Source organism: Crotalus tigris, unplaced genomic scaffold (genome assembly GCF_016545835.1).
Source record: "Crotalus tigris isolate CLP2741 ecotype Arizona unplaced genomic scaffold, ASM1654583v1 scf7180000018578.197295, whole genome shotgun sequence".
Taxonomy (NCBI): domain Eukaryota; kingdom Metazoa; phylum Chordata; class Lepidosauria; order Squamata; family Viperidae; genus Crotalus; species Crotalus tigris.
The window spans coordinates 25,837-97,925 of NW_024097083.1; the positions used below are offsets into that span (position 1 = coordinate 25,837).

A 72,089-nucleotide genomic window follows, 5' to 3' on the forward strand; every position below is an offset into this window, starting at 1 on the left:
TACCGTACATCCAGCAGTATTTGCTTGCTTGGTATGCTCTGGAAGATACGCCTTTCTCTGAGTATTTCAGCAAGAATGACGCGAACAGAGTTCTTAGTCACGGACCCTCTCTTTAGAATACCTCTTTAGCCCCAGTTCTATCCAATTTGCCCAAATGTATTAAGATTTGGCTTTTCCAGAAGACCTTGGAAAATATTGTAAGTTGTCATATCCTGGGGGGGGGGGGGAATTTTCGCATTAACTTCTTTCCATTGTTCCTTAACATTTGTGCTGATAATTATATTGTTATTCTTCATTATTTTATTATTTGTTTTAGCCAAATGCAAGCCATTCATAAATGTTCTGATTTGTTGTTGTTGTTGTTGTTATTGCATTCTTCCAATCCTGAATGTGGAAAAAGAATGAGAAAACAGGTGGGCAGAGAAAACAGGGGACTGGGCACTATGGAGTGAGGGCATTTGTAGAGGCTTAAGTGGAAGATAATAATATCAAAGGCATTCAATAAATAAATTCTAAGAACTTAGAATGATGGTCAGAACAAGGTATGCCAACTGGAACTTTGAACTGAAAATTTGAGCAAAAGAGAGAGATAGTAGTAGTACAAAGGTATTTTATGGAGCATATGGTATAGACATTATAGCAACACCAAAAGAGAGGAAGAGTTAAATTACATATAGTAGATATTAGAAAAATAATGAAATTGAAAGGTAACCATATAGTTACAGGCAAACCACTTAACGCTAAATAAAATGCTTATTACATATTTTTTGTGGTCATTTTGTAATATTTAAAAAAATGTGAGTTGCTTGCAGCACATATGGAAAAAATCTGTTTATGCTAATTGATAAGTAAACCTTTTAAATTTAAGAAGGCTCTGTGTAGATGTGTAGAAGGTCATGATGTTCCACACTAGATGTGATTCATATGTTATTGAAGAAGAATGGGTGCTATTTCTCCATTTCACTCCCACATCATTCCAGGAAGCTTCCATAGCAAAGAACTACATATGTAAGATATGTTGCCTGGTTCCTCTCCCTATACAACAATTTCTTGAAATGGAATTATTCATTCTTGCCTATAGAGCTTTCTGACAAAGATTTTGCTGGACCAATATGGGAACTGATAGGAAAGCAACCCCGTCAATTGCTCTGATAATGCATGAATCATTATTGAATCAACAGTGTGTCTGTTAAACAAAATACAGCGAGAAAGCCTGATTTGTGCATGCAACATGGTACAAAACAGTCTACTCAGTTCCTTAGAACAGAGAACATTTTGATACATTCCTTTCACTGTTGTTTGGTCAATGAGTTCAATGTGTATTGTTTCCTACAAACTTTTAAGGATAACATTTAACCTATTTCTGTAATATCTAGAGTGTCTAAGATCAATAAGCCATAATGGGTTTAGTTTGGTTCTGGCTTTGTTTTTTAAACCCCATAATGTTTTCTGCAGCTTCAGCTAGAAGGATTGATTTCTTTTGAGCCACATAGTTTATTTCATGGCTGTATATAAATGGATTATTAGGTTTCCCACAGCTTAAAGTTGCTCTTACTGCACTGCAGGATCTGATGGAAAGCAATTATATTATTGACATGTAAAAATCTTCTTTCTAAAGCTGATAACTCTAAATACATTGCAGCTCTAGTTCCTGAAATCCAGAACTAGAATCTAAATGCTGGGTTTGAATTTCTGGAACCTGTAGTTTTAATGCATCTGGAAGGCATCAGGTTGTAAGTGCACGGACTGGTTGCTAGGAAAGCTGGAGTTATACAGCAATAAATATTTTCATTGAATTACATGTTCCAGAATATTTATTGTGTATGCCAAGCAGTTCTTAAGATTGTTTCATACATGCACATATTTCATGGGTTTTCAAGATACTTGTGAAGTGACTCCATGGAAAACTATGATATTTGATTTCAACAGAGATGAAATAACAGTTTGATCAATGCTGTGATTGTCCATTCATCAGTATTTACTTTCAGCATAATTCTACTTTTTTACTCAGAAGTATGTAATGACGTGGGATTTATTCTCAGACGAACAGCAGAATTTGGGAAACAAATCAGCCATTATGTCAGAGGTGAAGGACATTGGGACTCATAATTGAGGAACATTTAAGAACTTTTTTCCAGCAGGTTCTTTATTCTTAAGATATTCTTATGATATATATGTGAATCTATGGCTCAGTCAGGAGACTGTACATTTAAATTTAAACAATTGCTCTTATGTCATAAATCTGAAGCCTACACAGATGTCTACACAAGTCCTCCCAGCTGACCTGTGTGCCACAAAGGTAAGAGACCTAGGTTTCTTAGCCAGACATTCACTATACACTGTATGATGAACAGTTAAGGCAGTGGTTCTCAACCTTTTTAATGCCGCAACCCCCAACTAGTCGTAAGTCGAGGACTACTCAACTGGTCGTAAGTCGAGGACTACTCAACTGGTGCAGCACCATTTGCAGAATGGGCTCAGCAGGGCAGAGACAGCCTGGACAATTCCTATTGGCTTTTGAAAGCCAATAGAATTAGATTCTATTCAAGAGAGTCTATTCTATTGGCTTTCAAAAGCCAATAGAATAAAAGGGAGTAGCACAGCTAAGGAAAAGGGGAAAAAAATGGCGGACTGCATTGTTTGGCAACCCCCGTGAAATGGTCATTTGACCCCAAACGGGGTCCCGACCCACGGGTTGAGAACCACTGCGTTAAGGGAACTAGGTATGTCTAGCCTAACAAAGAGAAGGATTCTAGTACTTGAGAAGGTGTTACAGAGAAGAAGGGATCGACTTATTCTCCAAAGCACCTGAGCGCAGGACAAGAAGCAATCGGGAGAAGCTCCTTATAGAGAGATACAGCCTGAAACTAAGGGGAAATTTCCTGACAGTGAGAAAAATTAATTAATGGACCAACTTGCCTCCCAGAATTGTAGCTGCATCATCACTGGAAGTTTTCAGAAAAGATTAGACAGCAATTTGTCCTGAATAAGATCTTTTGCCTTGAACAAGGGTTGGACCAGAAAACCTCCAAGCTCCGTGGACTACTATGTACATTTTCTGACCCCTTGAAGAAAAGTTGAGATATAAATCTAATAAACATTTAAGGAAAATGCACATAAAACCCTCCACTTCTGAAATACTGTATTGATTTCCGTTCCTCTTAGGATACCCTAGGGTAGGGGTAGGCAACCTTGGCTCTTTTATGATTCATGGACTTCAACTCAGGAATTCTGGGAGTTGAAGTCCACGAGTCATAAAAGAGCCAAGGTTGCTTACCCCTGCCCTAGGGTGAAGCCTCATTCCCAAAGTACAAATGTTTTGTAAATACAATTAAACTACCAGTATTTTCAGACAGGAAAATACAGATGCATATTTTAATAATTTACAGAAACGTTAGCAGGAGGGAAGTGTGTGTGTTTATAACCACAGCTGAATGAAACAGGCTGAAGTTTTGAAGGAAGAAAAGAGTTGTTACAGAATGAGAAACAAAATGATGGATCCTGAAAATGCAGGAAAAAATTGCTCTACAAGATTTCTTGCTCTACAAGAACACTTGAAGAAAAAAAGAAGATACAGTTATAGGCAGTCCTCAACTTACAGCCATTCATTTAGTGACCATTCAAAGTTACAATGGCACTGAAAAAAGGGACTTTTGACCATTTTCACACTTACAACCATTGCAGCATCTCCATGGTCATGTGATTGAAATTCAGATGTTTGGCAACTGGTTCACATTTATGATGGTTGCAGAGTCCTAGGGTCATGTGATCACCTTTTCTGACCTTCTGACAAGCAAAGTCAATGGGGAAGCCAGATTCACTTAACAACCATGTTACTAACTGAACAATTGCAATGATTCTCTTAACAACTGTGGCAAGAAAGGTCACAAAATGGGGGAAAACTCACTTAACAACTGTCTCATTTAGCAACAGAAATTTTGGGCTCAACTGTAGTTGTAATTCAAGGTCTACCTGTAGCTAGTAAGCCACTATTTTGAAGAACTAAAACAAATGGATGCCAATTGAACTCACTAGTGTGTGAGTTATATCTGCCAGTAACAAATTTCAAGGGCATGACAGAACCACTTTCAAGACTGAACAATCATCTCCTCTTGCTGATAGATTTGGGGACATACAGCACTACAAAGAATAGCTATGATTATATCACCATAGACTTCAAAAATCTCAAAAGGAAGCTCACGATGCTATGTGATCCGGTAGTATTATTGTTGATCTATCTAGGCAATGAAAGAAGGAAAAAGGAAAGAATATTACAACTCATTGAAGTCTATCATACACAGGGGAAAGAGTTTTCTTTTGGAACCATGGTGTGATGGACAGCTGACTTGAGATGAATTATACTTCACAAGGACTGGAAAATAAGTTTGGCTAAAGGACTGTGGAGTGGGTTTAAAACCAAAATCTGTGGGAGTTGGAAACCAAAACTCTGAAGTAAAGTTCTCAAATCAGAAATGTATACTATAAAAAATGGGAATTTTGGTGAAATTGGCTTTTTGAGATATACAGTCAGAAAGAATACTGGCCCTTAAAGTATCTGCCCTTCATTTTCTGTCCTCTATTGTTCAGAATATTAAATGCATGCTTGGCTTTGTGCTGAGTTCATTTACTCCTCCATAGCAGCTTTTTTTTTCTCCTGTAGCTTAGAAATCATACTGTGAATGTTTGGCGGCCTGTGTGAATCAAAGTTCACTTTAAATAATCTATTTGATTTGCATGGCATCAGTCATATTTAATGATGTTTGAACAACTAAAGCCTTGATACAAGGAATTATAAACAAAAGAATATCCAGATTATTCCTGAGGAATGCATCAGGCTGGAGGGGAGCCAGGTATGTCTTCTTGCACTCTTTGGAAGAAAGCTAAGATATCAGTGTACAGTATACAAAATGATGGCGGCAGGGGAGGGATATTCTATTAGCATAAATAAGAAAATTGGGATAGGTTGTGAGTGCCATGATGATGATTATGATGATGAAGATGACAGTGATGATGATGATAGTGATGGCTTTCAGATTACATCAAATTGTTCTTGTTTAAGATCTGGAAGTTTTTAAAAATATTCAAGGACTAGACATGACTTATTTTTTTTGTTATCATATAGTTTTAGGGACAGACAACAGTTATTGCCAATAATTTTAATATGTAGTTGATACTAAATAAGTAGAAATAGATTGCTCTAGATCCAACTCTGTATTAACTACTAAATTAATCCATAGAAAACTGATGAAACAATGATGGAAGGGCAGAAGTGCATTATACTTTCATCTTTGCTGGAGCTCATTCTGTTCCTCTAATGAAGTGATTACTTATTAACAATAAAATTGTTAGTCTTTACAAGACTAACAGAAGCCCTTAGGATTCTTTGGCTTTTTTTGCTATAGCAAAAAACCATGATGCCTACCCTTTAGATTTTTAAAAATCTATTTAGCATAATTGCTGTTCATCCTTTCACCATTCTCTCTATTCAGAGAATTCTAGAACTGAACAGCAGCAGTTCTACTCCTTTGAATAAAGTCAAACAGCAGTTTTTTTAGATGTAACAATGCTTTAGTTTTTTGATATTATTAAGGCGCTGATTATTAAAGCAGGATTCCACTCTTTGCCTTTCCTGCAGATGTTCTCTATAGATTTCATCTATTTGATGCCCATATACAGTATGTGGTACGAATAAAGTAGAATATTTGTAGCTCAGGGTTGAAATGAGGCATCCTATGATGTTACCTAGCTTGGGCAATGCAACAGCTGCAAGAATACTTCTTAATTCTAGATGGTTCCAGAGCATTTGGACGCAAAGAAAAATGAGACCCACCTGAATTCCAAGTTTTTCATTCAAATTATGTTTATCAAGCATTATATTTTTCTCAGAATGAAAAAGAAAAACTCTCAGAAATGTTCTACATGCAGATTCAATAATACATATTTATGTATTTATTTAAAATTATGCTTTATTTTCCCTAGGGCTAAACCACTTCATTGTTTAAACAACACTGAGGTTTTGGACTGAAAACACAGCAGGTACGCTGAATTAACTCAAGGAAGACTAGAATACATAGAAGACAAACTACACAATATATTAGAATACATGTTGTGATTCTATAACAGGTTTCTTGAAAAGATCATTTTGGGTGACGGCAAATTTGAAACATAGGAGCAGGAGAAACAATGCTGCTGCAGGATTTGAAGTAAATGATTCTGAAAATAAATTCTACTTTTTTTACCCAGACCCCTACAGCTTCCAAACAGTGGGGCAGAACTGAGGGGCAGAACTGAGACCAGGTATCTTAGTTCATCAGGGGCAAATATGTATAACTGAGTATCATGAACATACAGATGGTATTAAACCCAATGCTAATGGATGTTCTCACAGAATGGATTCATATAGATGTTGAAAAAAAAGGGAAAGGGGAATGAACCTGTGAAGCACCTCACAAAATAGAAGGCTAGGGATAGGTAAGAAAAAGGAAGAGAGACACTGCAACATTGCTTCCTATTACCAGTCCACTGATACAGTGGTTGATGGTACTGAAGATCTGCTAACAGATCTAGGAGGGAAGGCCAGGAATAATGCATTGGCCCCTGGTCACACCTCGCTTGCCAGTAGGCCCTCTTAAACATTCCCTCCTGAGTGCCATAGCAGAGGGACCCTTCTGTCTCATTTGTAGCACCCCAGCCTGTACCAGCCCTCATCCAAATATACTGAACTCCGCCCCAATTAACTTCACTAAAAGTCACAATCTTCAGTAGATAACTTAAGGGATGCCCTCACCCTGCTTCTGTTTCTCACCAAAGTGGGGAGAGCAATCAACCAAAGTTCCAGCTTCCTCACAAACTTCCAGCCACCACTTTCTCACTTGAAACCAGTTTGGAGGTTCATTTCCTTCCTTTCCTTCTTTGGAATGTGCAAGTGAAAAAGTCGAACTGGGTAGGAAAAAAAACAGACCAGCCTCCAACAATTATTGTCCACCATATGTTCTGAATTGCAGAAGGGCTAAAATGGCATCACTCCACAAGACAAATCCTGCACAGCTACAGGAAAAGGGCTGTTTTTCTTGTAAGATCACCAGCCAATTCCCACTCCTATTGCTGTCTAGCACGGGTGCTGAGTCATCAGGTCCTACACAATGCTGAGGGCAGGCAAGCCCAGACCACTATTCTGCCTTTGTGCATTAAAAAAAAAAATGAAGTGAAGCCCGATAACCCCACTCAATGCAAGATCTGCTCCGAGTGCTTTTCCAGTGCAAACCAGCCATCCTGTGAAGACATGGTTAATTCAAAGCATTCCAGAATCCTCACACACAGGGCTACTGAGGCTGCCACTATGGGGGCTCTGCTAAGTTCATGGTTGTGGAAATTGTTGATCTACCATACAAAGAATCAATAAAATTCTATGTAATCTCCACAATCCAACAACACTTCCATGAACCAACAATGCATAAAACTCACACTCTCATAGCTTATCCTCATACAATCCACTAGTCTTGGCACCATGATAACATTTTTCCTCATATAATATAATTTCTGAATCCTTTAGGAAACTAAGTTTAAAAACCATTTGAAGTCACTTTCCTTTTGAACAATGACTGACAAGTTTGACTTTAAATGCATACGTTTATTGCTTCAAAAAACTCAAAACTAGGCTAATAACCCTTGTGCGGCATTTTCATTTGCTTTGTTCTTTGAACCACTGGAACACCAACACCTCAACATTCTTTTCCTGTATCTGACTGTGAAAGCAGAAAAGTTTATATGAAAAACGGGCTGGAGAACATTGCTGTAACTCTGCATTAGTTGCAGTAGAGCAAAAATATCTACTTTATTGAAGGAACTGAAACAATGGAGTGGAATGTGATTTATGCTTTAATTTATTTGCTGGATTTTGATTTATGCATAAAATAGCTTGCTCTCTTGCTTGGAAGGCTAATTCCATGGTTACCCAGTCACATATCTTGATACCTACAGCATATACAGTATCAGGTTTCAGCTGAATGAGAAAACATGGTTTCAAATATATGCTATTAAAAAGAAATAATTTCTGAGTTATTTGGTTATCATTAAATAAATCACAGGGAAAGCATAATTATTTATGTATTCTACTCTACTCTGGCTACAAAGATAGCGGGTCAAACTATTTTCCAAAGCATCAAAAGGCAAGACAAGAAACAATGGATAGAAAATAACCAAGAAGAGAAGCAATCTAGAACTAAGGAGAAAATTCCTAATGGTGAGGGCAATCAACCAATGGAATAGCTTGCTTTCAGAAGTTGTGGGTGCTTCCTTACTCTCACTGGAGAGTTTCAAAAAGAGACCGGGTAACCATTTGTCTGAAATGGTATACGGTTTCCTGCTTGAGCAGGGGCATTTGGACTAGAAGACTTCCAAGGTCCCTTCCAACTATATCATTCTATGTTCTAAATGAGGCAAGGCTCAGGTAAAACTGCAAAAGTATAGGATACATCTGTACAACTATTGACATTATAGTAGCTACTTACGGAAATCTGACTGCAGCCAATGCAAACCATGGAAAATTAACAATGGTTTTATATCATGATTCGATTGCCCTTTTAATTTATACCTGGAATGAAAGTTACAGGAACTAGATCAACAGTAAGCAGTATATTTACTTTTTACCCACTTTATTATTTTCATTATACAATTTCTAATTTTTCGATGTATCAAATTTGCTGGAGTTTAGATGTATCATTTATACATAAGATCATATTCTGGATGTATCACAATAATAAAATCAAGACTATACACCATTTGTCAGATTTTCTCGTCTACCTTTCCTATTTATTTTCTGGACCCCGCAGGTACTGAGTATGTTCTTTCCTCATTAAGCTATTTGGATAGTAGGTTTCATCACAATAAATTATGAAATAGTGTAGTTTGCTATATAGTACATGAATGGCATTTAATTTTTATCCAATGTCAACTCTGCAACAAACCTGAATGAAACCATTTGGCTCGTTTTCAGTTGCCATGAGAATGGGAGGGTTGGTGGTGGAATTTTTCTGCTAGACTAAACAATTTTCTGTCCTGTGGGAACCAAGGTCATTCCTGTTTGTTAGACTGGGGAGGGGGGGGCTGAGCCTTCTGTTCTGTTTTTATTCAAAGGAAATGAAAATATATCTGCAATATTGCAGTTGAGATCAATTTTATTGCAATCAAATGGGTGAGGGAGGAGCATCCTTTCTGTTCACTTTTCAACTTTCCCATGTGACAACAAGAGGAAGAAATAAAAAATTTAAAGGAGATAAAAATGCCCAGAAAAATCCTATTTCTATGGTAGCTCTCTATGGCTTTCAGCAGCAGGAAAGAAATACAGGTAGTCCTCAACTTACGACAATTGACCCCAAAATTTATGTTGCTAAGTGAAACATTTGTTAAGTGAATGTTGACTCGTTTTATGACTTTTCTTGCTACAGTTGTTAAGTGAATCACTGCAGTTAGGTTAGTAACATGGTTGTTAAATGAACTTGGCTTCCCCTTTGAATTTGCTTATCAGAAGGTCACAAAAGCTGATCACATGAGCCCAGGACACTGCAACCATCATAAATATGAACCAGCTACCAAGCATCCGAATTTTGATCACATGACCATGGGGATGCTGCAACAGTCGTGTGAAAAACAATCATACTGTGTAGATTACTTTTTTCACTGCTGTTGTGACTTTGAATGGTCACTGAATGAACTGTTGTAAAGTCGAGAACTACCTGTATTTAACCAACAAGTTGACTGAAATTTTTGCTTAAAAAAATCCCTTTGACCCCCAAAAGTTGATTGGGTTAGTTAGGTGTTTATACAACACCCATTTCTCCCCATGATCCAGTTAAATGTGCCCTCCTATTATATTCTCACATGTATTTTCTTCAAAAGCAGGTCTTCCTGAGTTGGAACATCTTCACAAATAACTGGCTTTAGAATTGCAGGTCTCCATCAATGACACGGTAAAAACCGACTGAAAAAAATCATCCAGAAGCAAAGATGTTGCTAAGATAAAATCCGCACTCTCATAAATTATCTTTCTACTTGTTGCTCTAAGGAAGGCCTGCCATCTAGTGGAACTAATAAGTAGATACATTTTATTGAACAAAATGCTTTTGAACTAAGTCTAGTCTTTCTCCTGAATTATTATAATATTTTCTGTTAGTATTCAAGTGTTGAAAAGTAACTGATGTAATGTAGTTATATAGCTCATCTAAAGAAAATAGGCACATATTGAATGAGAGTTTAATATATGCATTTTAGCTAGCATTATAAGAAAACTCTGAAGAAATAAGTACTATTCGTTTAGAGAAGATACCATGACATTATAAACTTTTGAAATACTAATATATGATAGCACCCAGTGATGAAAATGTATGTTTTCAGAGTGCTATATCATTGGATATTTTCAATAGTACTATATATAAATAAAATATGCTTGGTAAATTGTATATATCTGAAGGAATTGATTCAGATGCAGTCACTAATCCATTTGGGCTTAGCGATTGCAGGCAACATATGGAAACAACTGCATCAACATACAGTTGGGACTGTGCCTTTGCTATATTAAGCAGGAAAGTTTTAGCCTGGAAAAAAATTAAATCACAGAACATGGTTTCAAAATACTTCTATCATTCAAAGGATGTATGTAATTGTGCAGCTATAATTATTAGCAGATTATATTAGAATAAGATAATAAAAAGTGATTTAACATTCTGTAAAATAATCTCCAGTAAAGATTATTTTAATTCCAAAACTTTTCTCAAATAATTCCTTTATTTATTTAGCTTTATAAGTATTTACAGATACTTGTGCATATTTGACAAATAAAAGTTAAGGTAAAGTTGTCTTTGAAATAAAATTATGGCAATTATTTTCAAGATTTGACATAGTGTTCTAGAAATAAATGAAGAATTATATATTAGAATGTGTTTGTATGAATCTTTTCCCATGATTTCTACTTTAGTTCAAGTTGGAATCTTGCATATTGTAGTTCATGTTGACCAGTTCTCTTCCTCCATATTTGTTATTGTTATTTTGTAAAAAAGGTAGCATTATATGTTCCTGCCATGTGTACTTCTCCACATAGCCAGCCATGACTTTTAATAGGCTTGGTATTCCCCCATTGCCAATTCTAGTTGTTAGAGGTATTAAGTGGCAAGGAATTTTCACTGGATTTCAGCTGTGAATACAATTCATTTTACATAGGCAGATCACTCTTCACCCAAACCTCAACAGAGTTTACAGAATTCCCATTTGTTTTCTTTAGCCTGATAATTTCAAGGCTAGATTCTGATGTACAGCTCACAATGACAACCCAAACTATGAGATTTATGTCCCTTCACCTGATACTAGGACACAATCACAAAGAACTGGGATTTGCAATGTGATGTTGTAATACAGTATGTTTCATCATTTTTTTTGCTGATGATGTCAATCATTTTAAGTTGAGGGTCACAAAGTATTCTAAGCCACTGTTTTATTGAGCGGACCACACATATTTTCACAATATACCAAACCATGAATTATTCACAAGTCTCAGTATCTGGGTTTACACAAACTAAACCAAATCAAACCAATTTATGTAGAAAAACAGTTTATAGTTGTGATTGCACAGCACATGAGGTTACAATCAAGGATTAATGAGTATTCACTGTCACTTTGGTTCCAGCCCAGTTGTGTGTATGGCTTAATAATGAAGGCTGGAAGCTTACTTGTGAGATGGACAAACTGGAGCATTTACCACTTGTTGAAAAATTAGAAATCAAGGTTTGGTGTAATGGGCATATGTATTAGAAATTAAGTAACAGTTTTTAATTCCACTTTTCATTATCAGCTTCTCCTTTACACAGAGGCTAACCACTGAAAGGGAAAACAGAGGCCCACTGAGACAGAAGGCAAATGCAGTTCTTGCACTGTGCTAAGGTATAATATGATTTATTTAGTTTTGGCTTAGCATGTGATAAGGATTCACTTAAGCTTCCTTTTTTTCCTATGCAGTTGACAGTGTTGTATCAGTTATCAAATTCAAAGAGAAAAAGATACACTTTTTAATTTATGTTTATACAGTAGTAACTATAGGTGGTGAGATACATTTAGCAGTAGTTAGATATGAATGCCTGGGAGTGATACACACAGTTGATCTGGAGGTCCCAAAAACTGTTTTCCCATGGAGCTGTTCCTAGACAGAAGAACATAAAATTGTTCAAAAAGGAAGATTGCCTTCTTTGGATCACCTTCCTCAAATGAACTTTCCAAATGCCATGGCTACATTATTTGCAGCACCAAAACCTGTGAAGAACAGTGAATTGTTGTGTCAGGATCTTGCTACTGAAGTTTTGAGCCGAAATCTGTGTCCTGCATCACCACAGCTGAGAGTGGCCTGAATCAAATCAAAGTTGCTAAGAGGCATTCTCCATCAGCAAGGACTTTCTTTCGTCATATGATAAGAGATAGAGAGTACTTTGGGGAGAGGGAAGCACAAGTTTCCTTATGTTTGATTAATTTCCTTGATGAAAACCAATCAAGAAGAGAAGCAACCTAAAATTAAGAAGACATTTCCTAACAGTGAAAAAAAAAAAAACTCGTGGAAGGCTTGCCTTCAGAAGTGGGTGCTTCATCTCTGGAGGCTTTTAAGAAGACACTGGGCAGCCATCTCCAAGATTCCTTCCAACTCCATTCTTCTGCATGTTTATAGTTTTAGTTTAAGCTGCATGGGAGCACCACTCATAAGATTAACCTCTGGCACGTTTAGGCGTATAGGGGCATTTTAAAGAAACCTTCCACTAGAAAAACGTCAGCGGCAGGCAATGGTCGCAAACTCAATGGGGAGAAAACCCATTCCAAGTTCCGATATTTATTCCCAGTACGCCTAACTCCGGCCTGAGGTAGGACTGGGGAACAAGGACTAGGAAACCAGCCTCCTCTCCGCCTTACCGCGGCAAACTAGGCCCCAAAACACACTTGCCCAAGACAACCGGCCATTCAAAGAAGGGGCACTTTCCGCGGCAGCTGGATTCCCGGTTTTGCCACGTGTGAATCTTGCAGGTGCGAAGGAAAAAAAAGAAGGGGGGGGGGGAAGCAAGGACAGTGCAATAGCCTGTGCAGCTGATTAAAGACGATTCGGTCGAACAAGCCGCCGCCTTCTTGCCCTGCCTCTGCGGCTGACGGGATCCGAGCGCGACGGGGAGGAGCCACCGGCTGCTTCTCCTCTGACAAGGCAGCCGGTGAGGGAAGAGAAAGAGGTCGGAGGGACCGGAGAGTCGTTTCGCATGGGCGCGAAGGATGGCGGGCCGGTACCGGGGAAGATGGGCTCCCAGGACGTGCTCAGGGATACCGCCAAGCTGGCTTCCTCCAACGCCCTCTTGCAGGTACCCGCCCCAGAAGATGGGAAGGTGGTGATGGAGATCAGAGGGCGCGCCGCCACCGCCGCCGCCGCCTTTCTCTCTCTTTCCGCCTCTTTTCCCGAATGCCGGCCTCTCCTTTCTCGGACTGGCTCTTTCCAGGAGAAGTGGTGAATCTCAAGCTCCCGTTGAAGTGGAGAGAAGCCGTTTAATGTGTCCAGACACGTCAATAAGCTGCTGGCGAAGCCGGGAGGCAAAGTGACTTCAATAGGCAAAAAATCAGTGGAGTTTCAAAAATCAGTCATAGCATATGTGACCGAAATCTTTCCCTCAACTTCTGTGGCTCGTGAATCATAAGAATCCCAAATGTTGGAAATGATTTTTCTTATTGCAACCTGCTGTCCACTGCAGGAATCCAACGCTCCAGCATCCCAGCCTGTTTAAACACTGCCAGGAGAGTCCACCACCTATAGGGCAGTCTGTTCCATTGTTGAACAGCTCTTTAAGACATTTTCTTGATGTTGACATTTACTTTGTAATCTAAACCTAGTGTTTCCTGTGTCCTGGAACAACTCTGAACAGTTCTGTCCTGTCTTCTATGGGACAGCCCCTGAGAGAGTGAAAAACATATATTATGCCTTCCCAGATCTTCTTTTCTCCAGGATAAACATATTCAGCACTCCCCACTGTTCCAGGACATAATGCCCTTCACATAATAGGATATATGTCTATGGAGATTCTCAATCACAGGTCATGGTTATTCCAGAGGTGCTTTTTCCAAAAGAGAATTGGACTCTCTCGGTTATTTATTTTATTTTATTATTTATACATCCATCCATCCATCCATTCATCCATCTCATACCTATACAACTCTGGGTGGCTTACAACAATATTTCCCACTATTCAGTTAGAACTGAAGAAGCTTCTTGGATGAAAAGCAATTATTTATTTGCTGCCCATTAAGTCAGAACTGAAGAAGCTTCTTGGATGAGAAGTGAAACATTTTCAAAGGAAAAAAACCCAAGAAATTCCAGTTGTCTTTGGAAATAGTACCTTTAGGTCTCTGGATAATTCTAGTTTTCAATATTCCTAAAATGATTCCTGGCTCATATTCTTGAGATTCATCAAGACACCAACTCCTTTTTGTCAATACTGCTGACCTATGTAGTCTCTGCATTTACTATACTTGTGCCTTTGAGTTTTTTTCTTCCTGTTCAGCATTGTTTTTGTATTGAAATTCATCTTGTTGATTTCTGCCTGTTGCTCATCATCCTCCTGAATCTTGATACTGTCTTCTAAGATGCTTTGTTTTCCCTCATCTCTTTGCCATCTACATATTTGCCATTTCTCAGAAATTACCTGCATTTAATCTGAGAAAGTACTTCATAAAAATTATTTGTAGATTCAGTTATTTCAAGACATTTTTGGCAAATGGCAGAATATGTAAGGTTAAGCTTAACAAAGAATATACGCCTAAGAGAGATTTGCTTATCAGCATCACGTTCTTTTAATAAATACTGTTGGATTTAGAGCTCTTCCTGGTTCTCCTCTTATACTCTTGTTTTCTCTATTTCTCACATTGAATAAATTATTTAATCAATTCAATGCAAAGAGTCAGATGGTTCTCATTTCAGAGAACTGGATAAAGTTCTTATGTTCTCATGTTACCATTTTATTCACAGTTGACAATGAGATAGGTACCATAAGTGGATCTGGTGATGCATGCATTCAAAGGCTAAACCTTTTCCCTGATAATCTTTCTAGTGGTTCATTTAATGTCAAGAAATGTAGAGTGTATGTGTGTGTAGGTATGTGTGTGTGAGTGAATGGGTGTATGTGTGTGTATGTACTGTATGGATGGATGTGTGCATACACACACACACACATGCACACACACATATACATAAGGGGCTTCCAGTCACAGATAAATGTAGTTATTGATTTTACTTTAAGCAAGCATTTTAACAAGATAAAAGTGCAAATATTAGAAAAGAAACAAGGAAGAATAGTGGGAAAGAAAGAAAAGAATATAAAGATTATCTCGTGATCTTTTTACAGTGGTATAAATGCCTTTATATTTTATCCTCTCTAAGATTACATCATAATTTCCTTTTTTCCCATAAGCTATCCTTTCTCATCCTCAGTCCCATAAATCACAAGTTCATTTTTTTCTTTTTATAGCAGAAAGGCCAGAAGGGGTTTCCAGCCAGTGATAAACATATTATTGATTTTCCTTTAATTAAGCAAGTTATTTTTCCCTCTCTGCAAGTTTTATCATCTTCATCAGGCATTCCTCCATTGAGGTTATTTCAAAGTGTTTTCTTTTTTGTGCATTTAGTAGACTTGCAGCTATAATAGTCCTACAGCTACATTGTTGAGCTTCCAACTCTGGAATAATTAAATTGAGCAAAGACACTTGCATTTCCCTAAAACAACTGCCGCCTATAATTTGTAGTGCTAACCCAAAGTAATCTTGTTGTGTAGAAGAATTCTTTGATACAAGTAATAGAAACAGACTCAGGATTGAAAATGTTACTTGCTCTTTAAACAACTGATGGAAGTTCATTCTGAAAAGGCTACAAGCATTGCCCTACAGATTATGTTAGGCTGTAATCAAAACAAACAGCATAGTTCAATAACTATATGGCAATTAAGACTCATTACAGCCAAGTTGTAATTGCAATATGGTGTGTAATTATTTTCTATTGCCATATATAGAATCTTATATAAAAACTATCAATAATGCTGATACCTTTTTGGAAAAGCTTTTCACTATGCTCAGATTTTTACCATTCTGTTCTACAACCTACAATACAGTAGGATTCCTCTTTTCCATGCTGAAAGATTTATTTGGTAATGCAAGCTAATGTTTTTATTTTGAAATGAATGTTAGTAATATTACAAATTAAACTAATAAAAGTTCTATGCATTCCAAGTGTTTCATATTCTGTGAGTGTGATTGAGTCTGAAGGTGAGAAAATGTAATTTAGACTTAATCACTTCAAAGGGCTTGGTCTTGCATGTATAATAAATACATTAAATTTAAGTATCTGTAGAGTTACTGAGTTTGTAGCAAAAGTTTATAGGCAGCATTTTTGAAGTATCCAACTACTGGTATTAGAACAAGTGAATAATCCTATATGTGTATTGAGTAATTGAATTGAAGAGTTTACTATTATTCAGTGGAGATAAGATCATAGTGTTAAGATGAAGTCCTGAAACAAACAAATGTTGAAGTCTGAGTTCATTTACAGCAGGGATCTTCAAACTTGGCCCTTTTATGACTTGTGGACTTCAAATCTCAGAATTCCTCAGCCAGTCCACAAGTCATAAAAGGGCCAAGTTTGAAGACCCCTGATTTACAGATTGAAAGTTAATGTTTGATTAATTTCACTTTTCTTTTTGCAGGTGCTATTCCGGCTAATTACGTTTGGTTTAAATGCTTTTACTTTACGTTATGTATCAAAAGAAGTAATTGGTCTTGTGAATGTAAGGTAATAAATCATAGTTATTTCATAAAAACATGAAATATTAATGGTTCCAAGTTATAATAGCTTTGTCTCTACTTTCTGTCTGGAATAAATATGGATAAATTACTTAACTTTCTGCTGTTTGGTGTGACTCTGCAAGGAGATATATTGAACTGTATAGATGAATCAATGCCTGCACTGATTTTAAGCGCAAATTTGAGTTTGTGATTTAGTTTCTTGAATTAAATGCCTTTTCCTCTAAATTATGTAAATATTTAGTGGCTTTTGAAAATGCTATATTTCCAAAGTCATTCCTGATTTTAATAGATATGCAGTACTTCTGAGTCATTCTTGAAATGACAGTTTTGCTGGTTCTTTATTATTTCAAAATGTGAAATATACTGAGTTTAATTGTATACCAGGTATTGCCAAATGTACTAGTTTTTCTACCTCCCCTTAATTAACAAAAAATTTGGCTGAAAAATAATAGCCACATGTCCAAAACTACACTTCTACCTTTAAAAGAGAGCTGTTGAGTAGCTTTGATGCCTTAATTGATACCTTAATATAATATTCTTTTATCTATGGTTATTCTAGAGCAAAATTATTTCTGACAGAATTTGACATTTAAAATTGATCCATTAAAAGCAATAGAACTCTATGAGAGACCTAAGAAAACCTTGAATAATATTTTCAGTGCGCTCTTGTTTTATGATTTTCATTTTGTGTATTTTTTGATTTTAATTTTTATTATGAAACCTTCAGGAAACTTGTTTTCAGACAGATGAAAAATAAACAATGGGAATACATAGATAAATCTGTGGTATAAATTAATAAAAATCATTTCCACTTTTCTTGATATCATATAATATATACTCAGTGAGTTACAATTGCATAGAAAATGGTAAAATATTATAAGATTATTATTTTTTCTGTAATTAATAGTGTTACTAAGAAACTTAGTATAACATTTAAATATAACTTAGATAGGATCTAGAGAAAAGAAACTTAAAGCTAAAACATGGGGATCATTACCAAGCATGAATATATCTTCTGTTATATTCTGCAGAAATGAGAGTTCTGTCCATTTAAATTGCATTATCTCCCCAATTTTCAAAATATATGTAATCAGGGTAAAGTAGAAAAAACTTCAATGAAATTTTTGATATCACCTCAGATTTTCAACAACTAAATTTAAGATTTTTTTAAAAAAGCTATGTATTTATAAAAGGTTAATTAAAAAAAAACTAAAACTTAAGTACTTTGAAACTTATATAATTTGAAAATACATATTGGGGCAGTTCATATATCCTCAGTTACAAAAGGGAAGCATGTAGTAAATGATTTATAAGCTTATTAATATCCAAATGCCTAGTTTGTGTCTGGCACAACTTCTGTAAGATGATATGACTTCCCCCGGTTGCATGTGTCCCTGGGTGAGTGCAATTCACAATTGAGAACCCTAAGGTAATCAAATATTTTTTGATAGCTATTATTGATAGTTATAATGGTTATATAGTTAATATAACTAAATTAATAACAATATAATAAAATTATTTATAGTAGAAATTATCTTTTTAAAATGAAATTCCCTTTTTCTTTCTTTTTCTTCCCTTTTCCTCCCAAAATATTAGACTGATGCTGCTTTATTCAACAATAGTTTTCTTAGCCAGAGAAGCATTCCGTAAAGCTTGTTTGAGTGGTAGTTCAAGAAGAAACTGGACACAAACATTTAATCTGTTATGGCTAACGTAAGTTTAAATTACTCATTTGAACATTTTAGTTATTGAGTTCTGCAATTTTGCTTGCACTTTTGAAAAGGTAGAGGAGCTTGTTTTTGAAGTCATGATTGCATTGAGAAACAGGCAGTTGAGTTCCTCTAGATAGGATATGAAATTGTCAAGTCACTTGATACTTACCTAAATTGCATCTTAGTTTATCTGTAATAGTTTCATTCTAATTGCATATATTAATTAACTAACGTTTAATTAGGTAATTTAATTTGCCTAATTCTAATTTAATTCTAATTGCATATATTAATTACCACATCTCCATAGACCACATTTGAGAAATTGAGAAAAGCTGCTATTCAGCTTTTGGATGAGAATAATTTTCTTTGGAATAATTCTTGTCCCATTGCCTGGAAAAAGAAAGCAATCTCCAATTTTCAGTGCTAATGTTCCGAAGTTAAATAAACTTTGGAAAGTCAATGCTGATGGGAAAGACTGTGGATCTTTTATATAATACTGTACTCTGCTTTAGTTGAAGAAATGCAAGTGCCTTGTTTTTTTTTAGTGAGTGAAGGAGCAAATAAAAGCGCTCTCTCTCTCTCTCTCTCTCTCTCTGTGTGTGTGTGTGTGTTTGTGTCTGTCTGTCTCTGTCTCTGTCTCTCTCTGTGTCTTTATTCGCACCCATGCATATTTGCATATAACACCTGCAAAATTTGCTCTTTGTGCTGTTCCTTTTTTGCTTTTTGCATTAGGTTATTAGCATTGGATGAAAAATATAGATTTCTCAAATAAATATGTATGCAAAAACCTTATAAGTTGTAATGCATTCCAAGAAAAAGTGTAATTAAACTACAGAAATAATTTACTCCTGCGGATGTAGGAAAAACAGATACACGCACTTTTGAAGCGTATTGTACTGACTCATGGTTTGCAGACATTTCTAAGAATTCAAATTGAAGAAGGGAGAGAAAAGAGCAAGTTATTAATTTTGGCTTAATGGTTTATCTTAACTTTTGTAGAGTTCCGTTGGGTGTATGTTGGTGTGCGTTCTTCGGCTGGATCTGGCTAGATATACTTGAAGTTCCTAATGAAAATGCAATTCCTTACTATAATTTTGGAGTACTTGCTTTTTGTCTTTCTGCTGTGATTGAACTCCTGGGTGAACCTTTTTGGGTTTTAGCTCAAGTACATTTACTTGTACGGTTAAAGGTTAGTGAAATTATATGAAATTGTATTTCTTGGTTCTTTTAAAATTATAATAATGAACAGATGTCTGAAGTTAAAAATTTTATTCTGACATATATTCTGACATTTTCTTATAGGTAAAGTATTGATTTACTGATTAATCTAAATACATTCACTTAAATGCATTAGTTTTATTGAATAACAACAACAATAACAAAAAGAACAACAAGCACCTGCCACATAACACCCCAGACTTAACAATTGTCAATAAGAAAGACAACAAAGTCTGGATAGTGGTCATCGCAGTGCCTGGAGACAGCAGAATAGAAGAGAAAGAACTGGAGACGATAACAAAATACAAAGACTTACAAAGAGAAATAGAATGACTGTGGCAAAGGCAAGCAAGGATAGTAGCAATAGTAATAGGCACCTTGGGTGCAATCCCAAAACAACTGGCGCACCACTTGAACACCATTGGCATTGACAAATTCGCCATCAGTCAATTGCAAAAGGCAGCCTTACTAGGAACAGCTTCCATCCTGCGACGATATCTGTAATACCATCAATTCAAACATGCACATCTGCTTATCCCAAGTTCTTGGTAAGGACTCTATAGGTAGACAAAAATGCCAAATCCAGTCTGAACATCTGGCTGACTGTGAATGAACCATAATACAAAGGTACAAAATGATTACAAAGTACCAAGAGCTGAAAATTGAAGTTAAAGGATTATGGTATAAACTGGCAATGATGATCCCAGTGGTTATTGCACATTGGGTACCATACCAAAAAGTCTTAGACTACACTCAGAAAATCTGCATAGTGATAAAATTTCCAAATGCCAGATACAAAAGCCACACTACTTGGATCTGTACATATAGATTATGATAGCCTAGGTTCTTGGGAAGAACATGATGCGAATGAAGGCCAACGTCAGCTAAAGAACTGGCAGCTGTGATTTCACATGTATATGATAATACCACCTTTTATTTTTGCACAGTTCAAAGCAATGTACATAACTCTTCTGTTTCTTATTTTCCCCACAACAATAACACCGTGAAATGTGTTGGGCTGAGAAAGTCACACCTCTGGTCTCATGCTAAAACTTTTAGTCTCTGGTTTCATGCTAAAACTCCTAGTCAGCACATTAACCAGTGGTGGGATTCAGCCAGTTTGCACCAGTTCGGCGAACCGGTAGCTAATTTTTTGTTGCCCAGGCCCAGAATGGACTTCCGGAAGCAGCATCCACACAGAGAACTGATTGTTCATATATTTGAATCCCACCACTGACATTAACCACTACACTAGAATGGCTAAGCAGAAATGGTGGAAGTGCTATTGCATTGGCAAAATGAGGTTTACATAGAGGTATAAAGATTCTTCTTTTTCATCTCTAGCAATTATTTTTATTATTTTCCTTTCCCTTTCAAAGCTGATGATGGTGTTGTTTATAATACAGAGCCATCATGGCAGGCCTGGAAACATTTGGGACAAGATTTCTTCCATAGTATTGCTTTACTAAGTTTACTTGTTCATCACACTTGACTTCACTGAAATCAATAGGCTTTTTAATCCTGATAACTACCTTATTTTCCTGAAACAAAGCAAGAATAATTTAACTGGGGTCCAGTTCATTATTTCTGGCACAGAGGATATGGATGCCCAAACAGCTAAAAACAACTGAAAATATTGTCCTAAAGAAAAATGGTTGTACTTTGAGAAGTTTCTGCTGTTGTAGAAAGTATTCAAGGCTTTTCAGAGCTGCATATTTGTAGAAATGTTTCAAAATAAGATTTCTGGATTACATGCTTTTTGAATCTTACACATAAGTATTAGGAAGTTGTGTATCTAATAAGATCTTTTTATGTTCTTTACAGGTGATAGCTGAGAGTTTGTCAATCCTTTGCAAATGTTTTTTAACAGTCCTTCTAGTAGTTTTGTATCCACACTGGGGGCTCTATATCTTTTCTTTGGCTCAGGTACAGTTTTCTACCTGCTTTATTACCATTTATTGGATTTATCATATGAATTGATTGTGGAAATTGGAACATTTTCTTTAAGCCATGTCACATTAATGGTGTTCCCAAGCAAATGTATTTATATCCCAGTGCATGCTAGACACATATAACTTTTAATTTAGCATGATGGATAACTGGTATGGATGGAAAACTAGTATATGCTTGTGTCTTGTGCAGAAGTGTCATTGCTACTCTGCCAAGGAGGTGAGATGAACGTAAGGGATGGGTTTGTCTTGAAAATAATTCAGCATTAAATTCCTTACTTCTAGCATTTCCCTCATCATTTTAAATTTCTTGGTCCACGTTAACCTGAGTGCTCACAAATAGAACAGTACAAATTGAAAACTGAGGCTGACAGGTTCCCCCTAGAGAAAAGTCATATTGCTTGCATCCTGTGCCCCTTGGCATCTGCCTCACCATGTTAATCCTTAAACAGGATTGGAGTGGGTGTAATTCCATCACCGTTGAATGTTGCTGAGATTCCCATTTGTTGCTGTTCAAATAAGAATGTTGCTGCCCTGTCCTGTTGACTATAAAACCAATATGAATTATTTTTCCTTTGCAGCTTTTATACACTACCATTCTAGTATCATGTTATATAATATATTTCATGAAATTTTTGGGTTCTCCTGAAGCAACCAAAAAATCATTTCCTATTACTAGAATGGTATCTTTTTTGCCTGCTTTTGGACAAAATGAGGTAAGTCCAACAACTTAAAGAAAAATCCAGGTTACTTCTTGGCACAAGATGCTTGTTGTTGTTGTTGTTCATGAATAGCCAAGTTGTCCTAAGAAATTCGTAGATTAAGTATCATAGTTTAACCACTGAGCTTTTAATCAGTTTTAGTTTCACACTGTCATTTTTCAGGTTTCAGTTGATTACATTCTTAATATTTACATGTTATTGTTTGAAAAAATAGGCATATAATACTTGGTATTCTGTGTACATATTTTTGTCATACAGTAAGATCATTTATAACGTGGATATTCAATATTAGTACCGTATATGCCGGCGTATTAGGCGACCCGGCGTATAAGATGACCCCCGTCTTTATAGCCGGGCCGCATTCCTAGAACGTCGTCTTATACGCCAGAAACTACCAGTATTTCCGGCGTATAAGCCGACTCGGCGTATAAGACGACTCCCGTCTTTGGCGCCGATTTCAGCGCTCGCGGAAGTCGTCTTATACGCCGGCATTTACGGTAAATAAAAAAATCAATATCTGAAATGGGCTGAGACATTTTTGATCTTAGGCTTTTTGTGAGACCTAATTCTAATACTTAAGCAAAGTATATATTTCTGTTTCCAACATAACAATCTTGCTACAAAAATAATATTTTTTTGTTAAGAAAACCTGACAGAATCTTGCAAGTCTGATCTGGCTGTACTTCCTCCTCCTTCAGTAATTTAGAGAAGCATTTGCCTGATTCATTTCCAAATGTTATCTGGCCATTCTAGACTTAAAAATGTTTTGGCTAGGTAACATTTCCTGCAAATTTCTGTCAAGGTCATCTTCCTTATTCTCTTCATGTGGCATATTTCTGTTGCATTAAGGTTTTTCTATATCTTAAGAAGTCACTCCCTCACAAGTAACCATCTGTTCAGCCTATACGTATAAGATGGTAAAGAGAAAATATGAGGAAAATATTTTATTAGCTAGAATCAGAGGCCATTTGTTTATCAACATTGAACTATTCTTGATTAGTTTTTGTAGCAGTGGAGAAGTTATCTCATATCTCTGAGCTCTGTTTCTTTTAAAACTTTATAATATAGGTAGTCCTTGACATTTGATTGTTTAATGACTTTTCGAAGTTACAATGGTCTTGGAAAGGGTAGTTTATGGCCCATAAAGCTCTTCAGAAAGTATTGCACACACACACATTCCTGCGTGTGTGTGTGCAATATGTGATCAGTATCTGGATGCTTGGCAACTTGTACAATTTAGGATTAGTTGCCAAATGCTTTGCAGTCATGTGATGCCATTAGCAATCTTCTCTGCTGCCTTCTCCAGAAAGTCAAGGCATTTCCTCAGAAAGTCAGCAGACCCTCCAGGCCTCCCTCAATGCCCCAGGCACCGTGTGCTCCTTCCCTGGGTTTCTGTCTGCTTAATAACCCAGGAGACTGCTTAATAACTGCAATATCTAACTCTATAAGCAAAAATCTTCCAATGATTTCTCTGAACTTCTAGTGGCCTGATACTTTAAATCCATAGTGTATTCTTAATTATAAAAGAATGTAACAAATTTATATGCTTAAATTAATATTTATTTATTTATTTATGAGACTTATATACCGCTTTAAGTGCAAGCACTCTCTAAGCGGTGTACACCAGTAAGCAATGTATATATATATTTACATTGCCCCCAACAATCTGGGTCCTCATTTTTACCTACCCCGGAAGGATGGAAGGCTGAGTCAACCTTGAACTGGTGAGATTTGAACCGCTGACCTGCTGAACACAGTCAGCTAAAGTGGCCTGCAGTACTGCACTCTAACTGCTGCGCCACCTCGGCTCTGATTATAAAACAGTTATTTTGAATAATCCCATATTATGCTTTGTATTTAAAGTTATACAAATATCATATATAATGCTTTGTATTTAAAGTTATACAAATATCATATATATGAGATGACTTATGTGAATTCAAAATGTTGACTTACCTAGTGCATAATGTGTTCAACAAACTGCAAAGTAGATATTAAATTTAAACAGAATTAAATGATGAAAATAAATGAAGGTCCATTGCTTTAGTATTAGTGTCATTGAATTCATTCGCATGCAAACTGTTCTTTTGATTTTAATGAAACTTGACACTGAATGAAACTACTACTTTTCAGAACTATCACTTCTGAAATGTTTCAGAGAAGAAAAGATTGGGGTTGCTGTAACCTTATTGAGCAAATATTTTTTACCACTTTGATATTAGATTTAAACTTCATCTAGTGGATTTTTATTTATGTAAGCAAACCTTTAGATCCATAGATGATTGTAGCTTTTAGAAATAATAAATGTTACATTGTTCAGAAAATGGCTTTTGCTAATACTGTAGCTGTGCTAGCTGAATGATCTTATATGCACATCATTTTTCAGAAAAGTGTTACTACACCTTATATTTTATCTAGCCTAGTTTATTTTACTATGAAAACATATAGTTAATTCTAATACAAAAAAACCTGAGTAAGGTAAAATGACCGCATTTTAATCTTCTGGTAAACAATTCAGATGTTATAATAGAAGAAATTTCTATGAGCTGCATTTTAAAATGTAGCTGTAAAAATAAAGAGTCTTCCACATTAATACTTGCAGAAACTAAATCAGGAATAGGCAAATATATGTGTGTGTATATATTTAATTAACACCTTAATTAAGACCTTCATTATATATAGTTTTTAATTAGTTTTTTTAGTGATTGTATCATGTATCATGTTGACTGGTATATCGGTGTAAAGTAAATTGAATCAAGCTTGACCCCAAGTGACTTCCTGGATATGTCCATGGAATTTTTTCTGGATGGTGTATGAAGGTGCTTGCCACTGTTTTCTTCCAGGATTTCTTTTTAGCCTTCCTAGCCCTGGTGTTTTTAAACTCAGACAAAGTGGGACAGGATATTTAATTATATATAATTGTTTGTATATATTTCAGGACATTGTTAACTGGAAGGAAGCAAGGCTGACTTGGAGTTTCTTTAAGCAGTCGTTCCTCAAACAGGTTTTAACAGAGGGTGAGTATGAAACTTTCTTCAACTTGAATTTTTTATTCTCAGTCCCCTTCTTCCAACAATAGCAAAAAGAATGTCATTGACTGGCATTTCCACATTTTTTTGGAATTGTTGGAATGGGTCTAGGCTAAAGGGCAATGAGAAGAAACATGCTGATTCCAGGAGATTATTTTAATGGATCTGTTTAGTTTCTGTTCATTGCAAAAGGGAAGATACAGAATTCTTTAAAGACTCTTTGATGAATCTTTGAGAAGTATTTGCTTACTACTTCAGCTTGCAGTCCCATATTTATATCTATCTGTGGATCAATCAAACAGCTGACTGATCTACCTGGTTTAGATAGGTCTCTCAACAGTGATGCTATGTGGTTATATAGGATTAAAATCAAACCAAACACACACAAAAAAAGAAAAATAACAAAAGTAATGGAGGCTGAGGACAAACCAACTTCAATCATAAGAAAGACAAACTTAGTGAGGGGCACATCTTACCTACAGACCACCTGAAGAAGGAACCAAATCTTCAAGGACTTCTGAAATGCTAGCAGGGTCAGGATTCCACAAATCTTGGGTTATAGTGTTTTAGAGGATTCGTGCTGGAACAGAAAAGACATGCTGGATTCTGCCACATGGACATGCTCATCTGAATAGACTTAGGGACAGAAGGAACTAAAGAGAGGTAGCCTTACAAATTACCTGGTCCCATGCTGAGATATGGGGAATCAGGTTATTTATGGACATCTTGAATTGCACTCAGAGCTAATGCAGCTCATGGAGCAGTGGTGTAACAGGGACATACTAAGGTCCAGTGATAACTTCCCAACTTGCTGCATTTTGGACTAATTTTAATTTCCAAGTGACTTTCAGGGATAGCCGCATGTAAAGTGTGTTTCAATGGTCTACTCAAGAGGTACTGAGGCATGAGTGACTATGGCAGTGCTCCCGATTCAGGAAAATATGCAGTTGGTACACAGGTTGGATTAGTTGTTACCTGCTGTTTGAACAGGAGCTGCAAGTCCAGGAGGACCCCAAATTTGCACAGTTTTGATTAAGCAGTGATACCCCATCAAGGACTAAAAATGGAAACCATCAGAGCTAATACCCAAAGCCCCTAGAATTGAACTGAACCTGTTCTTCCCTATTCAGATTCTCTTAGTTTCTAGACACAAAAAATTAACCCCATCACTTGCTTGGCCTGGGATAGAGATATATGACTGAGAATTACTAACATATTGATGATAACTCTCATTGGAGTGTTTGCAAACTATTTTGCTCAGCAGCTTCAGGTAGATGTTGAATATAAATGGGGAGAGCATAGAACCCTGAGAGGCCCCATGAAGAAAGGAGCTTGGAAAAAGCTTCTTTCCATCAACACTAACCACAACTGGTCCTGAAATAAGGAGCAGAACCACTACAATGCTGTGTTCTTCTACTCTTCTACTCCAACCTCAGAATGGTTTCAAGGTCCAGAAGTATAACATGGTATTAAAGGCCACTGACAGATCAAGGAAAGGAAGGGTGGACATATCTGCCTCCCTCCTGCTCCAGAGGTCTTTCAGAAGGACAATCAATGTTGTCTTAGGCCCATGCTCTGGTCTGAAACGTGATTTAAAAGGATCCAGATAGTCTGCTTCCTCCAGAGTTCTCTCAACAACCTTCTCTAAAAGGGGGAAATAGGAAAGAGGATGAAAATGAAAAAGAGGAGGAAAATTTCTTAAGTAGAGTAGACCACAGTTCCCTAACCTTTTCGGCTTTGTGGACTGGTGGGAGGGGGAGAGGGGATGATTCTGCGTGAGCAGTGGGCAAACTCTATTTGTATGAGTGCTGGGAATGTGCCTGCCACTCATACAATTGGAGCATGCACACATGCACTCCCCTGCTGCTTGCCTACCCCTTCTGTGGCCCGGTTCTGAAAGGCTCAAGACCTTGTAGTCGCTGAAGCTCTGGGGTTGGGGACCCCTGGAGTAGACCACTGGCTCCTTAAGCCTGGGCAGGATCACACTTTAGGAAAGAAATACTAATTGAAATATTAATTTTATAGGTGAAAGATATGTGATGACTTTCCTGAATGTATTAAATTTTGGAGACCAAGGTAGGAAAGACTTTTTAACAAAATTTACATGCATGGAAGAAATATATTAATATCTAAACATAGTCTAAAAGCATTTTCATCTGATTTTGACTTTTGATGATAAGTATAATAAAGGCTTGAGAGATTTTGTTGGAGTGTGTTTTCTAATATCAGCGAATCTGATTATGAGGCTAAGATTATAAAATATCACAATGATCAGAAGTGTGTAGTACTTCAGTTTTAAAATCAAATGTTTTGGACTGTCTAGATGCAAGTGGAGCACCTCTGTGCATCTCTTCAATGTAACTGTATCTTTTCCCTCTGTAATGATATTCTGATATCAATATTTATTTATTTATAAAATTATTTGCCACCCCGTTTCATATCCAATGACTCTGGGTGACTTAAAAACATGAAAAACATGAAAAACATCCATTATAAAACAACAGATAAAACATTGTTTTCAAAGCAAAACAAAACACAATACAAAATGAGTTATTGATTAACATAGGTGCCTAAAACTAACTAAAATTAACGTAGGTGCCTGATATTAAGACTATTGCTTTTACCTTTTTGGACCTTGGAACTGAGTTCCCCATTAGAATCACTCTGGCACTGCCATTTAGAAATGCCATGCTCATTTGGACAGTCAAAACCTTCAACATTGTTATATCATACCTGGGAATAAAAAAAATCCCTTTTTTTTGGGCGGTGGGGGTGGGGGAGAGAAACCATTTAAAATGAACTAAAGGGAAGTGTCAAACTCCAATGCATGCATCATTCAAGTTGCCTGCAATTGGTACTGGAATATCTGGGTGTAAATATAGCAAATTAATAATATAGTTGTCAAGAAGGACTGTTAATGTCATATGGCATTAGGGAAGTATCTGTTATTAATCATAATAGTACAAGGCTTAAATTGAAGAAAAAAGGCTAACGCCATGCTAGGATATGGCTCTAATGTAATCACAGGGATATCAAATTTAGTGGGAGCAATTGTTGTATACTCAGCCTCATGAGGGGCTCCTATTGTTTAAACCCAGTGATGCTCTAAGACACGGGTGTCAAACTCGCCACGTCACGTGATGTGTTGCGACGTATCGTGACTCTTGCATTGCTGGCAATGGGGTGAGCGCGGCTTCAGTAGGATGAAACTGGCCTCATGCCGGCAGTTTGACAACCCTGCTCTGAGTAGAGAGGTATAAATAGATCATACATAGCTCAGGTTTCTTGGGAAAAGAAAATATGAAAAATAATAATGAAATTCAAGAGGGTTCCTCACTTATCATCTAGCTATGTTCCAGAAGAGGATGGACATTAAATTGTGATAATCAAGGAATCAATATTAGGGATCTCAACTGATGGTCTGAGCAAACCATCTGGACCAGATAGGACTAATTGAATGGTGTGAGGATTAGGTGAACCAGCTGCTAAATAGTGGGAGGCAAACATTGTCCCTAAGTATTGATTTGTTTTGCTGTGGAATCTTCTGTGGATGCAGGTGAAAATGAGGCAGGAGTTTGTTTCCGAAAGAAAGAAAAAGAAAAAGAAAGAAAGAAAAAAAGAAAGAAAGAGAAAGAAGAAAGAAAGAAAGAAAGAAAGAAAGAAAGAAAGAAAGAAAGAAAGAAAGAAAGAAAGAAAGAAAGAAAACCTAGGCATAGGCCCAACTGGGGGACAACATCAATGCCTGTCAGTAAAGTAGCTATTGATATTTCTGTGGAGACATCAGAATTATGAGGAGTGATATTCAGTATGAATTTACGAATAGGCGAGTGTGGCAATTTTTAATTGTCTCCTAGTGATGCCGTATGTAAACATCAGTCATGCAGGGAACTGATTCTAAGTGTATACTTTCTCTTGATAATGTCATATAGACATCTGATTCCATGTTAATGAAAGAATGAAATAATATATGCTGTATTGGATAAATTGAGACAGCTGACTTTCTAACATGGCACCCTTTAAATATACTGGTCTTTATTGGTCAATGAGTTCACAGAACATTGAATTATAAGGATTGAATTCTAACACATCTGGAAAACATCACATTGGAGATTTCTGCTGTAGTTCAATGGATGTGAAACAAATGCAGAGTTTAGGGGTTTTTAAAATTTTGCCCTTTTATTTTTCTTGGAATTCAAAATGATTTTACATTTGTATGAAATAAGTTTGCCACAGTAATAATGATTTGCTCATTAGTGTGAAATGCAGTGGGTTTTTCTGGTTGATTATTGTTAAGAAAATAAATTATATTATTTTATTTTTAAATTGATATATTGGCTTTAGTCTGGGTTGCAAGTATTATTCATAATAATGTATGTGGATCATTGTAGAACGTTATTTATAATACTTATAATACTTTTACTATCAGTGCAAAATGTAGAAATGTTTTTAGGTAGAGACTAATTTATATTGTGAGCAGATAACAAGTTAATAATAAATATATTAACTGTATTTTTCTCCTCCTTTACAAAGGTGTATATGATATTATAAACAACCTTGGTTCTTTGACAGCTAGATTTATATTTTTACCAATAGAAGAGAGTTTTTATGTGTACTTTGCTAAAGTTCTAGAACGTGGGAAAGATACTAAGTTGCAAAAACAGGTAAGTTTAGTCTTCTCATTCATTAATTTAACATGCTATAGAAGTAAAAGGGATGAAAGTATTGATCAGTGTTTTCTAAAGCATTAATACACATTTTCACTAGAAAGAGAGGAAAACTGATAATTAAGCATAGAATGGAGAATGGGTGTAGGATTTTTTTCTTCTCACGATGTAGAACCTCTATATCAGGGGTGTCAAACTCGCAACATCACGTGACGTATCACAACTTTTTTTCCATTGCTGGCAATGGGGTGGGTGCAGTTTTAGCATGACACATCCAGCCTGCGGGCCGGCAGTTTGACACCCCTGCTCTATATTATGATAGAAAGTTATTTGGTGAAAATGAATGGTAAGAAAATGAGTACGGGTAAAAAGAAGGAATATATTTGTTTCATTTTAGAAATGACTCTCTGAAGTTAATGGAAGGTCTAAAAGGCTGAGGGATAAGTGCATGGATGATATGGCCTCAGAGGCAGCTTCCTCCACCATTAGTCCCAGGGGAACAGCACCTGGAGGAAAATAAATTGTTCAGTTTCTACTTCGGGAGTTCTCAGAAAGATTTGTTTGGCTGATTTCAGAACACGGTGCTGGTTTTCCATCCTTCCAAGAGACTCTTTGTACGTTAATTAGTTTTAGAGTATTTTACAGAACTAAGAAAGAAAAATCTTGATGTATCATGGTTTTCAAAACAAAGTTAAAGGAAACACATTGTTCTATAAGGAATGTATGTGCACATAAAGGTATATATACAGAATATATGTAAATATGCTAAAATTATGCTGGAATTTGTGATTTAAAAACAGGATGTTATTTTCAATTAATTTCACTGTAGTAATTAATTTTCAGTGAAAGTATTCAGGATTGGATTGCTAGCTCTTGAATAAGTAGGAATATACATTTCATATAAGAGTTTGTGAGTAAAATGCAAAATGTTATGCACTGGAGACAAATCTCTTGTGCGTCCAGTCACACTTCGCCAATAAATAACTGTTCTGTTCTGTTCTTGTTCTTGTTCTTGTTCCTGTTCCTGTTCCTATTTCTATTTCTATTTCTATTTCTATTTCCATTCCATTCCATTCCATTCCATTCCTATTTCCATTCCATTCCATTCCATTCCATGTAGAAGTAATATTAAATAATTTACCTACTACACAGGCCTCTTACTGTGGGGAAAAAAATGACGGGGAGTGCTACATGTGCTAGAGTGCTACATGTGCTTGAACTGAGAAAAGACTAAATTTAAAACAAACCAACAGTGCAGGATAATTAAGGCTTGGAAATCTAGGCTGCAGAAATCTGGAAGATCATTAAATGGCAACAAAGAGAATTTTCATCTGCAGTCATCTGAATTTTTGCAGCCTGGATAAAATAGGCCTAAATATTATGTTTATTTTAAGATCTGACTGTTTTGCTGTAAAAGTAAAAAAAAAAAGTCTGATATAGTTTCCTAGGAATGTTGAATGTTCTTGCTTTCCCTATACTGCATTTGAAGATAGCTGTCAAATGTATTTATTTTCCATAGAAGATTTCCCAGTGAAATTAGGATATTTTTAATGAAGCAATTTGTATAGATCAATTTACGTCTGTAACATTCAGCATATCATGTACATTTAAATGTGTCTACTGTCAAATATATTCTATAAAATGTTTTTTGCTTAATAGTCATAACTTCACTGTGACTAGAAAACTAAACATAGCATATTATAAAGATGCCAAGAGTTCCCTATTGCCCTATAAATTTAATACAAATAAATAAATGAATTAAAAAATGATTATTCTGATTATACATTTAGCATAATAATCTTGAACATACAGTTTCCATTAAATAAATATAATTCCTTTTTAGGATGAAATTTCTATGGCAGCTACTGTATTAGAATCACTGTTGAAACTAGTGCTTTTGATTGGCTTAACCATTACAGTATTTGGTTTTGCCTATTCGCAGTTGGCACTGGATCTTTATGGAGGATCAATGCTCAGTTCAGGATCAGGTAATACCTGTTTACTTTCTGAAAAGTATTTCATCAATATCAAATTATGTTTGGAAAGCTTCTTTGATATACTTTTATGTCCAAAAAAGATAGGGAAGATTTGTAAGAATTGATACATAGCAATTATATTACAATTAAATGTTATCAAGAAATGTGATAATTACAATAGGTCTATTGCAGGAGCTATCAGTTTTGGAATGGAAACACACAGATGTCGTAATCAGATGTCAGCAAAAGAGTTTTCTGTAATTATTTGCTTCCATCTCATAGTTGTCTAGATTTTTACTGCCCAGATCTGGCAGCCTTAGATTTATTACATGTTGTTAAGACTGGGCAATGATCTGAATTCAAAGCAGAGAAATGAATCAGAGTGTGTGTAGACATACATTTTACACTTATCTGCATTTCAAGCATCTATTTTCTACAAGATCAGGAAAAGGTGCACACTCTTTCCCTTCAAATCTGGTTTTCTGAATAGACATGCATTGCTCACCAGGATTTTGTTGTGAAAAATTACAGTTATAATGAAGTTTCAGTGCTAGGAATTCTGGGATGGTTTTCTGGGAGCCGCGTCCAGAAATATAATATCTTCCTTTGATGGAAAGATTGACAATCATTTTGAAAGCGAACTCTACATAGAGCAGAGTTCCCCAACCTTTCAGGGTTGGCAGCCCGAGGGGGGAGGAGGGAAAGATGAGATGGTTTTGTGAGAGGGGCAGGCAAGTGCATGAACACATGCATGTGCACGAGCACCCATTGCTCGCGCAAGTGGGGCCGAGAGCACCTGTGATACTCGCTCGAGTGAGACCCAAGCAACCAGCCAACCACTCACATGGTCCGGTTGCAAATAGGCCATGGACCGGTAGTGGGCCACGCCCACAGATTGGGGACCCCTGCCATTGAAGAAGTAGGAAGGGAAATTATGCCATGAGAACCAGTTTTTTTTTAAAAAAATCCTCTATTATATTGTTAGTGGTTTACTTATACGTTCCATTCATCTTGTATAATAGGAGAAGGAAACCTCTGCTCTCTTAGACTTTGATGAAGTAAACTTCTAGCTTCCTTCACTATTGGGCACACTGATTAATGTTGCACAGGGAACAGTAGCCTAGTAGCATCTGTTGGGCTGCAGGTTCCACTCTCGTAATTTAAAATTCAGCAGCAACCTTTCCCTGAGGCATGAGAGAGTTGCTAGAGTTGAAATCACTATCAACTTATTTATTTATTTGGTTTGACTTTTTAGGTAGCAGCTTGATACACTCTATATACATTTATCTGGCTTTCAATGGATGGCTCAATTTTTAATCTAAAATTAATTTTGAAATAAGCAGGATGGATTAGTCAACTGTCTTTTGGCATCTGCTGCTTTTGTGAAAAAGATGTATAATTCTGTTAATGGAATGCACATTAGAAGCAGCCATCTGGCTTGCAATAGGCTTTTTGAGGCCTTTAGTTTGCCTAGTAAAGCTTTCTCTGACATTGATGGAAACCAAGAAAGGAGCAGCCCAGAGCTGTCTTATCAGTGAAATGGACAGCATATAAATTTAATAACTAAAAAAGTAAAATGAATTGCATCCAGAGTTTATCCCATATTCAAATCTATTTATTGATACTATTTGTTATACTATGTTTCCTTTGAAATTGAATACCTGAATCTTTTTATATTATACAGAAAACTATTTTTTTTAAATTGCTAGATTATACTGTAACTTGCTTTTATAATTTATTAATATTTTTATTTGCATTTGTGTACAAAATTAAGGTTATGTGTGATTAATTTACTTGTTTAATCAGGTCCAACTCTCCTTCGTTGGTATAGTTTGTATGTCTTGCTGCTTGCTGTTAATGGGATAACAGAGTGTTTTACATTTGCTTCAATGTGTAAAGAAGAAGTGGACAGGTAATGTAAATTTTAAATTCTATATTCTCTGTAATTTTGAATGAGGAAGAGAATCCAGTTTGTAGAACCTCAGAATAAGTGATAACTTATTAAATTTGATAGATATTCTCCCGTGGATAGAAAAAAGCATTCATTTACATGAGGAACTATTCATGAAATGAAAGATCTAATCTAACTGGGAAGTTTACTGATTGCTAGATAAGTAGTTCACGTATAGAACTCACCTAATCCCTGACAGTTCACCTAGATCAGGGGTGTCAAACTCGCAACATCACATGACGTGTGACGACATATCGCGACTTTTTTTCCATTGCTGGCAATGGGATGGGCGTGGTTTCGGCATGACGCATCTGGCCCGCGGGCCGGCAGTTTGACACCGCTGATCTAGATGTATAATCAATTGGAACTGAAGGGATGATTTTCACTAAGCATCTCAAAATCAAGTTAGGGGTGTCCCCAGTAAATGAAATTGCATACCTGGATATTGTGAGGTTGAGGGTGAACATGATCCTGTGTATAAATCTTCTGTTCTTCCATTCATTCTATTAGATCTACCACTTAGGCATAGGAGATATTCATGAGTACAATTCTCAAAAAGGATAATGATTTGTGAATTATTTATAATAGATTGTTGTCTAATAAAAGTAGTCCTCAATTTACAACCACAGTTGAGCCCAAAATTTCCATTGCTAAGCAAGACAAGTTAAGTGAGTTTTACCCCATTTTATCACCTTTCTTGCCACAATTGCTAAATGAATCACTGTGGTTGTTAAGTCAGTAACATAGTTGTTGTTAAGTGAATCTGGCTTTCCCATTGACTTTGCTTGTCAGAAGGTTGCAAAAGGTGATCCCATGATACCAGGACACTACAACTATCATAAATACATGCTAGTTGCCAAGTGTCTGAATTTTGCTGTTGTAACTTTGAAGAGTCACTAAATGAATGGTTGTAAGTCGAGGGCAACCTCCATATCAAAGGACTGAATTTCAGGTCTGTAGGATGGAGTCCCAAGCTGTATTTGGGGAGAGGTGTTTGTTGAATTGGTTAGAATCTCACCTATTTGAGGTCTTAATAAATAAAACCTGTTTCTTGGTGCAGTTCCTATTGCATATTTATTTGCCAACAGCATAAAGCAACAGAATATATTAACTGATCCTCATTATGTATAACAATATTTAGAACAGAATAGAATAATAGAGTTGGAAGGGACCTTGGAGGTCTTCTAGTCCAACCCCCTGCTCAGGCAAGGAACCCTATATCATTTAAACAAATGGTTGTCCAATCTCTTCTTAAAAACCTCCAATGTTGGAGCATTCACAGCTTCTGGAGGTAATTTGTTCCACTGATTAATTGTTCTAATTGTTAGGAAAATTCTCCTTAGTTCTAGGTTGCTTCTCTCCTTGATTAGTTTCCATTCAGTGCTTCTTGTTCTTCCTTCAGGCGCTTTGGAGAATAGCCTGACTCCCTCTTTTTTGTGGCAACCCCTGAGACATTGGAATCCTGCTATCATGTAACTTTTACTCCTTCTTTTCATTAAACTAGACATACCAGTTCCAGCAACCATTCTTTAAATGTTTTAGCCTCCAGTCCCCTAATCATCTTTGTTGCTCTTCTCTGCACTCTTTCTAGAGTCTCAACATCTTTTTTACATCGTGGCGACTAAAACTGGATGCAGTATTCCAAGTGTGGTCTTACCAAGGCATTATAAAGTGGTATTAACACTTTACATGATCTTGATTCTATCCCTCTGTTAATGCAGCCTAGAACTGTGTTGGCATTTTTGACAGCTGCAGCACATTACTAGCTCATATTTAAGTGATTGTCTACTGGGACTCCAAGATCCCTCTCACAGTTATTACTATTGAGCAAGGTACCACCTATACTGTACGTGTGCATTTGGTTTTTCTTGCCTAAATGTTATTTACTTTTTTTCACCACTGAATTTCATTTTGTTAGATAGCGCACAATGTTCAAATCTGTCAAGATCCCTCTGTATCTTAAGTCTATCTTCTGGAGTGTTGGCTATTCCTGCCAGTTTGGTGTTGTCTGAAAATTTGATGAGTTCCCCATCTATTTCCATATCCAAATCATTGATGAAGATGTTGAAGAGTACTGGGCCTAAAACAGAGCCTTGGGATTCCCCACAGCATACTTTCCTCCATGTAGATTGAGGACTATATGTTGAGTCCAGTTGGTCAACCAGCTATGAATCCATCTGTTGGTGATGCTGTCTAACCACATTTTTCTATCTTATCAAGTAGTCGGTTGTGGTCTACTTTATTAAATGCCTTACTGAAGTCCAAGTAAATTATATTCACAGCATTCATCTGGTCAACTAATTTTGTCACTTTGTCAAAGAATGTAATAAGATTTGTCTGGCATGATCTGTTGTTTACAAGCCCATGTTGGCTTTTGTTTGGTTCTAGGTGTTCACTGATTCATTGCTTGATTATCTTTTCCAGAATCTTCCCAAGTATTGAGGTCAGGTTGATAGATCTATAGCAGTGTTTCTCAACCTTGACAATTTTAAGGCGTGTGGACTTCAACTCCCAGAATTCCACAGCCAGCAATGCTGGCTGTGGAATTCTGGGAGTTGAAGTCCACACGCCTTAAAATTGTCAAGGTTGAGAAACACTGATCTATAGTTTCCTGGATCTATTTTTTTCCTTTTTTGAAGATGGGAACTATATTAGCTCTTTTCCAGTCCTCTGGTAGTTCCCCAGTGCTCCAGAATCTTTGAAAGATATAGTTCAGTGGTTCTGAGATCACATCTGTCAATTCCTTCATAACCTTGGGATGTTATCCGTCTGATCTTGGTGATTTGAACTCATCTAGGTGCTCGCTTATCATTTTCTTGCCCATTTTAACTTGTATTTCTAATCTATTTTTATGGTATTGTTTTTGATAGGTTGGACTGTTTTTTCCTTTTGTGTAAAGACAGATACAAAAAAATGAATTAAGCAGTTCTGCTTTCTTCCTTTTGCTTGTCACCTTTTTGCCACTTTCTCCCATTAATGAACCGATCATTGCCTTGACTTTTTTTTTATTTTTTGAATGTTGAAAGAAGTTCTTTTTGGTTATTTTTTACTTGTGTTGCAAGCCTTAGTTTATTTTGAATCTTAGCTTTCTTCACTTCATCTTTGCAGGCTTGCGTTAATTGCTGATATTCTGCCTTAGTTATGTGCCCCTCTCTCCACTTTTTATATTTGTTCTTTTTGTCTTTCAATTCATTAGAGAGTTATTTAATGCAGCCATGCTGCTTTCTTTTGAGAACTATTCTTTTTTTTCTTCACTGGTATTATGCTAGACCGGGTTTTTATAATCTCACTTTTCAAAGTTTCCCAAGCTTCTTATTTTCTCCTTGAGGATTCTCATCCATGGAATCCTTCCCTAGTTCTTTCTAAGTTTATTGAAATTAGCTCTTTTAATGTCCAAGACTGTAGTTTGACTTTATTCTATTGCTTGTCCTTGCATAATGTTGAATTCCAATATTGCATAATCACTGCTCCCCAAGGTTCCTGTTTTTGATACTGGCCTATTTTTAAAGAAGAGTTGAGGACATTCTAGTTATAAGCTTTGAATTAATTTGTATGTGCCTGCTCTATGTAGAGCAGAGAAAATAATCAGTGAACAAAGGCTTTCAGAGTTCAGGCCATAGAATCTTAGTTATTTTTTTTGAATCTGAATATGCCCGGGTGGCACAGTGGTTAGACTCTACCCATAGCCGGAAGTTCAATCCTGACTGACTCAAGGTTGCTTCAGCATTCCACCTTTCTGAGATCAATAAAATGTGGAGCCAGATTGTTGGGGTAAATGCTGACATTTGTAAACAAATTGGAGAGTGCTGTAAAACATTATGGAGTGGTATATGAATCTAAATGCTATTGCTATTGCTAACCTGTGGTACCTGCTTCTGAAAGTTAGTTGACCCACCTTGCCCTTTTCACTAAACCTTAGAAAAATTACCATGGGTGCCCCCAACTGCATTCAATTGATTTCCTTCCCCCTTTCCTCTCTATCATGGAACTCCATAACGTTTTCATGGAACTTTAGAAAACCTAAAGTAGCATTTTTCCTGTAACTTCCTATTTTGATCCTGTTGGGTCTTGCTAAGGGGCTTACCAACTGCAAACTACAGCAAATTCACCCTGCTTCTTCTACGTTTCTGGTCACTTTCTTTCTTTATGCTTGTTTTGTCTCCAGCAGTCTTTCTGTTGGGTTCAACAGAACTTCTTATGTTCTGCCTTCACTGAAAAATTGGGATACATTCAGATATATCTGTCTTGAAAATAACCCATGTTGAACTGTATAGCACAGTCAAACATCAGCATAGGAAATTTTGTTATTATATTATAAACTGTTTTATGGTAATTTTTATGTCATAAAATGTTTTATAACATTTTATAAAATTCCATGGGAGACATAGGTCTCAGATTTTGAGTGTATTCTGTAAGTTATTCTGTTTGGTTCAAAACGTTTTGCCCTATGCTGCACTGTTTCACCCAGTTAAAGGTTACAGGAAAAAAGAGTTTTAATAGTATATAGATAGGCTTTTCTGCCATTTCCAGTCACTATTTAACTGAGTATTTTTTATATGGTAATAAACATATGGTTACCTCTAGATATGGTCCATTATATTCATGTTCATATGTTCCTTTTTCAAGGAAGATATACATGTGACTCATTTTATTAGCAGCCAGTGAACACCTAACTGATTAATTTGCCTAAATCCACAGAGCTAAAATATTCAGATTTTCAAATATTCTTAGTGATTCCTCACTGAAGTTTTTTTATCTGTCTTAAGCAGTTTTTTTTATCTGTTTTAAGCAGCTTTTAGTCATATTATTTTGAGTGGTAAATTATGTAAATTTACAGGGATAGAATAAAATTCTAGTCCACATTAATAGTTCGTAAAATGGCATCAGGAACTTACTGATAGTCTTATTAAATATATAAAGTGCAAAGTCTTAAAACTAAGCATAGCCATTAATACTTACCCCTCCACCATTCACTGGTGTGATGAAACAAAGTGCTTCCCTTGGTCACTGTTGCAGAATAAGCAAACTCATTCTGTTTGATCTTGGGTGCGCTGATCTTTATCGATATTGATCTTTAAAGCTTATACTCACTCAACAGACTCTGCTAGAAACAGAAAAAATTATTACTGAAATTATAAGTTTTGGTGTGAGGGTTAGCCTTTAAAATACAGTGCACCTCCTTAGGAGAGTAAGCTTCATAATAAAGGTCAGCCTTAGGTCTTTCTGTTATGGCTGTGAACTAATTTCAGCTCTGACACTACTATATGTTGTGGAGATCTTGTACATAAGCAAATAAAATTGTGCTTCTAAACTTCATAAGTGAGTAATACTTGTTCAGTGAACCTATTCTGTTTTTCCTCTAGTGAAAAATTCTGATGCAACATATGCTAACTTGACTAAGTTAAATTGACTAAGAATATGTATCATATATTTCAGTCAAATTTAACTTTATAGAAATCGTATCCCACTTAAAACATTAAACATTTTAACATTTTGAATTATATATTTATGATAATATAGGCTTCTCTGCAAATTCCTGTCACTGTGCAGTGCCCATAATGTTGTTTTAAATTGACTTTTGATCAAGTAAAATACATTTCACAGAGTTGTAAGATGTGATTAATTGTAAATTCCCAGTAAAGCTATCCTCTAATGTGAAAGGCAAAAACCTTGAAGATATTCATTACAGCATTCTAGTTCAAGATCAGAATAATATTGAATTAATCCTCATTTTCATGAATTCGTTATTAATTCCCACTTCCCATGCATGAGAGTTTGTGCATTAAAGAACTTCTTAGACAACATAGGAGTGCGAGAAAAGCAGAGACATTGAAATATTAAAAGGATATTTAAGATACTATTTAAGTTTGGTTTGATCAGTGGTGTTCCATAGCAAAACAGTTCTATATGCATAAAGGTGTGGGCAGAGCGAAATGGTACTGTTATTAAATATTCCATTTTAAATTTACATAAATACTTTTATAAGCCCATATCCACATAACAGAAATATTAATATTGACGGGCAATCCTTTAAAAACACAATTACCATTCAATGCATATTTGTCACTGCCTTTAGATTATCTGCTTTTCAGTTCAGTTTTTATCAGCTTTTCATTAAAGAAGTAGAGCCTTTATTTTTTAAAAAATAAAAAAACCTTAATAAAACTTATAATGATTGCTTATGTATTGTTATTTATACCATCCTTATATCCATCTCATTTTATATCATCTGGTTTCGACATAATGCAAAACTACTGTTTATATAATAATTAATAATAATAATAATAATAATAATAATAATAATAATAATAATAATAATAATAGTAGTAGTAGTAAAGTTGGAAGGGACCTTGGAGGTCATCTAGTCCAACTCCCTGCTCTGGCAGGAAACCCTACACCATTTCGGACAAATGGCTGTCCAGTCTCTTCTTAAAAACTTCCAGTTTTGGAGCATTTACTGCTTCTGGAGGCAAGCTGTTCCACTGATTAATTGTTCTCACTGTCAGGAAGTTTCTCCTTAGTTCTAGGTTGCTTCTCTCCTTGATTAGTTTCCACCCGTTGCTTCTTGTCCTGCTTTCAGGTGCTTTGGAAAATAGCTTAATTTCCTCTTCTTTATGGCAGCCCCGGAGATATTGGAATACTGCTATCATGTCCCCCCTTGTCCTTCTCTTCGTTAAACTAGACATACCCAATTCTCGCAACCGTTCCTTATATGTTTTAGCCTCCAGTCCCCTAATCATCGTTGTTGCTCTTCTCTGTACTCTTTCTAGAGTCTCAACATCTTTTTTACATCGTGGTGACCAAAACTGGATGCAGTATTCCAAGTGTGGCCTTACCAAGGCATTGAAGAGTGGTATTAATACTTCACGTGATCTTGATTCTATCCTCTGTTAATGCAGCCTAGCACTGTGTTGGCCTTTTTGGCAGCTGCAGCACACTGCTGGCTCATATTTAGGTGATTGTCTACTAGGACTCCGAGGTCCCTCTCACAGTTACTACTATTGAGCATGGTGCCACTTATGCTGTACTTGTGCATTTGGTTTTTCTTGCCTAAATGTAGGACCTTGCTTTTTTCACCATTGAATTTCATTTTGTTAGTTAGTGCCCAGTGTTCAAGTCTGTCCAGATCCTTCTGTATCTGAAGCCTGTCTTCTTGAGTGTTGGCTATTCCTGCCAGCTTGGTGTCGTCTGCAAATTTGATGAGTTCCCCATCTATCCCTTCCTCCAAATCGTTGATGAAGATGTTGAAGAGTACTGGGCCCAGAACAGAGCCCTGGGGCACCCCACTACACACTTCCCTCCATATAGATGCAGTTCCATTGAGGACCACTCGCTGAGTCCGGCCGGTCAGCCAGCTACGGATCCATCTGGTGGTGGTTCTGTCTACCCCACCTTTTTCTATCTTGTCAAGTAGTAGGTTGTGATCTACTTTATCAAATGCCTTACTGAAGTCCAAGTAAATTATGTCCACAGCATTCCTCTGATCCACTATTTTTGTCACTTGGTCAAAGAATGCAATAAGATTTGTCTGGCATGATCTATTTTTGACAAACCCATGTTGGCTTTTAGTAATGACTTTGTTTGCCTCTAGGTGTTCGTTGATTCGTTGTTTGATTATCTTTTCCAGGATCTTCCCAGGTATTGAGGTCAGGCTGATAGGTCTGTAATTTCCTGGATCCATTTTTTTTCCTTTTTTGAGGATGGGAACTACATCATCTCTTTTCCAGTCCTCTGGTAGTTCCCCTGTGTTCCAGGATCTTTGAAAAATATAGTTCAGTGGCTCCAATATCACATCTGCCAGTTCCTTGAGAACTCTGGGGTGTAATCCATCTGGTCCTGGCGATTTGAACTCATCTAGGCTGGACAGGTGCTTCCCAACCATTTTCTTGCCTATCTTAACTTGTGTTTCTGTTTTGTTTATTATGGCACTATTTTTGATAGGTTGGTCTGTTTTTTCCCTTTGTGTAAAGACAGATGCAAAAAATGAGTTAAATAGTTCTACTTTCTCCCTGTTGCTTGTCACCTTCTTGCCACTTCCACCCACTAATGGAACAATCATTTCCTTCACTTTTTTCTTGTTTTTTACATGTTGAAAGAAGCTTTTTTGTTATTTTTGACTTTGTCCACAAGCCTTAGTTCATTTTGAGCCTTAGCTTTCCTCACTTCATCTTTTCAGGCTCGGGCTATTTGTTGATATTCTGACTTAGTTATGTCCCTCTTTCCACTTTCTATACTTGTCCTTTTTATCTTTCAATTTATCAGAGAGTTCTTTATGCAGCCATGCTGGTTTCTTTTGAGAGCTGTTGTTTTCCTCTTTGTTGGTATTGTGCTGGATTGGGCTTTTATTATCTAACTTTTCAAAATTTCCCAAGCTTCTTGAGTTGTTTTCCCCTTGAGGATTCTCATCCATGGAATCCTTTCCAAGCCCTCTCTAAGTTTATTGAAATTAGCTCTCTTGAAGTCCAAGACTCTAGTTTGACTGTGTTCTATTGCTTGTGCTTCTATAATGTTGAATTCTAATATTGCATGATCACTTCTTCCCAGGGTTCCTATGGCTTCAACACCTTCTATCATTTCATCTCTGTTAGTGAGAATTAGATCCAAAATGGCTAATCCCCTAGTTCCCTTCTCTACTTTTTGGGAGACAAAGTTGTCTGCTAGGTTTGCCAGGAACCTGTTTGATCTTCCACTTGGTGCAGAGTTTGTCTCCCAGTTGATGTCAGGGTAGTTAAAGTCCCCCATTACTATTGTGATGTGCTTCCTACATACCTTAGTTAGCTGACTAGCAAAAAGTTCATCTATTTCCTCTGTTTGGTTGGGTGGTCTGTAGTATACACCTATGGCAATGTCATTTCCCCCCCCCCTTTTATATTGACCCAAATGCATTCAAGACAGTTTTTATCATTGTTGTACTCTATTTCTGTGGAGATGTAGTTATTTCTTATATAGAGAGCAACTCCACCTCCTCTTTTATTTGGTCTGTTTCTTTTAAATAATTTAAATCCCTCTAGCTGTGTGTTCCATGTGTGAGTTTCATCCCACCATGTTTCCGTAATGGCAACAATATCGTATCTGCCCTCATTAACCTGAATTTCTAGTTCACCCTGTTTGCTGTTCATACTCTGTGCATTGGTGTATAAACATTTGAGTCCTTTGTGGGTGGCCCTGTGTTTCCTTTCTACATAACCTGTGTGGTGCCTGAGTTCCCCTATTGTCTTACCACCTATTTGGTTAGTGCACTTTATGTGGCACTCGCTATTAGAGGCTTCATTTTGATTGGTAGCAAGGTTGGTATTCTTGTCCACACACACATCTATGCTACATGCACTGATAGCCCTATAGTTTTTAAATTGCCGGGGACAGGGTTGTTCCGTATCAATTAACTCCCTGTCCCCGCTGTTTAGTTTAAATTTCCCTCCAGAAAATCTGTGAATTTATAGCCGAGTAACTCAGTCCCTTTTTTTGATGGATGCAAACCATCTCTTTTGTACATCTTTTGATTGGACCAGCTACTGACATCGTGACTAATATATCCAAAGCCTTCCCCTTTACACCACTCCTTTAGCCACATATTGAATTGTGCTATGCGCTGGCCTTTTCCGTTTTGCTCCTTATACACTGGTAAAACCTCTGAGAAAGTAAGCCTACAGCCTATTCTGCTAAGTTCCTTCCCCAAGCTCTGGAAATCATTCTGCACAGAGAGTACATCTTTTTGGGACAGATCATTAGTGCCAAGATGTACAATAGCCTCCACATCACAGTCCTTGCTGCCATTCTTGATTATTTTAGAAATACGCTTCTTGTCCCTACTGGCAGTAGCACCTGGAAGACACCTGACCTCTTTCAAAGCCTCTGTGTCCTTTCCTAAATTTACATCCCTTATAATTGAATCACCTACCAGAAGGTAGCTTCTCTTTTTGGGAGCCTTTCTATTCTTGCATGACTGATGTGCAATACCTGATTCACACTTCTCCCTGTCAAAATCTAGTTCTTCATCTCGGACCACAATCCCCTGTTTATTTGAGTTATCTTCACAAATACCTTTACCTGTCTCCTTAATGTCCCTATTAAGGTCATTTAGTATGACATACACAGACATTCTCTCTTTAAAGAGAGCGAGACATCTAAAGAGATCAGACATTTTTAACCTCTTGTTTTATAATTATATCTAAGTCCAAAACTAATGTTAATTTTTATAATAATAGATAAGGGACTAAGTCAGGATCAGCAGCTGCAATTGTTAATTGGTTTTCTCTGCCATAGCTATGTACCTCACTTTGCTATACTTTGAATGTAATAATAAACTATGCTTAAATTGAAAACATTTGAAAGTTTCTAATCTTTTTGAGGCTGCAATAAAAGATAGAAAAGAGGGAAGAAAAAAAGTTTAAAAAGCCCATCATTTAGTATTGTGTCTTTGTGAGATTTGCACTTACAATAAAACATTTTCTCAATATTCAAAGCAGTGCATATATTGTACGTCACACCTGTTTATAAGGTGAATCTAATCTGTGTCTCCTTCATTATGAAATAATCATCTAAAATGTATTTTTCCACAATAGTCAATAGGAAAAGTGTTCTTTAAGTTTTTGGGAAGTGGTGATAGATGGGAGAAAATTATAAAACAATTTTCTTGTCTAGCTATATCTGGAATATTGCTGCTGTCAGATTAGATTAATAAATTGTCTGGAATAGGATTGAACTAAAGGTCAATTTACAAAAGTCTGACATACAGAAAATGAGCCAAACACAAATTCAACACTTGAGTAAAATTACATGGTTTAATTTACTTCCCGAGTTGGTCTCAAGGAAAAGAATTGGGACTCACCTACTACTATATTTACATTACAAGATATTTCAAAAGTGACTTGCTGATTTTTTTAAGGTTCCTAGTCAATGAGATCTGCATATGTTAGAAGTTTACTTAAAGTAGCCTAAAAACAATTCCATCTCTAAGACCATAAATTGCTAAGATGCTGAAATGTGTAAAATGTTTTTACTTATTTCATTTTTGTTTTTTAGGTATAACTTTATCATGCTGGCTTTGTCCTTTGCATTTTTGTGCATGTCCTATTTCTTGACCTCTTGGCTAGGGAGCATAGGATTTATCCTTGCCAACTGCTTCAGCATGGGGATCCGAATTTTACACAGCATCCACTACATCTATAGGTACTTTGGATGCAGCCCTCACAGACCTTTGAAGGGCCTTCTTATTTCACGATTCCTGGTTGTTGTTTTTCTCATCAGTGGAATGAGCACTAAGGTTTCAGAGGTAGGTGATATTTTTTTTCTTCCACTTTGTTTCATTTGGACAAAGCAGTTGACTAAACTAGCGCTTCATTCTACCGTTTGGAGAGTCACTTTGTGAAGTGCCCCTTTAATCCACCGTGTCAAAATACCTGCATCCTCTGAATTTGTCAACTTAAAGACCCTTTTCTAGAGAGAAAAGTACCTTCTCTGGATGCCCACACATGCTCAGGAGACCCAGATGGTGTCTTGAACAACTTTCAACAGAGGAGCAGTCACTTTAATGGTCTATGGAGACCTTAGAAGTCTAAGTCAATCCTATATACATAGATAATACTTGCAAATAAATCTGAATGAATGTGGTGTCCATTTCCATGTAGTGTATCTACATTTACCTATGAATGGTACATGGTTCATGGTTTTTAGTCCATAAAAGATTCAGAAATAATGCCAATAGGAGATCAATTACCTTTATTCTTAAAATGATTTAAAGTTTTGAACAAAGCTGCAGTTTTTCTAGCACCTTCTATTCTGCTAGAGTTCTGAATGCCTTTGGATCTGACGTTACTTTTAAGTGATATCTGAACTATCTAGGGCAGGGCAAATTTGCAAGCTAATGATTAAGAAACAGGTTATAGTCTGCAGGTGATATTATCTTTCTTTTACCTTTGAATCAAAACATTAACTTGGTGGTAAGTTAGGTTTGCTTTCTTTGTCATAGTAATTTCAGTTTCTTTTCTTTGTAGGTGTTTCTGTGCTGTGATAAAGGGTGGATGGCCAGATTAATTCATGTCACAGTTGGAGCACTTTGCCTCACAGCAACTCTCGCTACAATATTTTTCACAGAGACAAACCTAATCCATTTTGTTAGAATGCATATTTTATCAAGATATTCCAAAGAACAATTAAAATAATGTCAAGTATGTATTTATCGTAGGGATTTGTATTTAAATGGACAATTGTTATGCACGGTAAAGATGTAATGTTTCTGATGATTATCTGACTGAAATATTGAAAGAGACATACAGGGAATCCTTGCTTAATGACTGGTCGCTTAGCAACCTTTCAAAGTTACAATGGACCTCCTCAGAATTAATTAAAATATGATTTGAAGTTTAGCTGACTGTACTCTCCTCTGGGTTCATAGGATTGCAGCCAGTCTGGACTAGGAGACGGAGTGGAGAGAGTCAGGTCCTACTCCTCTCTTAGGCCTGGAAGCCAGCTGAGTGACTTTGAGCCAGTCATTTTCTCTCTCTCAAAAAGTCAAAAAAGTCTACCCACACCAGATCAGTGGAGTAAAATATGGTCCATAACCTTCAATAAAGAGGATTTCATTCTGCAAGGACTGATGAATTGATTTGAGCCGATTTTAAAAACATGGGGGGAATATACTTTTATTTGTCTGATGAAAACTGTTTCGTTAGTGGGAAACGATAACTAGATATTATTCAGGAGTTAAAATAGTAATTTAACTGTACTGCTAAAGTAAGCATAAATCCAAGCATATGGGATTTTTTTTTTAAAAAAAAATCATAATTGACTTTCATAGGAATTTTACTTCATTTTTATACAAAACTTAAATGTTACAAATGCAAATGTTAATATATTTTATAAATATTTGAAATGCTTATAGCAATTCTATTTTTTTAAAAAATAATTCATATGAAACCATGTTAAAACAATGTTTAAGGCAGGGGTGTCAAAACTCGCAATGTCACATGACGTGTTGTGACGTATTGTGACTTTTTTTCCATTGCCAGCAATAAGGTGGGCATGGTTTTGACATGACGTATCCGGCCCGTGGGCCAGCAGTTTGACACTCCTGGTTTAAGAGGAATAAGGAAAATTATTTGGAAAATTAGAACAAAAGCCATAATAAAGTGTTAAAAAATATGGAAAGACTGACACACTGTTATCTATAACTAGTGTGGAAAGTATTAGTCATATTACAATTAATGTTATGATTGTCTTGCATCTGTAAATAGAGCACAAATGTAAATGTTTCTATAAAATATGCAGCTAATATGTTTCCTTCAATTTCAGATATTACATTTCAATAGCAAAGCTCAGGTAAACCGTGCTTTGTTAAAGTCAATAGCAATTATGTATAATTAAATCACTTGGTATAAATATCGTTAATCTTTATCATGTTCAAACTCCAAGAAGCCTTGGAAGATGCATTCGATTTGTTTTTTTTTTTTTTGAGTAACAAGTGAGTGGCATTTTCAGAAGCAATGGGAATAGCTGATCTTCCCATGCTATATTCCTGCTCAGAGCTATAAATACTCTACAATTTCTCACACGAGCTACTGTGCTATTCCACAGCAACCTTAGCTTGTAGTTGTAACTTTAAGGGGTGCAAGGACTTCTAGGCTCAGAAGGACATAGTAAACATAGTTTCCTCTCTGCCTATCTTTGCTGGTAATACAGGAGTACTGGATCAGGAGCCAAGTTTTTTATTTGCTATTTATAAATTTAATTCCAGTGTTTTGAGTTCGTAACTGTTACATTAAAATGATGAGCTTTTGATGAACTGAAGGCCTTTTCATTCCTGAAAAATGTTTCCATGTTCCTGTGAAAGATTGGCATGCACAGGATGTATTCAGTCAAAGGTTGGTAGAAATATTGGCTTCTGTTTCCTACTATAGAATATATTGCTGCTGCTGCTGCCTGCTAAATTTATGACTGTCCTTTAAACAGCCTTCCCAAAGTTGGGTCTCTCCAAATCTGTTTGATTTTAATGTCCATCATTCTCAAGAATCTGTCTACATGATACATTTAAGGGTGCATGGGACTGAGATTGAGTTTCCAAGGATCAAAACAAAGTATTACAGATTAGTTCTCTTTTTTTAATTTGATAAAATAATCTGTGTTTGGAATTGAAATATTTTAGTAACTCTGTATTAAAAAACATAAATCCTGCAAGCCAACACTCTAGTGAGTTACCTTCTTTTGGCAGGGTAGGAATTTTAAAGAATTACTTTTACAATTATGCTTTGTGGTCTGATCTAAGCAAGGCATTTAATATTATTAAAAATGAGATTCCAAATTTAAATTGTTGTTGTTATTAAAGTGTCAGTGGGACATAAGCACAGACTAACATGGATTAGTCACAAATATTCAAATGGTAAGAAGGCTGTAGATTGGTTATATGCGCTCTTGAAATTGGGGAAACAAGTAAAAGATAAAGGCTTACATAACCAGCAAGCATTTTTGAATCTATTGTCAATTAAATGAAATAGCAGTCTTTTATGTATGCACAAATCTATCTATCTATCTGTCTGTCTGTCTGTCTAATAGGTTTTATATTTTTTTTATAAAATAGGTTTTAGTAATACTAAAAGATGAAGAGAAATATGTTTTGTGAAATTCAGAAAGGAGGCAGTTGCTGATACTAAATTGCATCCTCTCTTACCGTTCATTTACTTAATGGTAATTAGTTCTAATATTTCATTTTAGTTTTCAAATAAAAAGCCATGAAATATCAGGGGAATGCAGCAATAACGAACCAAATTGATCCATTAATGAAATACTATTTTAATAGTATATTAAGAAGCTTGCTTTAAAACCAGTAACAATGAAGGAAATTGGTTCAAATGATGCCTATTTTTTTATAAGTAGTTCTCTTTCTACATGGCTAATTCATGAAGATGTTTACATTTATTAACTTTTGCCCTTGGCAAATGTAGCTCTTGAGATGATCTGCAAACAAATCATTTGGCAATGCTTGCACGGCTGAATGAATGCTAAGGATAGAATTTCTAGTGCTTCCCCTCTTAAAAATTCATATAGCCATGCACTTTTCAAAAGTTAATTTGGTTTTGAAATGAAGCAAATGGTTGTCGGGCTCACTTGCATATATTGCTACTAAAGAGATTACTAGTGCAATTAGGAGGATCTTTTTCTTGGCTGTTGTGATCAGTTCTGCCCACTCAAGGTTGATGCAGTAAAACCTTTATACCTGAAGCCCATAGTTGCCAGGGGCTTTGCTAATGGCAGCAAAGAATTTGGCAGACTTGCTCCTCCTTGCTTGTGGATTTTGATAAATCAAGAAGTCACTGCCATGGGTAAGTAAAATCTGGTCCACATGTCCATATATCTCTCTTCCAGTTTACCTTGACTACCAAGGTCATGATAGGTCTATAAAACACAATGGCTTATGGGTTCAATACCCAGTGTAGAGGTTTGAACAGCAGAAAATCTTCCTTTCTCCATCAGGATGGATGTAGACTCCACTGATTGGGTAATTTAATCCCACCTGCTCAGACTAAGACAAAAAAACTCTGCCACGCCTCCTTCTGGGTGTGACTTCCCAGTTTTTGTCTTAGTCTCGTGCTCAGCAAGACGCTTTTCAGAAGGCTCCTAGCTAAGTTTGATTCTTTCCTTTTTTCTTTTAGGCTATTCAAATTAAAATTGGATACTTTAAATTCAAATTGATTAACAATTAGATTAATTCGGCTTCACTTCCAAATTAAGAGGATTGCGTTGGGGGGGATAGGGACTCTGTCCTCCCTCCCCTGCAGCCCTTTGGGCTTTGAAAAGGAGGCTGCAGGCTTCATTCGTTAGGGAGCTCCCGTTCCGACGATCTGTAGCCTCTTTGCGATTCCGCCAATTCAGCTGGATAGCGGAGGTCGGCTTTTCAACTCGGAGACCTCCTGAGTGATTTACTTGCCTCGAGGCCTTGAGGGAGAATTCCTGACTGCAGTTTTATCTGGATCGCAGCAGGGGCTGCGCTACTAATCGCAAGTGCTTGGGGACTGGGGGAGGAATCCCAAATCAGCCTTGTATTCCCCTGCTGTGTAATTGATTCTCCTGTTTAAAATACGACAGGGTTTTGCTTCTCCAGGCCTTAAGGCCTGGCGGCCGCCATTTTGACCGCATGGTCTAGCGCGGCTGCTTCTAGAGGTCCCACGTGGCGGACGCCATTTTGGAGGCCTAATTGAAATTTTTGCATAATCATTGGCAGTTATTCCTGCATTATTGCAGACGCATAGTTGTTGCCTGTGTCACTTGGTCTGTGAGCAGACCTGTTCAGGGGGGAAGATATTTTTGTATCCACAGGAGTTGTGGTCAAACTTGAGGGGGCTACTTCAGGTGTGGGCCTTGGCTGCATTTGAGCAGACCAAGGTGTTATTAACTGGTCCTAAGGCCTAGAAGAGAAGAGCGAAGAGATTCCTTTATTGTCCACCTGTTTCTCAGTTTAGCCCGTGACCTTTTGTCACAAGGCCTGTACAGGCAGCATTAGAACACTGTCTGGCTGTTCTTGCCATTGCCTTCTGTTCAGAGCGAGGATCGGTTTTCCATCTCTGACTGTGATCTGCGTGTTGGGTTCCTCCCCCCATTTCTAGGTACTACTGTCCAGGAATACCTAGACAGCAATGGCAGACAGCTCCTCGCCCCAGGCTTCTCAATCTAGTGTCCCCCCCGCTCAAGCAAAGCGCAGATCTGAAGAATTGGACATGGGGGGGAAGAAAAAAGCTAAAACCAAACATCTGTCTTCCAAAGATACTTCCAAATCAGCCGGGCGAGAGGCCACAAGGAGACACTTAGCATTGGAGAGAGAATTCTCCAAGGCACAAAGGCTCAGATCCAGTGGGACTGAAACGGTTTCCCCCGCCCCACTGGATACTCCTTTGACAGAACCTCAATTTGAATCATCTCAGGATGCCCCAAGACCTTGGTCTCCTCGGGGGGAAACCGAGCAGGTAGGTCCTCCTCGCTCCTCTCCTTCATCAGCACACCAACCACCTGAGACCAGGTGTGCCTCAACGGAGGTTGGGGTCAGTTCCAGGGACCAAGGGGAAATGTGGTCCCAGGCTCAATTCCAGGCCTTCATGCACCAAGCATTCAGGCAGTTTATGTCATCAACTGAGAGTAGCCAGGTGCAGTCCCATCCTACTCCTCCCGCATCTATTCCCCCACCTCTGGTGGAGCGTGATACTAGACCTAGCTCTGCTGTTTCGGAGACATCCTCACAATTAGGGGAGGAGGGATCAGTGGAACTGGGAGTTGCAGACACTCCCTTGTCTGAGGAGGAGGATCCAGCTCCTGAACAGGTGACCTCTTCCGGGCTTTTCGATCCGGCCATTTTTCGGTCACTCCTCGTAAGGGCTATTGACACGGTAAAACTTACCTCAGCCCAGGAGGAGACTCCTTCTTCCTCATCCAACCGGGAAGCCAACCCTCTGTTTGCGGAAAAGGTCAAGGAGGAACCGCAGATTCCATGCCCACTAGTCTTCAGGTCTACGGTGGAAAAGCAGTGGGCATCCCTTGCTACCACTCCTTCACAGAGCAGTTTAGACAAGAAACTTTACAATGTCTCTTCTTCTTTCGCTTCTCTTCTAGAAGTCCCATCTGTAGACGCTCCGCTGACCTCTCTGTTCTCCAATACCGCCGTCCCGGGGGACATGGCTGAATTCTTGAAGGCAGAGGACAAAAAGTTCGAGTTCTCTTTTCGTAGAGCTCACCAATCTTCGGCTTGGGCCATAAGGGCGGCAACCTCATCCTCCTTCTTTGCACGCTCGGCAATTATGTGGTTGCAGGAACTCCAGACGCTCATTCCGCCGGATCAGGTCAGAGCGCACCAAACAATAGGGAAAATAGTGGCAGCATCCGAATACATTGCGGATGCATCCTTACACTCGGCTAGATGTTCAGCCAGATCCATTGCAGCCTCAGTGGCATCACGTAGGCTGCTCTGGTTGAAGCAATGGCGCACGGATTTAAAGGCAAAGTGGCGCTTAGCAACATCTAGGTACAGTGGCACCCACCTTTTTGGTCCGGTCCTAGAGCCTCATATCATTGAGGGCAAGGACAAGCGCAAGGCGCTGGCCCATCCCTCTAAAAAACCAGATAGACGGCTCCAACAGGACTTCCGTAGGCCATTCCGTCCCAGCGGTTCCTGGGATTGGAGACAGCCCTTTCGGGCAGGGCAGTCCTGGGATTGGCCCAGAGGCTCGCGATCCTATTCTTTCAGACAGGATCGGCAACAGGACCGCCAGAGTAGTGCAGCCAGGGGTCAGTTCCAGACCAAGCGTCCCTTCAGGGGATCAGGCAGTCGTCCTTACAGGCGGTCCAAGTGACGCCAAGGAGGACTACCCCATTGGGGGTCGACTGGCACTGTTTTACGACGTTTGGGAAAACACAACCACAGACGCCTGGGTCAGAGAGACCATAAGACAGGGTCTCTCCCTAGAGTTTCGATCTTCTCCCCCAGATCGTTTTATACAGTGCCCGGTTTCAAACAATACATCAAAAACACAACTAATCACAACAGCCATCGCTCATTTATTAGAGATCAGAGCCATAGAAAGGGTTCCTCAGGAACAGATCGGGGAAGGGTTCTACTCCATCCTGTTTGTAGTTCCCAAAGCCTCAGGCGGTTGGAGGGCGATACTGGACCTAAAGGGTCTAAATTACTTCCTCATTTACAGGAGGTTCAAGATGCAGACCCTAAAGTCCATCTTGGCAAGTATCAGGAAGGGGGATTTCCTTTCCTCCATCGACCTGACAGAGGCTTACTTACACATTCCGATCATCCAGGAACACCGCAGGTTCCTGCGGTTCTGTTACGCACACAAACACTACCAGTACCGGGCTCTTCCCTTCGGCCTATCCTCGGCCCCGAGGGTCTTCACAAAAATCTCGGCCGTGCTGGCGGCTCATCTAAGGATGATACCCATACGGGTACAGTGCTACCTGGACGACATACTGATACAGTCCAAATCTTTCCAATCAGGGCAGTCGGACCTGGCAATCACTATTCAAACACTTCAGGATCACGGGTTCTCCGTGAATTTCAAAAAGAGTCACATCACACCCACAAGACGTCTGCTCCATCTAGGAGCTCTGATAGATTCCAGCCTATGCAAGGTATATCTCTCCCAGGAGCGACAAGTCAGCATCCAGAAGCTGACACTGCAGATCCGAGGGGAAAAAAGAGTACCCCTGGTACAATTATCCCAACTCCTGGGGAAGATGGTCTCTTGCCTGGGCATCGTTCCTTGGGCCAGACTGCACTCCAGGAACCTCCAGTGGTTCCTTCTTCCTTTTCAGAAACGCAACATCAGCGCCTCCAACAGGAAGGTCAGGGTTCCCCATCACACTCTGTCCTCCCTCCTATGGTGGACCTCGTCCGCCTTGTCCAAGGGCACTCTGTTCAAGGAACCCACCAGGATCACCCTCACCACAAACGCCAGTCTGTTCGGTTGGGGCGGTCATATTCTGAACCACTTAGCCCAGGGTCAGTGGTCCAGTTCAGACCTGGCTCACAATATAAATTGGCTGGAGCTCAGGGCCATCCACCTGGCTCTCCAAAGATTCTCCCCCCTGGTATCAGGGAAACACGTATTAATCCTGACAGACAACATTGCGGCCAAAGCTCACGTAAACAAACAAGGGGGCACCCACTCTTGGGCACTCATGCAGGAAGCACAGGCCATAGGGCTGTGGGCAGAGTCCAACCTGAGGTCCATCAGGGCAGAGCACATATCGGGGGAGGCGAATCAACAGGCAGACTCCCTGAGCAGGGTCACAGTGGATCACTCAGAGTGGAAGCTAGACTCAATCCTATTCCAGGAAATATCACGCAGGTTCAGACAGCCCATTCTAGATCTCTTTGCCTCTCCGATCAATGCACAGCTCCCCAGATTTTTTACCAGGTTTCCGGCGAGGGGGGCGGAGGGAACGGACGCCCTCCAGAGCAGATGGCCGGAGGGCGTACTTTATGCATTCCCTCCTCTTCCACTAATACAAGTGACCATTCGCAAGCTCATCCAGGAACAGGCAGAGCTAATCTTAGTGGCTCCATTTTGGCCAAGACGCCCGTGGTTTGCCGACCTGGTGGACCTGTCAATTTCACCTCCATGGAAGATTCCCCCGGACCGAGTAGCTCTCAGCCAGGGGAACCTCCAACATCCGGATCCACAGTGGCTCCAATTAGCCGCTTGGCACTTGAGCGGGAGAGTCTGACCAAACAGTCTTTCTCCTCTGGGGTTATTTCCGTCATCCAGGCCTCGAGGCGTCCCTCGACCAACAGAATCTATGACGCCACTTGGAGAAGTTTTTGCTCTTGGTGTACCAAAAAGCGGCTTTCACCGCTTGCTGTCTCCATCCCAGACATATTAGATTACTTACTTGAGGGGTTAACTAGAGGTCTGTCAACCAGCACCATACGTAGGCAGATAGCAGCCTTGTCGACAGTTCTCACCTGTGACAACCAGGTTTCCCTGTCCCAACACCCAGCAGTCAGTGCCTTTCTCAAGGGTGCGGCCAATGTAGGGCCCCCCACGGTTCATCGTTATCCATCCTGGGACCTCTCTAAGGTGTTACAGGCTTTAACGTCCTCTCCATTTGAACCTCTGAAAGTTTGCTCCCTTCACTTCCTTACATTGAAGGTAGCCTTCCTAGTGGCCATCACGTCGGCCAGGAGGATTTCAGAATTGGCGGCCCTGTCGGTCAGGGAGGACTTGTGCATGTTCCATGAGGATAGAGTGGTCCTCAGGTTGGATCCTGCATTTGTTCCAAAGATCAATACAGGGTTTCACCGCTCGCAGGAACTAGTCCTTCCTAACTTCTGTCCTAACCCTTCCCATCATCTGGAGAGACGGTGGCATATGTTGGATGTGCGCAGGGCTCTGCGCCATTACATTAAACGAACCTCGACCTTCAGGAAGTCCGAGGCATTATTCGTGTCCTTTCAACCCTCAACTATGGGTCGGAAGGTCTCTTCTTCCACCATTGGGCGGTGGATAAGGATGTGTATTTCCAGGGCTTATATTTCCCAGTCCCTTCCGGTACCTTCACATATTACTGCTCACTCTACACGTAGTGCTGCTGTCTCAGCAGCTTGGTCTACCCAGGCATCACTCGAGGAGATTTGCAGGGCTGCGACATGGTCCTCTCCTTCCTCATTCATAAAACATTATAGGATAGATCAATTTGCAGCAGCTGAGGCTGCTTTCGGTAGGAGAGTCCTACAGCAAATAGTGGGTTCTCAGGGGTCACAAGCCTAGACTCCCTCCCTATAGGGACATGAGCAGCTTTGGTATGTCCCAATCAGTGGAGTCTACATCCATCCTGATGGAGAAAAGAGCGTTGTCTTACCTGAACGCTTTTTCTCAGCAGGATGGTGTAGACTCCACACCCACCCTGTTAGTGTTAGTCTAGGCCTGTGTCTTCCTTTTTTGTTTGGAGCCTTGCGTCTGGTAGCTTCGCCTCGACAAAAACTGGGAAGTCACACCCAGAAGGAGGCGTGGCAGAGTTTTTTTGTCTTAGTCTGAGCAGGTGGGATTAAATTACCCAATCAGTGGAGTCTACACCATCCTGCTGAGAAAAAGCGTTCAGGTAAGACAACGCTCTTTCCTCTTAGCATTTTCCTGCAAGTGCAGGATCTTTTTTTTTTTTTTTTGATCAACTTAGTGTTGTTGGTTGTGACAGAAATTGACCAGATAGTTCAGGGGTGTCAATCTCGCAACGTCACGTGACGTGTTGTGACGTATCATGACTTTTTTTCCATTGCCAGTAATAGTGTGGACGCGGTTTTGGCATGATGCATCTGGCCGGCAGTTTGATACCCTGAGATAGTTTATCATCTGAACCTGCTATTGCTGGTTGAGAGAAAGTAGCCCAGCCAGCATGCCTGGCTGAGGAATTCTGGGAGTTGAAGTCCACAGATCATAGCCAAGTTTGAAGAACCCAGCCAATCCCAAAGTCACCCAGCCACCTCTCATACTAAGGTGGGACTAAAACTCATGGTCTCTTGGTTTCTAGCCTGGTGCCAAAACTAGTAGGCCAAACTTGCTCTCATACAGCACTAACTATAATGACTATCATTTGATGAATTCCAATAAGAACAAAACAAATCATACATTACCTCCTGAGGGTCAAGAAATGTATAAAAACTAATGATCAAGGCAGCTTATATAGTAAATAAAACAATTCAGCATGTAATTGACTTCACATCTGGAGGATAGGCTCCAGGTTAATATCTCAATTGTAGTTATTATTCCCAATCATTCTTCTATTAGCTAAGTTTAATGTCATGGATTGCAGAAAGTGCCTTGGGTCATTTTCTGTAAAGTCATAACAATTCTGGCAGATTTCAGAAAAAAGAAGAAGAATTTTAATCTACTTTGCAGTCACAGCTTGTCTATTCAGCTTGATGCCAAACATGTCTCTATTGAATTTGTAATTACTTTGAATGTGCTAGTTTTATTCCTCTGATAGTCTGCATCTAACTAAGTCTTTTTGAGGAGTGGAACCTATTAAATTCAACAACCTATATAAGGCTGAGTTAGGCCAGGAACAGAACAGTCTACTTTGAAGAACGAGAAACAAAAAAGCTAAACGCATCTGCACCAGAAACAGTGGAATTATTTACCCAGGTGAGAACAGTCAGCTTTATTTGTGGGAAATAATGGTCTCCACTGGAACTTCATTGTAGCTGAAGAAAATAGATACTGAAAACCTGCATTTCAGACACGCATTTGCAAATAAGCAGCTTTATTTCTCACTGAACTAGTTAAGAGTTTCAGGGAACTGAGACATCAGCAGATCCATATATAACTAACTGTGCTGATATTGAGTTCACCAAAGACAGAGCATAAGAGGGTCCCAGCTTTATCTTCCTCAAACTTAACTTTGGAGAGTTGATACTGCTCTGAAAAGAAATATTCCTTGTGAGCTAACTGATTTTACTTTCCAAGAATTTTCTCATTTCCTCCCTCCCCCTGTCAATCACAGGGTTGATAATGGTCATTTGTCAGAACATCAGGGGTTGGTTTTCTGCTAAGGCATATTTATGCAATAGCAAAGATCTGTATGAAGAGATACACAATTTGCAGTGGACTGCAATTTCTTTGAAATTTCTAATTCAAAGAAATTTGAAAATTCACCTCAGCTTTTCTCAGATGTCTTAAACTACATTGTCAGATATCTTAAAACTACATTTTTAGACTCCCTTACCTCCTGGCTGGTTTGCCACAATGAAGCACCTGAATAAGTGTTATCTTGGTTGTTGTACTTGTTTGCCACCTTCTCTCTCACTTCTTTTGTCACTTGCAAAAGCTAGAAGAAGCTTCTGGCCAGAGGCTTCCTGGATGCAGACACGTCTTCCTGATCTTGCAAGCACTAGACTTTCTCATGCTGACTGGGGATTTCAGGATTTTGTGGAGTGCTGGGAGAAAGAATTGAAGTCGAACAAAACCAATGTTGGAAGAAAGCAAAATATTAACGAAAGATTTGCACAGCAAGTTTTTATTTTATTTTTAGACCTAGGACTGCCATGTATTTCTAATCTTGGTGAAACTATGGTTAGAATGTAGTATCTTAAAGACCATTTTACTTCAAACCCCCAGCAAGGCTATCTCTGTTTTTCCTCACCTGATTTCACCTTCTGGGCATGTATAAAGATGGTAAGGAAACGGGGAGACAGAGTCTTCTCTCATTCTACCCCCAGTGGCCTTGGATCACTGTGGCTTTTAAAACAGTTTTAAAGCCACAATGTCTACTTCCTAGCAAGTTGCGAATTGGCCTTGGTTTTCTAGATCATCTAGCATCAGGTTTCAGGTAACTATCATATCATGGTTCATGGTACTAGACTCTACATGACAAACATGTTTATAGATTGTGGTGGCCATTGTTTTTGTCTAATGTGGTAAATTTTGGAAGTTTAAATCAAGAAAAAAATATTTATCAAAAGTACTAGTAAAACAATTGTTACCTTTCACTTCAGTTGTATAAGTAGTTCCTTGCAGGTACTCAAAACCTCTTGACTCAATTATTTTACTTTAAATATATGCTTTATCTGATGAGATTGTAACAAAACACAAAGTCAATTTTTCAGTCCTGCAGTCTGCCTATCCTTACTATAACTATTGGCATTGTGTTAACATTTCCAAAACCCCACAGGGTTGTTTCTGGGATAAATTGGAGGAGGGAATGCTCTATCTGCTGCTTTAAACTTCTGGAGTGATGTATGTGTATGTGCATATGTATACAACATTTATATATTTATTTTATACCTACAGTAGAACAAGTAGTGGTAATTTTTGACTTTTTAAATGATGGGTTCACATTTTCCTTGTCATCCTTGCAGCATTAATAAAGCATACAAGATGGTTTCTTAAAATTTCAGTGTGATCCTTCCATATATGGACCCATGAGTAAAGTTTGGAGTGAACCAGTCTGAACATATTTTATCTTATAATGGTCTTTCCATTTTTCTTGTCAGAATTAGTTCTGATCCTTTTAATTTTTATGAACTGATGTTACCCTTAAGTGCTGCCTTTCAAGATGAATGAGCCAGCTTGTTTGGAAAAGGGATGAAACCCAACTAAGGCACATCATCTCTGCAAATATTTATCTACTTCCAGTCTATATGTTTGTTTTTTAATTTGACAAGGCAATCTTTATGTAATGACTGAAACGGAGACTAAGAAAATGATGTGCTATGAAGTCAAAGGGTGCTAAGCATATACGCTGTTCTGATAACAAATTGATTCAGCCACCAAGGTTGAGGCACGATGTTTAAGAATATGTGCCCAATCATTTTAATCAATTTCATAAATTGCTCCTGTAGATTTGTTTATGTTTTTCTGCACCTGTGAATTAGGTGTGAAGAAAATGCAGCCACTGAATATAATGTTGCTTTGTCATGAAAGCAGTTGATGCTGTCAGTAAATTCTGGATTGAACAGGAAAGGAAAAAAAAAGATAGATATAATGGCCTGCCTGTAATATGGCAATATTTGGCTGGAAAAACTCCCTGGCTTAACTGTTGATCACAGTATGTTTTAGAATATTGTCTATTAACCAGATATCTTAGTTTTGCTTGGCAAGGGAGGGAGGCAATACAATCAGTGAGTTATAAATAAGTTTGCACAGTTACGTTTGCAATATGTGCAAATTGCCACTAATCATACATATCATTTTCAGTGTGCACTTACTGTCAATTCCATGCTGCTATCAAATATAAATATCAAGTGTCAAAGTTCAAATTTTAAAATACAGTATATGAAAGCTATCAAGTGTTTATCTGGTGATAATTTGCAGGAAAAAAGGGACAGAAAAGATTTGCTTTAGATTGATTATTGTGCTTCTTTTTTACCCGTATTGTCCCCTTGACAGGACACTCTCTTTCAAACAGCGTTGCCTGAACACTAAGGCTAAAGTCAGCTCCAAGAACAATATTATCAGGAAATTGATAAACTACACATGGGAGCTCAACCATTTACATCATCTTTGTACATCAGCTTTGGCCTTGAGCATCTGCAGCAGAATATGCTGCTCCAGTGTGGCACACATCTATACATGTGAAATAATTTGATATTGCCATCAATGAAACAGTACACTTAGTGACAGGTTGTCTCAAACCTACACCAATTGTGAAAATATATTGTCTCATTGGCATTGGCCCACCTAAGATCAGGAGAGCAGCAGATGCTGAGAGAACTAAGCAAGAGAATGATCCTCAACATCCTCTTAATGGACATTTGCCCAAAGCCCCACCGACTCAGATCTAGGAACAACTTTATGGCAAGAACAAAAGTTCTTGAGGGTACACAAGAACAAAATCAAATTAAAAGGTGGAGGAAGGAGACCATTGAGTAAACAATAACATTAAAGGAGAATATGGCTGAAGGATCTAAGCTCCCTTATACTACTTGGAGGATCCTGAATGGGTTGAGAGTTGAAATGTAAAACCAATATGCTCAAGTGGAGAATCTTCATGGATAACAACACACTGTGTGAATGTGGAGAGACACAGAGCCCAACCATCTGCTGGCATGTTGGCTACTACCAGAAACATGTATGGATGATTTATTTTTGGTCAATGACAAAGCCAAGAAGGGGGCTTCATTCTGGCACTTTAAAGTTTGACCTAGCGCAAAAGAATAAGAACCCGTCTTGTATGTTTGTAGGTAGCCTAGCCAATTCCAGGGCTGGCTGTGGTTTATGGAAGAATAGACCATACATCCAGAGTTCACTAAGTGAGGAAAGTATGATCAGAAGGACAGTAGCAAAATAATAGAAGTACCTTGAAGGGATTGACCTGTTTTACTATTTAGGAGGAAATGGTTTTGCCTTCAATCTGCTGTATTTGGTACTCCGCCGCTTCTCCACAATTGCTTCCTCTCTCTTAAGAGCAATGGCTCTTTGCCATCTTCAGTTTTCTTTTTGGCAGTAGTATAAATATATATTGATTACAGTCATATTTTTTTATCTTTAAAGTCAATAACCTTTGAATAACATTAGCTGGAAAGTGTAACAAAACACGTCCAATAATGATTTAATGTTTGCTGAGGTGAAAGAAGCATTTTATGTAGAAAGTGTAGATGTGTAAATGTGGATGAATCCTACATTCAGGACTGTTCCAGGTTTCTCCAAATAGCAAAGATGGAGAGGGTGGGATGTGGCTAAGATTTATTCAGATAGTCTGGCAACAGCATGCCAGCAATGCAGTTATTAGATCATGTGACTGGATTTGCTACTGTGGTAATTTTTGATCCCCCCCTTTTTTTCCTATACACTAGGTTAATTGCATTGTGAGGATATTAAAATGACTTCCATTTCAGTGACTTTAGCTGGAGGCAAATGGACTATTTGGATGCAAGTTGTGGCCTTGCTGAATGGAACATCTGGCTAATAGTTACATTTTCCTCATTGATATATTTCCTGTGAAATAAGAGTTACAGGTAGGACATTGTGGGCATTTTAATGTTTTGACTATGTCAGGAAATCTAACTGCTCAGGCCAGACATTCCTGTCGGCAACATAGCAAATTTTAAAGATATTCCTCTCTTACTAGTCTAATATTTACCTGAATATGCATATTCTAGCATGGAACCTATGCATACTGTAAGCATATTATATAGCATTTTTGGGGACCTGTTGTTTTGTTTCAGTAGAATTTACTACTACCAAAGTACTGGTGTTATAATTTCTATTATCTTAATTTCACTACCTTTCATATAAGAGAGATTTGCTTTCTAGCACATTGTACTTATTTTATAAAAATGTGCTTTGAATAAGGGGATGGAACAGAATATACACACCTTTCTCTAATCCAGAATTTAGCTTGTTATCAAGTTATCAGATTTTTTTCCCCTCCCCTTCCAACCAGATGCTTGTATAATAAATGCTAAGAATGTGTGAAATTGCAGGAAAGAGATCCTGGCTTATATCAGCATGTTTTTTTTTTCACTTCCTACTGAATTTTTCATATCCAGCTTGAGTTGGCTTTTGGTGAATTTGTGATGTTGTTACCACGATTGGGAAACAAAACTCATTCCAACATCTAGAGTTGGTGTCAGGGTTGGGTTTGGACAGAGACCAGGAGTTTTTTCCTTCAGCCACTGCTCAGCCATTGCTGCCTTTCAAACAGTAGCAGGCCTTGAACCTAACCCACATTGCAGAATAATTTGAATATAAGAGTTGAGGAGGATAATGGATAAATAATAGAGTAAAAAGGTATGTATTTGCCTGAGTATGTATATCTTTCTTGTTTCATCACTGTATGTTTCATTTACCTAGGCATGTATCTTGGCTTCTATTTAGACAAGTAACATTAATGTTCTGAGCTTTTCTCAGAGAACCTTGACAAATGATAGCATTTTACCTTGATTTTATTTTGTTTGTTTGTTTCATTGTTTTTGCCACCCAGTTGGAGTGCATTTGCATAGTGGAACGTTGATCATTTGAAACACAAAAGGAGCATTCTGTTTCTTCTTACCCATTCATTTTTTTTAAACAAAGTTCATTTACTTCATTATTTTATTTCATAAAGTAACTGCATAAGTTACCACAATAGGAGCTGCAACAAATTACATTTACTGAAAATAACTGCAATTAATTTCCAGATGATTTGGCTGCAGAGTTTTCCAATATATATATATAATAGAATTATTCAAACATCCACAAACATTTTACATGCTGTACTAGAGTGAATTAGATCAATCAAAAATTAATTGTTTCCAAAACATCAGCACAGTCTTCTGGGATTTGCTGAATTTCAATAAGTCACAATAAAGTCATACTAACTGATGCAGCAGGGAATGCAACAATTGCCAGTTGCTCATAACGTAAGTTTTATTAACTAAGCAGACTGGATAGAAAAATGAAAGAAAAGGAAAGAAAAATAGAGTAAATATCAGGTAGTAGCTACTGATATTAATTTGATATAGTACATCATCTTTATTATTTGCTTGCGTTTAACATTTTTGTGCATGGAGGTGATTCATAAGAAACTAAAAATATCCGTTCAATCATTCAGAAGCCTCTCAGTGTGGATTTTATGCTCACTGTATCTCTCTGCAGAGAGCTCTTTCATTATCTTCAGTGCTTCCAATTTGTTTATCCACAACCACTACTATGCAAAAAGCCACTGGAGCCCTTGCTAGAAGTTTCCTTCTTTTTCTCTGCTACCACTTACCTGCTGAAGGATGGATAGAAGTGGCACTAGAGGATCTCTAGTAACTATACTGTTACGGCTGTCAGAATGAAAAGATGCTGCAATAAGATTCATTTGCAGGCGTGTATATTCATTTTTAAACACCCCACTTGAATCTATTACATCTATGGAATCATAGCTATAGGGCCATGGTGGTGAACCTATGACATGTGCCAGAGGTGGCACTCAGACTCTTCTCTGTGGGCATGCGCACCATTGACATGCCTCCCCCCACAGCCCCCTCCTCACCAGCATCCCCCCTGGAGGAGAATAACCCCTGGGCGCAGCCCATGCAGAGCAGCGCAGCCAAGGACATGGCAGCCAGGCAGCAGGGACAAGATTCCAACCTCGCGCCCTGTTGTGCGCAGATGCTGCGGGGCGCTGGCAGAGGGTGTGGCTGCTATGGCGCTTAAGGGCTGCCTGGACGATCTGCGGCAGGCCGTGGAGGCAGTGGGTGGCCCTGTGGGCAGGCAGAGTGGGGGATGGAGTGGGCGGGGGCGGGGCGGTTTTGGGGCATTCAGTCTCTAAAGGTTCGCCATTACTGCTATAGGAGATCTATGACTGCAATGGTGGACATCCAATTTCTGTTATCGATACATTTATTGTTACTCACTCTTGGAAATGCAATTATGTGAAAGCTGTTCTATATCAGACAAATCAAGAAATAATGCTGTAGATCTTTTCTAGGATTGAGCATGAAAGGACCAGTTGGCTGATCAATACTCTGAAAGTTGGGGAGTCATTAAGATGTCAGATGGAACTATTGTTTACTTCAGGGAAAATATTTATTTATTTCTTATTTTTAGTTTCCCTAGAAAGACCTGAAGGAATGTAGTCTGCATTTGACATTTGTCCCCAAGGAACTAAACCTTGTGTTTCTTGTCTGGACTACCTCAGAAGACTGAGAGGTATATTGCTAGAAATAGTACATTCCTTCCATAATCTTAATCCCTATATTAATCTACTGTACTCTTAGTAATAGAGCCAGTTTGATGTAGTGGTTAAAGCATCAGGCTAGAAGCCAGGAAAGTTGGAATTGTAGTCCTGCCTTAGGCACAAAGCCAGCTGGTTGACTTTGGGCTGCTCTTCCTCTCTCAGTCCTAGAAAAGCAGGCAAGGGCAAATCTTGCCAAGAAAAGTACAGGGACTAATCCAGGCAGTCACCAGGAGTCCACACTGACTCAAAGTCATAAAAAACAAAAAAACAATGCCCTCCAATTATTGATAATATATTAAAATTTAACTAATTTCTAGAATACTAGAGGTATGTATTTTAGAGCACAATAACATACAGTACATTCTGAGTTGCACCTGTGGCTGATTTCGAAAAGCTGAAAAGGTTAGACCTTGTTTTCAAATTCAAACTGTTGGACCTTATTAGTTTCTATAGGAGATCAGCAGAAAGTCCTCGGACTATAGACTAGACTGGGAGATCAAAACTACCCTGGAAGATGGCAGAGATAAATTATTTCCATATTCACAAGAATTCCTGTGAGATTCCAAGAAACTGAACTTCTCTCAAAGACATTTTAATATATATGTTAATTATTTAATTAGTTACAGGTCATTCTCATTTAGCAACCCTTTATATTTACAACAGTGATGAAAAAGTAACTTTACAACTCTCATTTATGATTTTTGCAGATTTGTAAAGCAAAGGAAAACTGAAATAACATCATAAGCACCATTGCAGTTTCACTATTGATTGTTTCGCTTAACCAATGAGTTGCCTATCCTAGTTGTGGTTGCTAAATGAGGATTCCTAGTATAGTATTTTGTAGATAGTTGGTATTTTTCCAGTTATCTCTTGGATTAACTCTTATATTTAATGCAGATATTTGTTACCTGCAACTACTTATATTTAATTGCTGAGTTCAAATAGTTCATATTTACTGTATTTCCTGATTCCCATTAGTTCACTTGGCCAACCTCAGTAAAATTAAAATTCTATCCTTTTCTCATATGCCTTTTTGATAAAATTGGAGGCAATGGGAAAATGATCTGTTCTATCACCCTTGCCACTGAACTAAAATGGTCTGGAAACTAATTCTTCCAATATGTTACATTTATTCAGAGGTCCATGGGTGGGTTAAGATTTCTTCATATAACTAGTGCTTCCCCTTTCCTTCCCTGCTCTGTCCTGCTCTTAATCATACTGAGGAAAGGATAGACATTTCTGTGGTCAATTCATTAACCACATTTTTGTCCATGAAAATTTGTGGGTCAGCATTTAAACATTGAATTGGGATGGTCTCTGTTGCCTTTGAATCTTTTTGACTGAGTTCAGCACTGGACAGCTGCTCCTCCACTCCTGCATTAAATATCTATCAAAAGGACAGAGGGATATTTGTCTTCATTTGCATTATAATGGTTTCTAGCAAGATACAATAGCCATTTGTGGAATTCCAGCAGATTCCAATGGAAGCTGTAGGTGAAGGAGCAATGACTAAAAAAAAAAAAAAAAAAAACACCACTCAGCTCTGAGTGCTTGCAGGTTGCTTCTGTGGGACTTCATATGAGGGCAATATTAGTTACTAATTACCTGGTAGAGAAAGTAGTTTTCCTGGATAGTTGGGAACTGTAGTCCCAATACTTCTAAAACATACAGTACCAGATGGAGAAAGCTGAAACATATAATACTGTTCAATTCTTAGAATTAAGTATTTTAATTTTTCTCAGAGGGGAGGCTGCCCAGGAACCATGCAGACGTCTGTCTTGCAGGTACAGCGGTCTATCCATCTTATAACAAACATCTACAAGTATCATTGTATTGATGCTATTAGAAATAAAGTTCTTCATTTTATTCTTACCCTAAAACATCAAATGTATTTTGGCATTTAATATTTCATAATTTTATATAGAGATACATTTGCAAGAAGAAAAGCATAAAGGTGACTGACTTGCATTAATGTTTAATGGAAGTCAGCCCTTCTAGTAGCATTAGGAAACCGTTTCCCTCGATCTTGAGCATGTTCATACATTTCTGTATCATCTATCTGCCTGTCTGCCTTTAAATGAATATACTGTAGACTTTCTGTAGTGGATCAGTTGCCTGCAGGAGATATAATTTACAGGTCAGCCTTGACACTTCTTCCGCTAGCAAAGAAGTGCTTAGGTTAAGCCCTGATCACTGGTAATGTAAGAAGTAAGCTGCAGAGATATGATTCTCATGTCAGAAAAAGGTGCCAGCTACTTTCCTTATAGCATGACTGGCCTTGGGTTATCCTCTGAAGGTCTGAGGTTGACATTTCTTACCACGAAGCTCGAAATGGTGAGGTTTTCAAAATGATATTGAAAGACACAATATTTTAGAGAAAAAAATATTTAAAGAAAATAATGGATTTGTCCTAGCTGCTTACTTTAGCAATTGCCAGAAGAATTTAGGTACTGACATTGTGCACTATCATGTAGAATTTGAATAAAGTGCTACAACTGTTCCAAACTGCATTCTAGTTTATTTTCACAGCAGGATGTGCAGCAAGGCTTAAAGTAGGAGAAAAATGGTGCATTTGTTTTGGAGAATAAGCCCAATATTGATGTGGTTTCTCATAAGAATTAGGTGTTTAAGGCTATAGGTTGATTAAAAATGTATTAAACATTATTTTATATTGCTACAAATAAATAATTTATTTAACACATTTAAATGTATTTATTAATATATATATATGAAAATAAAAGCAGTTTCCAACATGCTGCTGGATAGAAATTCTCCTGAAAAATTTTTCTACAGGGAAGAGCATTATTACCGTTGTTTTAAAAAGAAAAACTATTTAGTGCAACTATAAAAAGATTTCTTGGTTTTGATGAACTTCTTATTAATTGCATGAATTATCATTCAAGCTGTCAATGCAGATGCCTTTTTAATGGGCATGTGAGACCTTTGAACAGAATGTCTCTGCATCCACGAGAAACTAAAAATAGTTTGGCATATTTGCACTATCTGGGCTTTGACAATATGGGCTTTAGCTGCTGTTCTTTTACAGTTAATGAATTAATTCCCACCCCAAAATATAAGCATGTAAAAGACTGGCATAACAAATTATTTATAATATGTCATCCTTTTGTTCCTTCCAGCATAGCTAATATTATGAGGTTGATCTCTGTTGTTTTACAGAAGACATGGTTCTGAGTAATGAAAAAAACTTAGGACAAATCATGCTTTCTTCTTGCCTCCCAACTGAGTTCCGTCTATTAAGATTCCATACTTGTTTCTTTGTAGGCAAATTACATAATTTTTAAAGACATAGTCATAAATAGTGTTTGGGTAAATAATATTATTTGTATTTAAAGACAGCCATTGGCATGAAAGTTATCTTGCATTAATAAATCAAAAGCCATCAGCTAAAAAAAATCCCATTGTTTCCATCTACTCTAATACCAGCTATGAGATTATTTGCTTTATCTTATGTATAAGTCCCAAATAGAGATCAACTCTTCATTCAGAAGCTGCAAAGTATGTTTGGACAAGTTTCAACTGTTGTAATATATAGGAGTTTGGACTTGACAAAGGCAGACAATCACACACATATTACCAGTTCTGAAGTCACTGCATTGTCTGTTTTAGCAGCTAATCCTCAAGAATCTTGATATATAAAAGATTGAACGTTTGCAAACAACTTTGTTGAAAGATTGCCCTCCAGAACGGGTCCCTGTGAGGTTGTGAAGATATTTAGAGCAAGGTTCCCCCGTTATACCACAACCAACTAAATGAGAAGAATCTTGGAAGCTGATGATACCTACTTATTATAACATGCCCCCCCTGAAATTTTAGAAATTCAAAGTATTTTCTGCAGCCTTTTTCTGCTTTATTTAATTTGGATTACTAGTGGGCTGCATGTTTTGGTATTAAATGTGATTTTTTGGGGGAAATGTTTATGTTCTGTACTTTTTATCTTTTACTGAACTTTGCATAAAATATTGTTTTCCTTTTATATTAGTAAATGGCATGTTAACAAATGCCTGTTGAAATATTGGCTGAACTAACTAAAAGTTGTCTTTTCTAACTGATGTATATTAGATTTCTGTATGTGGGTACACAGTATGTGAAAACAAATAACAACTGGGATAAATAAACTGCTCTGTAAAGTATGGCATTGCTCCAATCTTGAGTCCAAGTCAAATTGATTCTAAAATGGCTAAAAACTAAACAACATTCATGAAGTGCAATTTACATCTTAATTTCATCTGGAACTGTTATTTTTTTTACCTGTCATAATTCAGTATAATTGATTTATTTATCCTTACTTTCTGATTTACATAAGATAAATAATTTATAATGCCAATATACGATTCTAAGGTGGGTTAATTGAATAATTTTGACTTTTTTCAAAGTTGGCTGGCTTATCATTAATAGAAGCATTCATTTAAAACATTATAAAGTTCAAACCATGAGTTTCTGGGTTGAATAAAGTACTCTGTGTATGTTGATTCTGTCAGAAAGTGAGTAATGGGTTTTAATTATGGGTCAGAGAAGTAAAACAATAGAAAATATAACGAAACTGATCTCCTCTCTTGTGTCAGCAGGTGGAGCTAGTAATCTATAAAAAGCACTTCTTTTCTGCAAAGGAAACCCTTTGTTGTGACTTCAGAAACCTTTTTTTAAATTTTCTTATGCTATCCTTAATATAATGAAACAACTCTTCTTAATGAAGTAGCTAAATTGATTGCTGACAAACGGGGTCAGGAGAAGTGTGTAATCTTTAGCTTCATTTTAAATTATTTTGGATGGAGTGCTGGAAAAGTACCTTCAAGAATAGATGTCAATTCACATCACAAGGAAAACACACACTTGTTGCTAAAGAGAGAATAAAATGGGTTTTTCTGTGTACCTGGGGATTTAGGCTGTGAGCGTGCACTTCCTCTGTCTCGCACACAGCAGTTTGACTTGAATGGATCAAACCATTTCAGCATAATAAGAGTTTTTGTCTGCTTTGATTTTTTTTCAGTAAGGCATGTATGGCTTTAAAGCAAACAATTTTAGACCCAACCACCACCCCTACCCATAAAAAAGCATGCAAACTGAAATAAGAATACCAGATAATTTACAAATTTAAAAGCATGAACAATGCCAGTGGCAGAGTCTTAGTATTTCAACAAGCGATTCAGAATGCTGTTTCCTCTGCTGTGGAAATTGGTTTGCATATTGCAAGCTAGCAAGAGGAAGATAACCTAGCCATTTATTTTTATTTCCGTAGGAGGTTTTAGCCATTTAGATCTTGGGTAGCAGGCCTGAAAGAAAGCATATATTTTCCTCTATCATCACCTGTTGACATCAGATATCTGGCCCACTCCTTTTACACTGAGGGATGATCTTGTTATTATCTGACCTGCTGCATTGTGTGAACTGTCATACTTTACCTTCTGAAAGATTTCCCATCTCTTACTCTGAGACATCCAAATGATCACAAGTTCTATAACTGATATTTTCCCCTCTAAAACAGAGGTGGGGAACTATGGTCCTTTATGACTTGTAGACTTCAACTCCCAGAATTCCTGAGTGAGCATGGCTGGTCATAAAAAGGCCATAGTTTCTCACCCCGTTCTAAAAATAAAATATCCCAGTATAAGAGAAGAGAGGGAACATAAAACTACTTTTTTTCCTATTGAAGATATTATTTATAGTGTTTTCTCTGTCAAATTTCTAATTACTGTTTTTTCCTTCTTCAAATGCATGTGTAAATACTTGTAAGTCTACATGTGCTTGTTTGAATCTATTAATTCAAAATCACAAAATTGGGAGGGATCAAGATATTCCTAGACTAATTCCCTGCTCTATGAAGCATTTGAAATGAAAGGAAAACCAGAAGGACACTTGCCCTCCCAGCTTTTATTTATATTCATTCAGGGAAGGAGAACTCAGCACCCACAGAATAGTCTGCCCTGGTGTCGAACATCTTTTTGAAATTAGTATCTTCTAATCTTTAACTGAAATTTATTTATTTATTATTTATTTATTTTTATTTATTAAAATTTATAGACCGCCCCACTCCTGTAGGACTCCGGGCGGCTAACAATAAAAACACAATATAAATTAACAAAACAAACAATGCAATAACATTAATCCAGGGGTCAGATTTTATAAACCCCAGGCCTGCCGGAAAAGCCAGGTCTTAAGCAGCTTGCAGAAAACCAACAGGGTGGGAGTGGTCCTAATCTCCGGGGGGAGCTGGTTCCAAGATGTGGGTGCCATCACAGAGAAAGCCCTCCCCCGCGGCCCCACCAAATAGCACTGCTTGGCCGATGGGACCTGAAGAAGGCCCAGCCTGTGGGATCTAACCGGACGAAGGGAACTATGAGGTAGTAGGCAGTCTCGCAAATAGCCTGGCCCTGAGCCATATGGAGCTTTAAAGGTAATAACCAACACCTTGAATTGGACCCGGAGACCAATAGGCAACCAGTGCAGCTCACGGAGGATAGGTGTAACGTGAGTGTACCGAGGAACACCCATTATCACTCGCACGGCTGCATTCTGGACCAACTGTAGTCTCCGAATACTTTTCAAGGGTAGCCCCATGCAGAGCGCGTTGCAGTAGTCCAGACGTGAGGTGACAAGGGCATGAGTGACTGTAAGGAGAGCCTCCCGGTCCAGGTAGGGTCGCAACTGGTGCAACAGACGAACTTATGCAAAGGTCCTCCCAGCCACAGCCGTCAAATGATGTTCCAATTTCAGCTGTGGATCAAGGAGGACACCCAAGTTGCGAACCCGCTCCAAAGGTGGTATATTTTCCCCTGCTAGAGTCAACACTGACAGTTAACATGATCCTTGGGAGGCAACATCCAAAGCCACTCGGTCTTGTCAGGATTGAGCCTGAGTCTGTTAACACCCATCCAGACCCTCACGGCTTCAAGGCAATGGCCCATCACATCAGCCGCTTCACTGAGAGAGCTCAGGGAAGAGATATATAGCTGGGTATCATCAGCATACTGATGAAACCTCACCCCGTGCTGTCTGATGATCTCACCCAGCGGCTTCATGTAAATGTTAAATAGGAGGGGGGAGAGGACCGACCCCTGCAGCACCCCGCATTCAAGGGGCCTCGGGGTTGACCTCTGCCCCCGCACCAGCACCAATTGCGACCGGCCAGAGAGGTAGGAGGAGAACCACCGTAAAACGGTGCCTCCCACTCCCACCCCTCCAAGTCGTTGCAAAAGGATACCATGATCGATGGTATCAAAAGCCGCTGAGAAGTCAAGTAGCACCAAGACAGAGGAATAACCCCTGTCTCGGGCCCGCCGAGATCATCCATCAGCATGACCAAAGCAGTTTCTGTGCTGAAGCCGGGCCTGAAGCCAGATTGAAAAGGGTCTAGGTAATCTGCTTCATCCAGAGACCGTCGAAGCTGGAGCGCCACCACTCTCTCTACAACCTTCCCCAAAAAGGGGAGATTGGAGACTGGGCAGAAGTTATTTAAATCAGCCGGGTCCAGGGTAGGCTTCTTGAGAAGGGGCCTCACAACCGCTTCTTTCAAGGGTTGCGGGAAAGACCCCTCCCTCAACGAAGCGTTGATCAACACCTGGAGCCAGCCTCGTGTCACCTCCTTGCGGCCAAGACCAACCAGGAAGGACATGGGTCCAATAAACAAGTGGAGGTGCTCATCGCTCCCACCGCTCTGTCAATATTTTCAGCAATCACAGACTCAAATTCATCCCATAAAACTGGGCTAAGACCTGCCCCGGTCATCTCAGAAGGCCCTGCCCTGTCTAGGTCTGTCCAAATCCGAGCGATTTTGTCTGATAGAAACTGCACAAATTCTTCCGCCCTACCCTGTAAGGGCTCCCCGGCTTCCTGAACGTTAAGTAGGAAACGGGTCACCCTAAACAGGGCGGCGGGGCGAGATTCTGCAGACGCAATAAGTGCGGAAAAATGCAAACATTTTGCCGCTCGTATTGCCACTAAATAAGTCCTAATATAGGCTCTTAAAAGTGTTCGGTCGGATTCAGAGTTACTAGCCCTCCAGCGTCACTCTAGACGTCTCTTCTGACGCTTCATCTCCCGTAGCTCCTCGGTAAACCAAGGTGCCCTCCGGGATCCACAATCATGGAGAGGTCGCAAAGGCGCGATCCGGTCTAACGCCCCTGGTGCCGCCTTATTCCAAGCAGCAACCAAGGACTCAGCTGGTTCGTGGAGGAGGGAATTAGGAAAACCACCAAGCGCTATTTGGAACCCCTCCGGTCCATTAAACGCCTGGGGCGGAACCACCTAATCGGTTCCGCCTCCCTGTGGTGGGGGAGTAGGACCGAGAAATCTAACCTCAACAGGAAGTGATCCGACCATGACAAAGGAGAAGTGACTATACCCCTTAAATCGAAATCACGTC

The 72,089-nt window shown here is 38.2% G+C and overlaps 1 protein-coding gene across 1 annotated transcript; it reads left to right on the plus strand.

The window, feature by feature from the left end:
* The first annotated feature begins 10,845 nt into the window (after window positions 1-10,845).
* On the plus strand, window positions 10,846-47,858 carry RFT1 (RFT1 homolog). Its single transcript, XM_039354647.1, has 13 exons — window positions 10,846-13,376; window positions 16,758-16,843; window positions 18,454-18,570; window positions 19,569-19,758; window positions 21,612-21,713; window positions 22,318-22,452; window positions 25,397-25,475; window positions 27,513-27,563; window positions 30,018-30,148; window positions 31,995-32,139; window positions 33,934-34,039; window positions 45,101-45,350; window positions 46,072-47,858. The coding sequence occupies exons 1-13, from the start codon at window positions 13,278-13,280 to the stop codon at window positions 46,237-46,239; spliced, it is 1,659 nt and encodes a 552-aa protein (XP_039210581.1). The 5' UTR covers window positions 10,846-13,277; the 3' UTR covers window positions 46,240-47,858.
* Window positions 47,859-72,089: the final 24,231 nt, after the last annotated feature.

Excerpts from the sequence above, each read along its gene's own strand:
- RFT1 (XM_039354647.1), top strand. The coding sequence starts at position 13,278 with ATGGGCGCGAAGGATGGCGGGCCGGTACCGGGGAAGATGGGCTCCCAG. Across the intron at positions 13,377-16,757 it reads CCTCCAACGCCCTCTTGCAG|GTGCTATTCCGGCTAATTAC; the intron begins GTACCCGCCCCA and ends TTCTTTTTGCAG. Across the intron at positions 45,351-46,071 it reads TGAGCACTAAGGTTTCAGAG|GTGTTTCTGTGCTGTGATAA; the intron begins GTAGGTGATATT and ends TTTTCTTTGTAG.